The 61,402-nt window shown below is 38.0% G+C and overlaps 1 protein-coding gene and 10 non-coding genes across 11 annotated transcripts; 1 reads left to right on the top strand and 10 right to left on the bottom strand.

Annotated features, from left to right (window-relative positions):
* Positions 1–12,570: 12,570 nt before the first annotated feature.
* LOC113077405 (U2 spliceosomal RNA) lies at positions 12,571–12,761 on the bottom strand. The gene has a single exon (XR_003281327.1). It is a non-coding gene; the product is annotated as a U2 spliceosomal RNA (small nuclear RNA).
* Positions 12,762–13,410: 649 nt separating this feature from the next.
* On the bottom strand, positions 13,411–13,574 carry LOC113077400 (U1 spliceosomal RNA). The gene has a single exon (XR_003281323.1). It is a non-coding gene; the product is annotated as a U1 spliceosomal RNA (small nuclear RNA).
* Positions 13,575–19,423: 5,849 nt separating this feature from the next.
* LOC113077404 (U2 spliceosomal RNA) lies at positions 19,424–19,614 on the bottom strand. The gene has a single exon (XR_003281326.1). It is a non-coding gene; the product is annotated as a U2 spliceosomal RNA (small nuclear RNA).
* A 1,312-nt stretch (positions 19,615–20,926) lies between these two features.
* On the bottom strand, positions 20,927–21,090 carry LOC113077409 (U1 spliceosomal RNA). Its single transcript, XR_003281331.1, has one exon. It is a non-coding gene; the product is annotated as a U1 spliceosomal RNA (small nuclear RNA).
* A 9,803-nt stretch (positions 21,091–30,893) lies between these two features.
* Positions 30,894–31,057, bottom strand: LOC113077408 (U1 spliceosomal RNA). Its single transcript, XR_003281330.1, has one exon. It is a non-coding gene; the product is annotated as a U1 spliceosomal RNA (small nuclear RNA).
* Positions 31,058–36,415: 5,358 nt separating this feature from the next.
* On the top strand, positions 36,416–39,475 carry LOC113077398 (zinc finger BED domain-containing protein 1-like). Its single transcript, XM_026249818.1, has 3 exons — positions 36,416–37,407; positions 37,858–38,486; positions 38,574–39,475. Exons 1-3 carry the CDS (start codon positions 36,429–36,431, stop codon positions 38,958–38,960), a joined length of 1,995 nt encoding a protein of 664 aa, XP_026105603.1. The 5' UTR covers positions 36,416–36,428; the 3' UTR covers positions 38,961–39,475.
* A 1,573-nt stretch (positions 39,476–41,048) lies between these two features.
* LOC113077401 (U2 spliceosomal RNA) lies at positions 41,049–41,239 on the bottom strand. The gene has a single exon (XR_003281324.1). It is a non-coding gene; the product is annotated as a U2 spliceosomal RNA (small nuclear RNA).
* A 646-nt stretch (positions 41,240–41,885) lies between these two features.
* LOC113077407 (U1 spliceosomal RNA) lies at positions 41,886–42,049 on the bottom strand. The gene has a single exon (XR_003281329.1). It is a non-coding gene; the product is annotated as a U1 spliceosomal RNA (small nuclear RNA).
* Positions 42,050–48,618: 6,569 nt separating this feature from the next.
* On the bottom strand, positions 48,619–48,809 carry LOC113077402 (U2 spliceosomal RNA). Its single transcript, XR_003281325.1, has one exon. It is a non-coding gene; the product is annotated as a U2 spliceosomal RNA (small nuclear RNA).
* A 641-nt stretch (positions 48,810–49,450) lies between these two features.
* Positions 49,451–49,614, bottom strand: LOC113077406 (U1 spliceosomal RNA). The gene has a single exon (XR_003281328.1). It is a non-coding gene; the product is annotated as a U1 spliceosomal RNA (small nuclear RNA).
* A 5,593-nt stretch (positions 49,615–55,207) lies between these two features.
* LOC113077399 (U1 spliceosomal RNA) lies at positions 55,208–55,371 on the bottom strand. The gene has a single exon (XR_003281322.1). It is a non-coding gene; the product is annotated as a U1 spliceosomal RNA (small nuclear RNA).
* Between the last annotated feature and the right edge of the window lie 6,031 nt (positions 55,372–61,402).

The following is a 61,402-nucleotide window of genomic DNA, read 5'->3' as shown; positions in this document are numbered from 1 at the left end:
TTTATTGCTACGTGGAAACAAGTTACCAGTAGGTTCAGTAGATTGTCAGAAAACAAACAAGACCCAGCATTCATGATATGCACGCTCTTAAGGCTGTGCAATGGGCAATTAGTTGAAAGGGGTGTGTTCAAAAAAATAGCAGTGTCTACCTTTGACTGTACAAACTCAAACTATTTTGTACAAACATTTTTTTTTTCTGGGGATTTAGCAATCCTGTGAATCACTAACTAATATTTAGTTGTATGACCACAGTTTTTTAAAACTGCTTGACATCTGTGTGGCATGGAGTCAACCAACTTGTGGCACCTCTCAGCTGTTATTCCACTCCATGATTCTTTAACAACATTCCACAATTCATTCACATTTCTTGGTTTTGCTTCAGAAACAGCATTTTTGATATCACCCCACAAGTTCTCAATTGGATTAAGGTCTGGAGATTGGGCTGGCCACTCCATAACATTAATTTTGTTGGTTTGGAACCAAGACTTTGCCCGTTTACTAGTGTGTTTTGGGTCATTGTCTTGTTGAAACAACCATTTCAAGGGCATGTCCTCTTCAGCATAGGGCAACATGACCTCTTCAAGTATTTTAACATATGCAAACTGATCCATGATCCCTGGTATGCGATAAATAGGCCCAACACCATAGTAGGAGAAACATGCCCCATATCATGATGCTTGCACCTCCATGCTTCACTGTCTTCACTGTGTACTGTGGCTTGAATTCAGAGTTTGGGGGTCGTCTCACAAACTGCCTGTGGCCCTTGGACCCAAAAAGAACAATTTTACTCTCATCAGTCCACAAAATGTTCCTCCATTTCTCTTTAGGCCAGTTGATGTGTTCTTTGGCAAATTGTAACCTCTTCTGCACATGCCTTTTTTTTTAACAGAGGGACTTTGCGGGGGATTCTTGAAAATAGATTAGCTTCACACAGACGTCTTCTAACTGTCACAGTACTTACAGGTAACTCCAGACTGTCTTTGATCATCCTGGAGGTGATCATTGGCTGAGCCTTTGCCATTCTGGTTATTCTTCTATCCATTTTGATGGTTGTCTTCCGTTTTCTTCCACGTCTCTCTGGTTTTGCTCTCCATTTTAAGGCATTGGAGATCATTTTAGCTGAACAGCCTATCATTTTTTGCACCTCTTTATAGGTTTTCCCCTCTCTAATCAACTTTTTAATCAAAGTACGCTGTTCTTCTGAACAATGTCTTGAACGACCCATTTTCCTCAGCTTTCAAATGCATGTTCAACAAGTGTTGGCTTCATCCTTAAATAGGGGCCACCTGATTCACACCTGTTTCTTCACAAAATTGACTGCTATTTTTTGAACACACCCCTTTCAACTAATTCAACTAATTGCCCAATTGCACAGCCTTAAGAGCGTGCATATCATGAATGCTGGGTCTCATTTGTTTTCTGAGAATCTACTGAACCTACTGGTAACTTGTTTGCCACGTAGCAATAAAAAAATATACGAAAAACCTTGATTATTCTGGTTAGTCACATTGTACTGCTATTATTTTGAACAATACTATATATGTAAAGCATTTTCCTCCCATTACCTGCTTGTCTTTAAATAGAATGCTTTATTAAAAATGTTTACTGAGTTTTGTCTTTTATTTAAAACACGTTTTTAATGCATTACGCCACATTAAGTGTTTACCTTTTAAGCTAATGATTTTCTATGGAAGGAAAATGCTTAACACATAACCTAATTAAACACCTTGCGTTCTTATTCTGGACGCATCTGCTTGTCTGTGAATATAATGCTTTATTATTAATGGTGTTTACGTAGTTCAGTCTTTTTAAAACACATTAATGCATTAAGCTACATTAATGTCCCAAATAATTCCAGCTGACTGAAAAAAATCAGCTCAATAATGGTCACAAAATGTGTCTCTGAGAAGAGGCAAATTTAATATATTAATTTAATATAAATAGATGATACTTTATAAAGTTTCTCTCAATATTTGACCGCTGTGGTATATATTTTCGGAATTGGTTCGAACTAGGAACGAGTCAAAATGTGATTTTTTTTTTTTTTTTCAATTTTGGTCGACCCTGAAACCAGTCATATCAGAACTTATGCATGGATTATTTCTAGGATATGCGTTTATAACATGGACTGAGTAAAAACAAAGGGTCTAAAATGCATTCGCATCACTGATCTCTAAATAATACCATTGAATGATATATAAAAGTTTAACTTAAAATTGTGTAAAAATTAGGGATGTGCAACAGTGATCGAGTACTCGACTGCGACAGCGATGATTGATCACGTAAACGATGATCGAAATTATTATTATTTTTTTTTATTGGTAATGGCACAACGTTGGGCGGCGCCCTGATCTCTGATTGGTTAGCTTTCCCACTTGATGCCTCAAAAGACATAAGACAGACAGATAATCATGGCCTCAAAGTCAATTAGTGATGGCTGGCTTCCCTTTGAGAAGAACGATGAAAAAACAGTTCAGGGTAAGCTGTGCAGCGCCAAGCTTTCACACAAATCTACAACAAATAAAATGCGCTATCATCTAAAATTTGTACATAAATTATCTGGCGATAACAGAGCGGCAACTCAGACGAGCATTGAATCACTTGCCGTAAGACCTAAATGCAACGCAGGCAGAACCGAGAAGACGACAAAGCTATTCGCTGAAATGGTGGTGAAATATTTGCTACCCATTCGTTTCAGGGACAGAGAAGGTTTAGTGGTGCCTGGCTGTTCCTGCAACATCTGTTCCAGCGGAGCTAATTTATTCCACTAAATGTGGACAGGCTGCGCACTCGGCTCTCATCTGAGCACGTAGACCGACTTATCTTTTTTAATAAACATTTGAATGTTTCACAGGTCGTGGTAAATATAATATCCATTTTTTTTATATAATATCCGAGTTTTAGCCATAGTTAAAATATCTAGTCTATTTGGTCTCTGTTTTATACCTTATAATAGCCTAGTTGTTTGGTTAAACTTGGTGAACTTTTTTCTTATCTTTTAAAAACTACGTTTCACCGCTGGATCAAAATATACTGCTGAAGTTATACTGGACGACAATAAAAAAATGCTGTTGAATAAAGTAGCAAAAAAGAAAAAGTATCTTTGTGTGTTAATTTTAAATCACAGACAAATAATGAAATGGTCTTTATAAAATAAAAATGCACTGGATATATTTGTAGCCTAATTACATTATATTTGTAGAGATGAAGAAAATCAAAATTATTTGTTTGTCATTTTTTATCTTAAATATATTTTAAATCTCATTAAATTATTTAGGCAATAATCAGTGATTTCCATGCTGTTAACTAATATTTAAATAATATTTTGGTTGATCAGAAAGTGCAAATTGAATACAAAATATTAATTAAACATTAAAATACATATAAAAAATTACAATAGTGACACTAATGTGAATTTATTGTATACGTTCGTGTTTGTAAAGCACAATCCGATCGAGTTACACTTTCGGTCAAGTTCACATCTGCATCGGCAAATTTTTTTCAGATAAAAGTTGCAAGAGCTAGTCTACGTCTGATTAATTAACATGAACAATTATGCTGAAATCGCTGCATATCATCGATTCGTTTCATGCTCATATAAGCAATGCCCGATAATGATATTGCTCTTAAATGTTTTATTTTTCTATTATTATTGATATTTTATTACTGATGTTATAATATTGCAGCCGAGCTTTTTTTTCCGTCATATTTGTGGGCATAATTCAATTCATATGGCTTCGAAAACGCGCAGGTTTATGGAAAATAAAACCTAACTTAAAAATAAAACTTAATTACAACTATTACACTTAACGTTGATGAAAATATAGCACAAATCTGCCATACATTTATAATGAGAACTTTATAGGAATCTATAGTAAAATCTGTCCTTGCCCATCTTTCAGCGCGCTGTCATGAAAACGCATCAGCGGGAGCTCGCGCTTGCTCTGTCTTGCTCTGTCTAACGCATAACTTAGCATCCTATTGTGCTGATACAAGTTGTAAAGTTACGTCTGATATGTATCTCAGTTATCTGATTTATCATAGGATGCGTCATAGAATTAGCTTCCGTTTATTGGTATAGGCTACTCTTCACCTCAGGCAGATATTTCTTGCTCCTTTATTAATAACACTGCTTCATCATAATCATCATCTAACCTGTCCTAATCATGTGTTCATGTTTTCATAGACAGATTTTCATGTCAGATTTTTATTTTTTTTATTTTTTCATTTTCATAACAATCAATTTTCAGATTTTTTCATTATATACATTATGACCATGCCCCGCCCCCCCGCATAAGCCCCACCCCCGATTAATCGTTTTTGAAACCTATCGATGATCGAAATGAGAAATTTCCCAAAATGCCCATCCCTAGTAAAAATGTATGAAAATGTTTGCTAAAATAATAATCTTAAGAACTGCACTAAAATAAGAGTATGATGTGCATGAAATTGAATTTATTACTGTAGCAACAGATTACAGGTGTGTCCTTTCTGAATCATCAGTGGCCGGTAGAAATTAAAGTTTCTCGCTTTCTTCACCTTAAGAACACAAGAAAGAGCATATTTCCTGAAATAAAGGGGAGGAAGTCAATGTTTTGCAACGTAGTAAAGAAAATTAAGGTTCATAAAAATTGAAATGGCACACAGCAGACACATTAGCCTATTGCGGTGTCATTTATCAACTCCATGAAAGATAATTATATGTAACAATAATTGTCTTGTCAAGATACAAGTTAAAACAATACCGATACATCCTTTCCATTTTCTTTTTCATACTGTAATCTTCTGTGCATTATAATGAAAGCTTTGTAAAACTGTACAGCGTTTTTAGATTTTTAAACAATATACTGTCCTACACCAACTATTGGATTTCCTATCATGTATGTCTATGAAAGACGATCGAACCAATCAGAGTAGTTATGGGGTGAGGTGACACATGTAGCCCCGCCTCAATCTGCAGGCTGCAGCCGGGTCCTTCTCATCATGAAAGAAAAGCGAGCCCTGACAAGTGGGTGAAGGATTTCCTACTGAAGTATGTGCAGCTGTGTCCACAAGTCTCCTGTCCCCTCGAGATCAACATGGACAGAGCCGTTAATGGGCAGGGCCGCTTCAGGTCATTTACATTCCTGGAGAAGTGGCAGTGGTACAGTCTGCACAAGACTCTTCAGATTGACCCACAAGCCGGGACCGAACACAAGAGGAAAATGGCACAGGAGACGCATTGCTCTGTGCAGCAGTAGCTGGTGATGAAGGCGAAGGACATCACCACCAAGTCTCTGAAGCGCTTCAGGTAGGGACCCTCCCACAGCAGCTGAAGGACAACAGAATGTGGTTTCACCCTCCTGAATTTCCTGAAGTGGTGGAAGGAAAAGTCCCCTCAGCAGACCCTTTCATAGCTCCGTTGTTTTCTGGAGACCAGTCGTAGTGTGGCGTTACAGTCTTCGGTGTCCAAGGTCTGACTACTCGGCACGTTCCAGTCAGAAGGCCTTTCTCTAACGTTGTGGGTATTCTAAAACAGTCAGGCAGATGTGCCACATGTCTGGCTGGTACTCCATGCTGACAGAAGTCCTTGCATGCAACGCTTGCAAAAAGGCTGCAAAGGAGTCGGAGGAATACTCCATCAGTCGGTGCCTCTCATGGGATGCATGCATCCTTATCCAGCTCACAGATCCGTGTTCCCTGCTGTCTTGACGCTACAGTGAATTCTCTGCACAATTTCACAATGATTTGATTTCTGATAGATTGGCGAGGTGTGGACAAGCAGGTTATCTGCCTGATGAAGGTTTGCACCAAGGGCAACACCATGGCAAAAGTGCGGAGGCAGGTCCTGGAGAGCCACTGCGAGAAGTACCTGCAAAGAAAGGACTTGTACACCATCCTCCTCAGCCAGTACGATAAACCTGGGAAGATCACATGTAAGTCAAAGTTAGTGTTTACCAAAACACTTAAAAAAAATTAAAAAAAAAACATTAAAAAGTCCCCTTCTCCGTGATCCCATGTTTTAAAAATTTAGCTAGTGTGTAATGTTCTTGTTAGAGTATAAATAATATCTGTAAAATGCTAAAGCTCAAAGTTCAATGCTAAGAGATATTTTATTTAACAGAATTCGCCTACAAAAAACGACCCATTTGGACTACAGCCCTCTAGTTCCTGCAGTAATAACGTCACTAAAACAGTGTTTTGACTAACCTCCGCCCACATGAATTCACAAAAAAGGGGGCGTGGTCTTGTTGCCCTCCGACGGAGAAGAGGAAGAGCTGCGTTTTTGTTTGCCATGTCGTTGAAACACTGTTATTTTCATCTTGGAGTCAAATCATCTTTGTTTGAGCTTCACAGGGACGCTGTACTTGGAGATTAATGGTTACAATTTATGTTTAACTCGGTTCCCGAAAATTATAATCCACATGTAAAACTATGTGCAGCACTTTTTGCTGAGGACAGCTTGCTGAGGACATCTTCCTCAATCTCAATCAGTTTAATGCCGGATTCGCACAAAGATTATTCTTGAAAGATGGAGCAGTTCCCTCTTTGTCTGGAGAAGGCGTTGTTTATGGACCACAACTGGTAAGTGTATTTTATTAAATTGGTGCGTTTAACAGTTTCTGTAACTTATTACACAAAGGGCAATGCTGTTTAGTTTTGTTAACTAGATGTTAGGGTTTTCATGCACATCTCGTCAGTAAAAACGCTCCTGTGATTATAAGTACATCTCTAGCACGTGCATTCTAGCCCAATCACGTTAGCAGGAGGGCAGTGCGCGCTCAGCTGCTGTCGAATCACAACACAAGAACCACTGGCCCAATCAGAACTCGTTACGTATTTCTGAAGGAGGGACTTTATAGAACAAGGCAGTCATCAGCCCGTTTTTATGAGAGTGAAAACAGAGGTATACAGATAGGTGAACTGCGTGAAAAATACTTGATTTTTACACGCGAAACATGAACACGTTATATTGTACACTGTAAACACAAAGCTTCAAAAAAGCGCGAATAACGGGACCTTGAAAATTGCAGATTTCCATCTGACTTCAGCACACCAGGAAACCTCACTGTAATAGGTTCAAATCTCTCCTCAATCCACTCTATAAGTTTTTTTTAATAATAATAAAGGTTTGTGTGTGTTTTCTCTGCTTTTAAGGAATTTTTTGCCAACAATTCTGCCATGGGCTGCCATGTCCAAAACTGTTGAGAAAGGCCTTTCTCATTGCAGAAACAGGTAACATTGAGGACTACCCGCGCACAGATTAGAGCTGCAACTAATGATTATATTTTTCTGTCGACTAATTTAACGATTATTTTTTCGATTAGTGGACTAATCTAACGATTATTTTTATTACAATAAATAATCGAATGTTCTTTTTTTTAATTAGCTAATGAATCCTTTGGATAACTTTACAAAAAAAAAAAAAAAAAAAAATAATAATAATAATAATAATAATAATAATAAATATATAAATAAATATATATATATATATATATATATATATATATATATATATATATATATATATATATGGGTGGTGTTGGCGCAGTGGATAAGACACATGCCTTTGGTGTGAGAGACCCGGGTTCAAATCCACTGTGCGACACCAATGTGTCCCTGAGCAAGACACTTAACCCCTAGTTGCTCCAGAGGTGTGCGACCTCTGACATATATAGCAATTGTAAGTCGCTTTGGATAAAAGCGTCAGCTAAATGAATGAATAAATAAATAAATGAATAAATATATATATATATATATATATATATATATATATATATATATATAATATATATATATATATATATATATAAGTACAACTTCTAATATAAAATTTCAACCTTTATTCATTTTCAACCAATGTGGTTGAAGTTTTTACAGTATAAAATAATAAAGAGGCAAAGAAAATTATTTTACTATGGTAAATCTGAGTTTATGATAGCGTTTATAATTAAACCACAGAAGCCATAAATTTACAGTTGTCTGAGATGTCATGAAATGTTCTTTAGCATCACAAGCCAGAAAATGTAGTCAGGGTTCTGCTATGGTTTAGCATGGTTTCCAGAGGTCTGGAGCTGATTTGGGGTAGCTCTGTGGTGTGTGACTGTCTTATATATATATATATATATATATATAATATATATATATATATATATATATATATATATATATATATATATATATATGTGGAGCTGATCGTCTCCGAAATCATCAAAACACATTCTTTATAAATAAACAGCAGATTTGAGTTTTAAACAACTACATTATCGCCTAAAATACTTCTAAAACTGCATTTCATGACCCAATAACAGTAATATTTTAAAAATGATCTGAATAAATGGTGGTTGAAATTACATTGCAGCATGAACTCAACCTATCAGCATGTTGAGCGCCCAAGTCCCGCCCCTGAAAGTTCCAGACCTTGAAAAGTACTACCTCACCAGCAGGAACTTTCTGAAGTGCAATTTTTACCCAGAACTTTATTAAGATCCTGGTTCCTGCTAGGGCTGCACGATATTGGGAAAAAATGACATTGCGATATTTTATTTTTCTGCAATATATATTGCGATATTAAATCAATTTTTTTCTAACAAACAAAAATGGGGTGAGCACACTTACATTCTCATTTTAAATCATTTAAACATCAGAGTATTATTTAAATTAGAGTAAATTATTTGTTTGTAACTTTAGGGTATGGTTTGAATTGTTAACATTAACTAGGGCTGTCACTTTTCGTTTGAAAATCGATTGCTCAATCGATCGGACCAACCACAACAAGTTTCGAAAAAGAAAATAGGGAATCGATTTTAACCAAATATGTACACTATTTAAAAAAAAAAAAAAAATTAAACAATTAAAAACTCACAAACAAGCAGAAAAAGAAAATAAAGAATTCCAAAAGTGCAGTATGCATTGCGAAAGCTAGACAGAAAATACCAGCAAATACGCGCCTGACCCAGTGACGTCGAAAGCGACCTCTTACAGGAGATGATGAGTTATGAAAATGAGCCACCATTGCCAGCTGACAGCACTTCATGCCAATTAGAGCTGAAGATCTTGGGTTTGGTCGGGTTCGGGCTTAATTTATATCTTATGTGAGCTCGGGCTTGCGCTCCGGTTTGCGAGGTAAACGAGGGGTCATGTGATGTGTTTAGATTAGCTCGAGAAAGATGCGAAAATGGATGCTGAGCAGGTGTAACGGAGGCTTGCCTCTGGCGAACATATTTTGGTTGCACCAGCAACTAAAGCAAAGTCTGAGGTTTGGAAAAGTTTTGACCTGTTTATAATGAGTGAATAATGAGTGAATAATGACGCACCATCAGTGAGTGCAGGAGCGCACTGAAGACATCTACAGTGGATTCAATCATTTTCCTCCACTAAAAAAAATGTAAGCTTAGCCTAATCTCTGTGAAGTAAGGTTTTTCAAATGACTATATATTCATTGAGTATTAAATAATGTGGACAGAGTATATACGCTAATATTGGCATTATTCTTTTATTAAATGTCAGCTGCTAGTGGCGAAGCAAATCCGGCGGAGCCTTTATCTTAATTTCGTTATTGCCAAATACCCATCTTAATTTAAAATTTATCTTAATTTAATTTGTTAAAAAAGACTTGTTTTATTGGTGCATTTGTATTTATAGGCTAAATGGGCCTATGCCTATTTAGAGTGCTGAGATGTTACGATGTTACAGAGGACACATTTTATTTCTTTATTCCAACTTCAAAGTGGCCTAGTCTACGTTAGTTATGAATAAATTATGTTAAAACATGTATAGATGACTCATTCTTGACAAAAGGCAAAAGAGCTGTGTGTGCGCGCATATTTGAATGTCAGACTGTAAACGGGTTCGGGCTTTTTAAAAAGCTGTCAATCAAAATGTACTTGTCGGACTCGGGTCCTGTCGGGCCTAACTTTTAAGGCCCGATTACAGCTCTAATGCCAATAAATAAGAAATATTGCGTTCATTGTTATTTGGCGTTGAAAAAGGAAACGTCTTTTTTTTAACATGGAAAATCGATTTTACTATCGATTCAATGAACCCTCATGTCTTAAAAATCGAAAATGCTTTTTTCACAAAAGTGACAGCCCTAATATTAACTAACATGAACTTACCACGAGCAATACTTGTTACTATATTTATTCATCTTTGTTTATCTTAGTTTATAAAAACACAGCTGTTCATTGTTTGGTAATGTTACTTCACAGTGCATTAACTATGTTAACAAATACTGTACAACTTTTGATTTCAACAATGAAGGCTATAGCAATAGCAGTTTAGTAATAGTAAATGTTAAATAATGTGAAAGTGACGTGACATTCAGCCAAGTATGGTGACCCATACTCAGAATTTGTGCTCTGCATTTAACCCATCCGAAGTGCACACACACAGAGCAGTGAACACACACTGTGAACACACACCCGGAGCAGTGGGCAGCCATTTATGCTGCGGCACCCGGGGAGCAGTTCGGGGTTCGATGCCTTGCTCAAGGGCACTAAAGCTGCGTTTCCACCGCAGGAACTTTACCCAGGAACTAGGGACTTGGTCCGGTACTTGGTGTGTTTCCACCGCAGGAACCAGGAACTAAATAAAAGTTCCGGGTAAAAAAATGCCCCCCAGAAAGTCCCTGCTGGCGAGGTGGTACTTTTTTAAAGTTCCGGAACTTTCGGGGGTGGGACTTTGGCGCTAAACATGCTGATTGGTTGAGTTCACGCAGCATTGGTTGAGTTCAACCACCATTTATTCGGATCAACATTTTCAAAATATTACTGTTATTGTGTCATGAAATGTAATTTTAAAAGTATTTCAGGCGAGAATGTAGTTGTTTGAAACTCAAATCTGTTGTTTATTTATAAAGACAGCGCCTATTAAAAAATGTGTTTCGCCGATCTCGTAGACGGTGAGCTCCACTCGATCAGCGGGAGCTCAGTCCTCATGTATCCGCCGAGAAGCAGCCCTCAAATCGGCTAGACCTTATGATATGTGCCGCTGGCTCTGATGTGTCTTTAGTGGTTAAACATAACATATAATTCTAGTGCGGGGTAAATCTAACAGGTTTTCTTTGGTCTGTATTCAATTTATCTATATGTTAAAATGAAAATAAAAAGGCAAGTCTATATAATATTTCGTTTCATTGTAATGGCTGTATATAACGTTACACATATCCCTGAACTAAGTACATTTCTGCAGCTGTTATTATGTTTAAATGAAAACGAAAGGAGGCAGTGGTATTTTATATCCCATTTCGTTTTATTGTAAATATACTGAGGGGAAAATTGCTGTAGCCAAAGCGATCTGAGTTCACGCAGCATTGGTTGAGTTCAACCACCATTTATTCGGATCATTTTCAAATATTACTGTTATTGTGTAATGAAATGTAATTTTAAAAGTATTTCAGGCGAGAAGTATTTGTTTAAAACTCAAATCTATGGTTTATTTATAAAGACAGTGCCTATTTAAAAAATGTGTTTCGCCGATCTCGTAGACGGTGAGCTCCACTCGATCAGCGGGAGCTCAGTCCTCATGTATCCGCAGAGAGCAGCCTCTCCTGGGATAGACCTTCTGATATGTGCCGCTGGCTCTGATGTGTCTTTAGTGGTTAAACATAACATATAATTCAGCTGCGGGGTAAATCTAACAGGTTTTCTTTGGTCTGTATTCAATTTATCTATATGTTAAAATGAAAATAAAAAAGGCAAATTTATATAATATTTCGTTTCATTGTAATGGCTGCATATACACATTTCCCTGAACGAAGTACATTTCTGCAGCTGTTATTATGCTTAAATGAAAACGAAAGGAGGCAGTGGTATTTGATATCATATTTCGTTTTATTGTTATACAGTAAGGAAAATTGCAGTAGCCATGACGAGCAGACTGAAGTTATCAAGTAACGTTACGCTGCTGTTTATAGATTTACCGGACTTGCGTCGTCGCGGACATCACACTCCCAAGACGAATGCAGGAAGTCAGAACTAACTACAGTGATGCACGTCCAAAATCAGCGTACTTTTTTTTTTTTTTTTTTTAATCAGCAGTACTTTGTATTGAGAAACGCGCGCAGACCTACGTCACCAGTCTATTTGCCTAATCTACCCAGTCCTTTACACCGCGGTGGAAACGCAGAAAGCAACAGGTCTGGGGGGAAAAAAGTTCCTGGGAAAAAAAGTTCCTGGTACAAATGTTCCGGGTAATTCCGGGTAAGTTGTGGTATTGAAGGTGGAGAGAGAACTGTACATGTACTCCCCCCACCCACAATTCCTGCCGGCCCGGGACTCGAACTCACAACCTTTCGATTGGGAGTCCGACTCTCTAACCATTAGGCCATAACCTAGATAGTCTTAGTCTTTTTTTTTTTTTTTTTTTTTTTTTTTTTGATCGACACCATCGTGTCAATTTATTTTTTTTTATATGCGCAAGGGAGAGAGAGCACGACAGCGCTCATGTTGTTTTAAGACAGTGAAGGTGAGCTTGCGCGCGCGGCTGGGTCCCTCACATTTTATTTGTAGTAGTATTATATTATAAACCTTTTCTTTAAACATCTACTGACATCACACATGACAAATATAATAACTTTTAACCATTTTAGGGGGGTGCACCATTCCCGGAGGTACTGCAATACCGGGTTGATGCGTGGAGTGGACGGAGCAAGCCCCTATTCCATCTCCCAATTCCAAAAATCAATTTAATATATGGTGCCCGGGTAGGGCACGTATCAGATATTAAACTGATAAGAACAGATACTACACTTGATCTTAGCCAAAAGGCCGAGAAGCGATACCCACAAACAGTCAACAGCAGGAACCACATTCTTTGACACAGCAAATATGATGCTGGTAAGCTTTATTTTTATTTTTTTTCTCTCTAATACTTCTTGTGCAGAATGCTATTATTAACACAGCTCAGGTAAGGTAAGGCTTAAAGGGTTATTAAACTCCCCTTACTTGAGCACCGGTCGTTCATACCTTGGAGTTAAAAAAGGTTCAAGAAATGGGCAGACAAAGCATTGATAAAATGGGAGGGTAAAGGGGTGCGATGAGGGGAGGAGACAGTATGAGGAGGGGAGGGGTCAAAACATAACTCGAGTCCTACAAAATCACACTCACTACAGACACTAAAACAATGAGTGGAGATAAAGACTGGGGCACACTGCATTTGAATAAAAATCTAAATAAAAATGACCATAAATGATAAACTTAAAGGCCTTAAGAATCAATATTAATAGAACTTTCACAAATTAAGCAAATATATACTTTAATCATTTTGTTATTTCAGGACAAATATATGTATTATGTATATGTATTATCACAAACAAACATACTGATATAGAAATCCACAATTTGTTCACAGATGTAATAAACCACTTTTAATTTAGCAAATGTTCCTTATAAACTATGTACATTAGATTTCTATTTTTAACCAGAAGATCAGGGGAGAGCGCGAACGCAGTCCCCCACTACCAGAAATTATGCAGTCGAGATTCCCACATTTGGGGAATTCGCAGGGGTCAGCACAACCGGAGTGCAATGGCTGAGCCTCGCCCTGGGTGAACCACCTTCTTGATCATGGTATCTCCCCTGCCAGGTAAGTATGAATTCTACACCGACCCTGAAGGGGGAGCACTTAAGGGAACATTATTTTCAGTGATGATGAGACGTCACTCCATATGGTTCATCATCACGATCTAAACTCTCAATCTACTAAACTCCAGATCTTGTAGAACCACTGGTCCTTTAGTTGTTTTTACAGTAGTACAAAGGCTACAGCGATCATTAGCCGTGTTTCCACTATCGAGCTAGGACCGGGCGTGCTAGTGCGTGCCAGGGCCAGTCGCGTTTCCACTGTCACTTCCGGGGCTTGATCGTGCCTCGCCGGGGCTTCCTCGGGGCCAACGGCCAGGGTTTTTTGGCCCGACGAAAACAGTAGCCGCATTTCCACTGTCGGGCCAGTGCGAGCCAGGGCTTAAAGCGGGCCGGGCGGGGCTCATAGCCCCGGGCCAGTAGCACGAGGCCAGAATAGCGCAGGGTTTCCACAGTTGGAGCTTGAAGCACCGCTGCACGTCACTAAAACACGCCCTTTACACGCCTCTCAGAACAACGTCATGCAACCTCATTATTTCACCAACAAAGAGAAGTTATCAGAAAACTAAGAAATAAGTATCTGGAACATGTGCGATCACAAAACAAACATGATAAAAGAGGCCGTTTGTTTGCATGCTTTGTTATATATTCAAATTCAAAAGCACCGATGTTTTAACTATAGAATAAGTGATACATTAATCAAATTGATTTAATTTATCAGGACTCAAAATTAATCACACATAAATACACTTATTTCTATTTTATTTATTTATTTTTAACGCTTATGAAAATAGCCTGCTTATTCAGCCGAGTCTGTTTCTGTTTATTAGCCACAGTAGCCGTCACATTTAGAATGAATGATAATATCTATATTTTTATAAAAGCTCCCGAACAAAAAAACATTATTAGGCTATATTCTTTTATGATAGGCAACGTGAGAAAAACTCTCGAGACGATGCTTGTGACAGATAATATAAGTTACTTAATAAAAACACGATTGTGATAGAGAATAAGAAGCTGACGTCTGATTTCTTCCAGCGGTCATATTTTACCATGTTTACTATATGTTTAGCGTGCATATCTTTTTCATCGCTTATAAATATTTCAGCCTTGTATGGTGATTCTAATCCACATTGGATGATGATCAAGTTATTTCAAACACTCGCTGGTGACTGAAAGAGACTGTTTAATGCTGGTGTTAAAGCTGTTATCTTTCTGAAATGATCTGCAGCGCAGACTCTCTATTTTTATAAAAGCTCCCAAACAAAAATCATTATTATATTTTGATGATATGCAACGTGGAGCTAAACTCACGAAATGAGACGACAGATAAAATGTTACTTAATAAATACACAATTGTAATAGAGAATAAGAAGCTGACATCTGATTTATCCAAGCGGTCATATTTATCATGTTTACTATGGTAACGTTAATGTTTAGCGTGCATAGTCTTTTACATCGCTTATAAATATTTCTGTCTTGTTTAGTGATTATAATCCACATCGGATCAAGTTATTTAAAACACTTGCTGCTAACTAAGAGTGAGTTTTGAGCTCAACTTATTTTAAAAAGTCTTTAACGCTGGTGTTAAAGCTGTGATCTTTCTGAAATGATCCGCGCTGACGCTCTCCAGACACGGAGAAACTCCGCCTTTGTTCATAACCCCTCCTCTAGCCCCAGCTGGCCTGCTTTGGCCCAAGGATTTCGTCGGGCCGAAAAAACCTGGCCGTTGGCCCCGAGGAAGCCCCGGCGAGGCACGATCAAGCCCCGGAAGTGACAGTGGAAACGCGACTGGCCCTGGCACGCACTAGCACGCCCGGTCCTAGCTCGATAGTGGAAACACGGCTCTTGGGCCAAAGCGGGCCAGCTGGGGCTAGAGGAGGAGTTATGAACAAAGGCGGAGTTTCTCCGTGTCTGGAGAGCGTCAGCGCGGATCTTTTCAGAAACATAACAGGTTTAACAGCAGCATTAAAGACGTTTTAAAATAAGTTGAGCTCAAAACTCACTCTTAGTTAGCAGCATGTGTTTGAAATAACTTGATCCGATGTGGATTATAATCACTAAACAAGACAGAAATATTTATAAGCGATGTAAAAGACTATGCACGCTAAACATTAACGTTACACAGTAAACATGTTAAATATGACCGCTTGGAGAAATCAGACGTCAGCTTCTTATTCTCTATCACAATTGTGTATTTATTAAGTAACATTTTATCTGTTGTCTCGTTTCAAGAGTTTAGCTCCACGTTGCATATCATCGAAATATAATAATGATTTTTGTTCGGGAGCTTTTATAAAAATAGCGAGTCTGCACTGCGGATTATTTCAGAAAGATAACAGCTTTAACACCAGCATTAAACACTTTTTTAAATAAGTCGAGCTCAAAACTCTCTTTCAGTCAGCAGCGAGTGTTTGAAATAACTTGATCCAATGTGGATTATAATCACCATACAAGGCAGAAATATTTATAAGCGATGAAAAAGATATGCACGCTAAACATATTACCATAGTAAACATGGTAAAATATGACCGCTTGAAGAAATAAGACGTCAGCTTCTTATTCTCTATCACAATCGTGTATTTATTAAGTAACTTATATTATCTGTCACAAGCCTCGTCTCGAGAGTTTATCTCACGTTGCCTATCATAAAAGAATATAGCCTAATAATTTTTTTTTGTTCGGGAGCTTTTATAAAAATAGAGATATTATCATTCATTCTAAATATGACGGCTATACTGTGGCTAATAAACAGAAACAGACTCGACTGTCAGGCTATTTTCATAAGCGTTAAAAATAAATAAAATAGAAATAAGTGTATTTATGTGTGATTAATTTTGAGTCCTGATAAATTAAACCAATTCTATAGTTAAAACATCGATGCTTTTGAATTTGAATATATAACAAAGCATGCAAACAAACGGCCTCTTTATCATGTTTGTTTTGTGATCGCGCATGTTCCAGTGACTTATTTCTTAGTTTCCTGATAACTTCTCTTTGGTGAAATGATGAGGTTGCATGACGTTGTTCTGAGAGGCGTGTAAAGGGCGTGTTTTAGTGACTTGCAGCGGTGCTTCAAGCTCCTCTGTGGAAACCCTGCGCTATTCTGGCCTCGTGCTACTGGCCCGGGGCTATGAGCCCCACCCGGCCCGCTTTAAGCCCTGGCTCGCACTGGCCCGACAGTGGAAATGCGGCTATTGACAACTACATTCAGACAGTTGGGCCTTCTTATGAAAGACAGCTCACTGCAGAGAAAATAGGTGGAGCTTACATGAAGCTCCCCCTCGCTAGACATCCAGCGAGGAGGAGTGAATATAATGTGTGCATATGTGAGGAGGTAGAATACACCCTCACCCTACCAAATAAGTGTTTTTCCAGGACAGCGACAGAGTGTGGCAAGTGTGTTTGTGTTGTTGTCATTTCAGTGACGAATGTTTTATAAACAAGGCCCAGGTCGACACTGAATTTCCACATCATTTGCTATTAAAACATGGAACGGTCCCAGTGATAAAATACCCCATTCATGCAAGTACAATTTCATCAGATTTCTGTATTTTGTTGGAAATCAGCACATAAGTGAATATATATTAATGGAAACAACACACGCCCCCACTTGACTATATAGCTCCACCCACGGCATGCCTCCAGGAGCTCTGCTTTTTCCGAAGAGAATCGGAAAGCTGTATTTTTCTTTTATAAATATGATAAAACTAAAGACTTTTGGAGATATGAAGGATGCAGTACTACTGCATGAAATTGTGACGTCACGTACCCTTTAAGATGCACATCACTGTATAGCCCCTTTCACACTGCGATTCCGGCAAATACACGGGTAAAGTGTTCCGGCAATTGTTCCCGGGGCACTAGATTTTGCACTTTCACACTGCCAGTGATTACACGGAATATTTGCGTGCTTTCACACCAAACCCATAAAGGTCCCGTAATGACACGTGACAAGTGCAGTCACAAAAACCATCAAGCGCTACAAAGAAACTGGCTCACATGCAGACCGCCCCAGGAAAGGAAGACCAAGAGTCACCTCTGCTGCGGAGGATAAGTTCATCCGAGTCACCAGCCTCAGAAATCGCAGGTTAACAGCAGCTCAGATTAGAGACCAGGTCAATGGCACACGGAGTTCTAGCAGCAGACACACCTCTAGAACAACTGTTAAGAGGAGACTGTGTGAATCAGGCCTTCATGGTAGAATATCTGCTAGGAAACCACTGCTAAAGAAAGACAACAAGCAGAAGAGACTTGTTTGGCTAAAGAACACAAGGAATGGACATTAGACCAGTGGAAATCTGTGCTTTGGTCTGATGAGTCCAAATTTGAGATCTTTGGTTCCAACCACCGTGTCTTTGTGCGACGCAGAAAAGGTGAATGGATGGAATCTACATGCCTGGTTCCCACCGTGAAGCTTGGAGGAGGAGGTGTGATGGTGTGGGGGTGCTTTGCTGGTTACACCGTTGGGGATTTATTCAAAATTGGAGGCATACTGAACCAGCATGGCTACCACAGCATCTTGCAGCGACATGCTATTCCATCCCGTTTGTGTTTAGTTGACCCATAATTTATTTTTCTACAGGACAATGACCCCAAACACACCTCCAGGCTGTGTAAGGGCTATTTGACCAAGAAGGAGAGTGATGGGGTGCTGTGCCAGATGACCTGGCCTCCACAGTCACCGGACCTGAACCCAATCGAGATGGTTTGGGGTGAGCTGGACTGCAGACAGAAGGCAAAAGGACCAACAAGTGCTAAGCATCTCTCGGGGAACTCCTTCAAGACTGTTGGAAGACCATTTCAGGTGACTACCTCTTCATCACACAATAAAGCAAAGAGCCTTTGAACTCTTTAGTGTGGGTAATTTACTCAGGAAAGACAGGAGTTAGCTATAAATCAAGACCTTTGACCTCAAGGGTGTGAAGGCACAGAAACACACTAAAACAAAGATCAGAAAGAGCCTTTGAGCTCTTTAGTGCAGGAAAGACAAAGCAGTTGTAAACCTCACGGATGTGAAGATAACAAAAGCCCAGGGGGTTAGAAGGACCATTGTTAGCATAATAAGGCTGTCTGTTTTCAGTGTGATTTAGGTCTGTTGTGTTTCTAGGTAGCTGCTGAAACTTTGCGAACACACCTCTAAGGAAAATAAACTTCTTAATAAATATAATTTTATTCCTTGTCTTTTACACTGTAGATGCTATTTGTTAATTGTTTTTGCCACAACAACATCATCTCCAGAACTGCTCTGAGCATTTGACCGTTTGAGTAAAACTAGCATCATATCACATTCACAGACTTGTAAAGGTATTCATGGCAACCCATCAAAATAAGTCCAGTTTGTTTTGAAGTCTATTTTTCAGTTGAATGTACATAGCCTACTACTCCTACTAAAATGAAACCAACAATATTTAAGGAATAATCACATTTCCATGTTTTAATTTTAATAGTAAATAGAGTTAAAGTTCATTTTAATGACGTGTTTGTAGAAGATCACCGAAGACAAAGGCTGCAGACAGCACACCTTGTTTGTTATCTTTATTTTATAAGTGCACAAAGTTTTGTTGTTATGTCTGTATCCCAAAAAAGTAGACCCTTAACAGATTGGATTGATGTATTGCTCTTATATGTACAATTAATACTGAAAGTGTAATTTAAGTTCTTTTCGGGGTTATCAGGAGAAAATGACTCAAAACGCGCATCCGCGTTAATCGACTCCAGGCAAAATGTATAATCATACAACACAAAGAAAAATCCTCAACAACACACAGACCACCACGGAGATAAATATACACGTCTCTATTAAGCACATTACATTTATGTAATCAACATACATTGCAATTCTTTTTTTAACAATTTTAGGGGGGTGCACCGTTCCCGGAGGTACTGCAATACCGGGTCGATGCGTGGAGTGGACGGAGCAAGCCCCTATTCCATCTCCCAATTCCAAAAATCAATTTAATATATGGTGCCCGGGTAGGGCACGTATCAGATATTAAACTGATAAGAACAGATACTACACTTGATCTTAGCCAAAAGGCCGAGAAGCGATACCCACAAACAGTCAACAGGAGGAACCACATTCTTTGACACAGCAAATACGATGCTGGTAAAGCTTTATTTTATAAGTTTTTTTTTTTACCTCTAATACTTCTTGTGCAGAATGCTATTGTTAACAGCTCAGGTAAGGTAAGGCTTAAAGGGTCATTAAACTCCCCTTCATTAAGCACCGGTCGTTCACACCTTACACTTGAAAAAGGTTCAAGAAATGGGCAGACAAAGCGTTGATAAAATGGGAGGGTAAAGGGGTGGGATGAGGGGAGGAGACAGTATGAGGAGGGGAGGGGTCAAAACATAACTCAAGAGTCCTACAAATCACACTCACTACAGACACAAATACAATGAGTGGAGATAAAGACTCGGGCACACTGCATTTAAAAAAAAATAGAACCATAACACTCGTTTCACACAGACTCCTCCTGCAGTGCGTATGCGTTGCATATGTTTTTACACACCCATGTTAACTGATTTCAGCGTTCACACTGCACGTGGTTGAGGTCCGTCAATGGGTTCCAGGAGCAGTGCGTCCGCAGCAGTGCAGCGATCATTTACGTACCGAGTCTATTTTTGCTGTGCTGCATGCGCTGAATTAAAGTGACAGCTCGGTAAGAATGAACATGGATTGACATGGAAATGCAGTAATTTCACAATAAACGTACACTAATTAAACCCTGCTGTGTTTCACACGCAACACATGGGTTTTGGCTAGATTTAAAACAAGAAAAAGAGCAGCTTTACAGAAACAAGGCAACATATATGCACTTTTATAGAGGCAGGAAAACAAAGTTATTTAAGACCCGTTGGATTGCGTGTAATAAAGATTTAAATGCAAAAGGCACGAGAGTCGACTGTTTCTGTCAGTGGTGAGTTTTAATAAGTTTGTGATATCATAACAAGTAGGCTAATGTTGTGTTTAAATGTGTTGCAGCTCGTTTCAGCAACTTATAAAAACCTAGCAGTCAAATGGAAGTTTTGAGTCCGTGCTGCTTTAGCACCACACACGTAACATACTCCGACTGCATACGCACTGCAGACGGATTATATGTGAAACACGCGTAAATGATCAAATTAAAGGCTTTAAGAATCAATATTAATAGAATTATCACAAACAAATTAACCAAGTTTTAAAAATTATACTTTAAGCATTTTGCTATTTCAGGACAAATATGTATTATGTATAATCACAAACAAACATACTGATATAGAAATCCACAACTTGTTCACAGATGTAATAAACCACTTTTAAACTAGTTATAGTTCCTTATAAACTATGTACATTAGATTTCTATTTTTAACCAGAAGATCAGGGGAGAGCGCGAACGCAGTCCCCCACTACCAGAAATTATGCAGTCGAGATTCCCACATTTGGGGAATTCGCAGGGGTCAGCACAACCGGAGTGCAATGGCTGAGCCTCGCCCTGGGTGAACCACCTTCTTGATCATGGTATCTCCCCTGCCAGGTAAGTATGAATTCTACATCAACCCTGAAGGGGGAGCACTTAAGGGAACATAATTTTCAGTGATGATGAGACATTACAAAATATGGTTCATCATCACGATGTAAACACTCAATCTACTCTAAACTCCAGGTCTTGTTGAACCACTGGTCCTTAAGTTGTTTTTACAGTAGTATAAAGGCTACAGTGATCATAGACCACTACATTCAAGGCAGTTGGGCCTTCTTATGAAAGACAGCTCACTGCAGAGAAAATAGGTGGAGCTTACGTGTAGCGCCCCCCCTCGCTAGATGTCCAGCGAGGAGGAGCAAATATAATGTGCGCCTATGGGAGGAGGTAGAACATCCACCCACACCCTACTCACAACTTTATCCATCTACCGCATTAGATATCCAGAGAGGTGAAGCTGGAATTAATTTGACTGCAGTTGGTACCATTTGCAATTTGCCAGTGGTTGTAGGTCATGTGGATGAATGAACTACCAATAAGACAAGAGATGCTCCAAGATCTAATTTTGTCTGCTCATTGACACTATTACAAACATCATATTTTCAGAATTTACCAGAAATATTATGCAGGATTATATAACTGGAATGACACGAAAGTGTACAATGAAGGCTATAAGAGAGGAACCAAATGTATCTATTTGTGATTTTTTTAATGAGATTAAATACAGTTAAATACAGCTACAAGCTTGGCAGACCATGAGATAGTTCCTTCAAATACAGTCCAAAAAAAGCATAAACTGAGTGTTGTGACAACACTCAGACTGACTAGTTTTATTAAAAAGGCCTAGATTTAAAAATCCGGAATTAAAAAACATGGAAAACATGATTAGATTAAAACTTGGAAAAACTTGACTTTTACTATGTTCTATCATGCATGCAGATTATATTTTAAGGTCTAAATCATTGAATTCATATGACTGGTTACAGCGCTGCCTATGAGCAGAAATATTAGGGATTAGGGCTGTCACTTTTGTGAAAAAAATCATTTTCGATTTTTAAGACATAAGTGTTCATTGAAACGATTGTAAAATCGATTTTCCATGTCTAAAAAAAAAAAAGAAGTTTCCTTTTTCAACGTCAAATAACGGACGAACGTAAAGAGCGCTGGAAACGCACAAGTCAGCAATATTTCTTATTTATTGGCATGAAGTTTCTGGCAGAATAACAAACAGCAACAGAAGTGCAAAATTCTTGAAAAAATATATATGCAGAGGGGACGGCTGCCATAAAAGAAAACCATCACTGCAGGCTTCAACACGGCTGCATTTATGATTCAGGCATTTCAAAAATCTCCAAGATTATTTTAAATAATGGTTCAATCCATTTCAAACAACTGTTCAAAAAATGAAACTTTAAATGGACTTGAGAAAAGGCCATGTGTGTTTTTTTTTTAACGTGACCGACACTTAGGCTAGTCGGCACTAGGTAGGCATGAAACGCGCAAAAAGGCTAGGGACATTACAAATTTATTGGACAAGAAAACAAGTCGATCAACATTTTCGGGGTCCAGAGCAGAGCGTTTTTTTATACACTATATTTCCAGCTGTTGAGAAGACGCGCTCCGACTGCACTGATGTCCCAGGGACACTCAGGTACAGCTGCGCAAGGTGGGGGTATTACTGCCAATTTTCCATCACAAAAGCAGATTGCTGTCAGCTTGAAATTGTCCTTTTCATAACTCAGAATCTCCTGTAACCAGATGCGCGAATGAAGCGAATTCACGTCTACCTTGCCACGAGACGTAAACGCGCCTCTACATTGACTTAACATTGAAATCATTTGCGCCAGAACACAGCATAAGAGGACGCTTTCGACGTCACTGGGTCTTATAGGCGTGTAAAATTGCTTGTATTGTCTGTCTAGCTTTCGCAACGCATACTGCACTTTCGGAATTCTTTATTTTCTTTTTCTGCTTGGTTGTGAGTTTTGTTACATCTATATTTTTCAATTGTTTAATTATTTAAAAATGAATAGTGTACATATTTGGTTAAAATCGATTCCCTATTTTCATTTTCGAAACTTTTTTTGGTTGGTCCAATCGATTGTGCAATCGATTTTCGAAAAGTGACAGTCCTATTAGGGATCTGCTGATAGACTAGTGCTGCAACAACGCGTCGACGTCATCGATTACGTCGACTACAAAAATAAGTCGACGCGTCACACTGCTTGTTTACATCTCGCGTAATGGCATACTGGGAATGGAGAAAGTTGCATTCTATCACAAAAACAAAGAACATTGTTATCAAAAGTATGTGAATACTTTAAACAGAGGACAAATAAAATGGTCCTTTCTTCCCTTTGTAAAACCGATATGGTGAACCATGGCAGCACAACTGCAATGCGCGAGCACCTCAGAGGAAAACATCTCGGGGCTCTATGGTGTTACGGTTTAACTGGTAACCGTGGTGACCAACTTCCTGGTTCAGGTCTGATATTCTTGCGCTTGCGGCATTCTGAAAAGTTGAGATGTTTTTAACTCAATGCGGTGCAGACGCGCCTGAAAAAAACGAGCGCGTCGCACCACGTGCGCGTCTCTTCCATTATGAGCGCGCTTTTCGCGCGCCTACATTGAAAATAATGAACTTGAGCGCGCAATAGACGTGATGTGAACGGCCCCTTAAAAGACAGCGCGCCGCGAGACAGTCACATACCACCGAGCTACCCCGAATCAGCTCCAGATCTCTGGAAACCATGCTAAACCATAGCAGAACCCTGACTTCATTTTATGGTTTGTGATGCTAAAGAACATTTCATGACGTCTCAGACAACTGTAAATTTATGGCTGCTGTGGTTTGATTATAAATGCTATCATAAGCTCATATTTACCATAGCAAAATAATTTTCTTTGCCTCTTATTTATTTTATACTGTAAAAACTTCAACCACATAAGTTGAAAGTGAATAAAGGTTGAAATATTATATAAGAAGTTGTACTTATATTTTTTTTGGTAAAGTTATCCAAAGGATTCATTAGCTAATAAAAAAAAAGAACATTAGATTAATTATTTATTGTAATAAAAATAATCATTAGATTAGTCAACTAATCGAAAAAATTATTGTTAGATTAGTCGACAGAAAAAATTGTCGTTAGTTGCAGCTCTATGATAGACGTGGCTTTCGAATGCTCCCGTGTGCATTTGTGTAAGCAGGGGTGGGCAATGACAAATCTTATATCAAGATACGAGTAATTTTAATGATCATATATTTCAAAGTTAAGTTATTTTTGCTTCAAATAAGGTCTTTTTAATATCAAAATGTTTTATACCATAGAAGAGTCTTTTAATGTCACCAGTGTCAATCACAAACAACTTATGCTAACCCTAACCCGAAAACAAATTAACAGCCAGCAATTAACAATTAAATAAATAATTTACATTTACATTTTTATAAAATATATAAAAAGACTGCATATTCTTCTGTGTAAGTAAAATGTATATTTCTTATTAAAGTTACAAAAGTGATATAATGCATATATGCAAAGGGGTGGAAAATTTCCAGTAAACGTCTGGGTCTGTCCTCGCTGCAGCCTGATGTAATACCTGGACTATATCCATTACGTAGTGGATATTTTACATGCACGCACTGTAGCAGGTCTCTAATAAATTCATATTTTTATTTTACATTTTGCCACAGCGACTCAGTTTAACAAGTTGGTCTAAGTCTAACGCAGCACACGTAGCAAGTGTTTTGACTTATTGTAAAAATGTTAATGTCTAAATTAATTTGCAATGTTTATCGCCAGGATGCACATCGGTGCTGTAACCATTACATACAACAAGCACTGCAACATGATTGATATGCAGAAGTTGCACTGTAAATAGCTAATTATTAAAGGGGGGGCTACAGTGTTTCATGTATTCAGAGTTGTTCACAGTGTTAAAAAGATGGATTCTCATGCTAAACATGGCCAAAGTTTAAAAAAATAATTTGAATCAATGACAAAATCTGTGCCGAAAATCGTATTTCAGGGTTGGTACAAGTATTATTATTATTTTTTTCTATTGTGGATCTAATGACGTAGACGATGGTGGAACTCCTTATATGAGCATTTCTCTCGGAAAAGAGCACCCACGCACATGTCGACACCAGAGGACATTTTCAGAGGAATTTTATACAAATTAGCACATCGTGACGTCACTGACAGGGTCTTCAACCCGTGCCTTCAGGCGCATAATTGGAAACCTCATTTTGATGCAGGCTATATAGACCTCAAACAAATTAATACCTTTGTCAAAAATATGTTTAATGCATGAATTTCAGGTGAGAAGAAATAAAATGAGTTACTGTTATACAAATGAGAGACCGTTTACTTTGCTTTCTTGGGTTGTCACTTTTGTGAAAAAAATCGTTTTCATTGAATCGATTGTAAAATTAATTAGACATTTTGCATGTCTAAAGTTTTATACGGCAAATAACACCAAATATAGGTAAATCCACGGACAACAGGCAGGACGAATGTAAAGATCAATATTTCTGATGATTTATCGGTGTGAAGTTACGTGCACAATGACAAACAGGAGTGCAACATTTTCAGAAAAAAAAATAAGCAGAGAGGAATGTCAACAACAGCAACAAAAAAAAAACGCATAGGCGATTCTAGGGCTGTCAAAAAAACAAAACAAAAAAACGAATTTTGAATATTTCATCGAATTTAAAAATAAAAATCCACTTCCGAATGCAAAAACGTTGCATTCAAATTTTAGGTGTGCATTAAGGAAGCCACCTTATGAGCCCCGGTACTTCACAGTCCGCGTTCCATTACATCTCGCTGCGTGCACAACCGTGTCTACACAACTTTCAAAGGACGAGCTCGACACGCAGTAGCTGCTGTCTCATCTTTCACTTCGTGTACGCGCACCATCCGCGCGGTCTCAAAAAATGCCTGCACGCGGATGACGAAAAGGACGTAATGCAGACAGTGTGTGTATTTAATTTAATTTTCTAAAAACAGAGACTTTATGTTGGGTTTTTGTTCCCCATCCCACTGCATCTCATGTTTTTTAAATGAACAAAAAAAAAATGATTGTGCGCGACTGATTTTCTGCCCTTTTTATTTAACAATGCATGCATACATGATGCTGTTTTGTTTATAGTTCTTTAAGCAACTTAATTGGTTCATAAACAATTTTTAAATAACTGAATAAACGTGCAGAATTTTGCTCAATGCGCTATCTTGAGGCCTCAGAAGAGAAGCAAAAAACTTTTCTTGACCCTAACTGAAATTATACATTTTAAAATCGAATACAATTAGAATTTGATCATATTTAAGTAAAAAATTGGAATTTAGTTTTTCAGCTATTTTGACAGCCCTAGGCGATTCTAGCCCGAATCTGTATCTTTATGCATGACACTGTCTACATACCGTCAGAATTCATATTTCTGTTGTAAAAAAGAAATAAATTGTGCAGAAGTATTATTTGCTGTTATGCGTGTGTCCGAAACTGCAGTTGCAGTGTGACACGTGTTCCAAAAAAAAAACCAAAAAAAAAAAAAAAGGTTTACGGCAGCTGCAACCATCATTACCAAGCGCGAACCGTTGACTCTGACAATGAATGAGAGGAGACGAAGTGAACGCACAGGCCATATTGTGACATTCGTTAACCGGGAGAATGGATGGGAAAAGATCTGGGCACAGTTTTTCCAGAACTTCATGCCAAGTTAAAGCGGTGTCGAGCTGTTTTAATGCATTTTTTAGATGTATTATGGTGCCGAACCCATATGACTTTGAACAGTGACACCGAACATTGTTTACTGCAGCCGCAACCATCTTTACCAAGCGCGAACCGTTGACTCTGACAATGAATGAGAGGAGACGGAGCGAACGCACAGGCCATATTGTGACATCCGTTAACCAGTAGTGTAAACAGATGACGTCACTGTTTTTTTTATTAAGGAAGATAGCCTTCGTTTGTATGTAGGCCTAGGAAATTTATATATTTACAATACTTAAATATAATTAATACTACTTTATTGCTTTTGTATTAGTTGTTTGAAGAGTAAAAAAAATTGGTCGGTCTTAACGCAAATTTACAATCTGCAAGTCGGTCGGACTAAAAGCAAAACAAAACAAATGGAGTCTGTCCTAAATTGACAGGGTCGGTCGGGTTACGGCAAACAAGAATATTTTTAAGGATGGCCTCAGCACTGCTCTTATTTTGATTAGATAATCATTATGTGTTTAAGAATAGAAGCAGTTAAAGTGGGATGGAGCGTTCACACCAGATGCGAATGAAGCGTGAGTGATTTACATATTAAGTCAATAGCCGCATTTCCACTGTCGGGCCAGTGCGAGCCAGGGCTTAAAGCGGGCCGGGCGGGGCTCATAGCCCCGGGCCAGTAGCACCGAGGCCAGAATAGCGCAGGGTTTCCACAGTGGAGCTTGAAGCGCCGCTGCACGTCACTAAAACACGCCCTTTACACGCCTCTCAGAACAATGTCATGCAACCTCAAAATTTCACCAACAAAGAGAAGTTATCAGAAAACTAAGAAATAAGTCTCTGGAACATGTGCGATCACAAAACGTACATGATAAGCGGCCGTTTGTTTGCATGCTTTGTTATATATTCAAATTCAAAAGCATCGATGTTTTAACTATAGAATAAGTGATACATTGATCATATTGTTTTAATTTATCAGGACTCAAAATTATTCACACATAAATACACTTATTTCTATTTTATTTATTTATTTTTAACGCTCATGAAAATAGCCTGCTTATTCAGCCGAGTCTGTTTCTGTTTATTAGCCACAGTAGCCGTCACATTTAGAATGAATGATAATATCTCTATTTTTGTAAGCTCCCAAACAAAAAACATTATAAGGCTATATTCTTTTATGATAGGCAACGTGAGATAAACTCTCGAGACGAGGCTTGTGACAGATAATATTAAGTTACTTAATAAATACACGACTGATTTCTTCAAGCGGTCATATTTTACCATGTTTACTATGGAAACATGTTTAGCGTGCATATCTTTTTCATCGCTTATAAATATTTCTGCCTTGTTTAGTGATTATAATCCACATCAGATCAAGTTATTTCAAACACTCGCTGCTGACTGAAAGAGTTTTGAGCTCGACTTATTTAAAAAAGTGTTTAATGCTGGTGTTAAAGCTGTTATCTTTCTGAAATGATCCTCAGCGCAGACTCTCTATTTTTATAAAAGCTCCCAAACAAAAATCATTATTATATTTTGACGATATGCAACGTGGAGCTAAACTCACGAAACGAGACGACAGATAAAATGTTACTTAATAAATACACAATTGTGATAGAGAATAAGAAGCTGACGTCTGATTTATCCAAGCGGTCATTTTTACCATGTTTACCTACTATGGTAACGTTAATGTTTAGCGTGCATAGTCTTTTACATCGCTTATAAATATTTGCCTTGTTTAGTGATTATAATCAGGGTTCTAAATTAACACCCGCCAACCCGCCAAATGCGGGTTAAAATTCATTTTGGCGGGTGTTAATTAAAACTTACTAGCCAGTTTGGCTGGTGATGCATGACATGAGGCTTTGTTCTCGGTCAATTATCCCCCTGGCAGCACTTCCTACATTTCCCATGAACACTGTTCTGTAATGCTACGTGTACGTGATGACGTTTCATATGCCCATTGGCTGCACGCAGTTTGCAGTGAAACCAGCGCGAAAAAACATGGAAAGGAATAGAGCGTCCATCAGAAAACACAAGGAAGAAGAACGTATGGAGCCAGAGCATGGAGCATAGACTGAAAAAGTAGGGAGTTAGCTGTTAAATAAAAAAATTAAGATTAAACTAAATGCCGCGGTGGTTGGGACAGATTTCTGGGGGCGAAAATAGGAACGAGACAGGGGATGAGGATATTACGGAGCCCTGCACATCACCTGTAGGAGAAAAAAAATAAATCCGTCCCCTCAGTTTATAAACCGTACTCACGAATTCATAAACTGTTCCCTCGGTTTAACAAATCATACCCACGGATTAACAAACCGTGCCCACGAAATCCCAATCCGTGCGCACGCTTTCGCAATCCGTTCCCTCGGATTTGTAAACTGACGTGCATTTGTAGCTCCGCCCCCACCGGCAGATTCATTTGTTTATTAAACATTATTTTTCATAGTATTCAATGAGTCTTTGAGCGTTTATTTTACATTAATCACCAATAGGATAGGACACAACCGCCTGTGTTTTATGGCCAAAAAAATAAACGCTAAAAAGAAGAAGAAAATAAGGGTAAAAAGCAATACAAAACAAATAATATGCCGGTTATGTTTTTATTCCTTTTCTCTTTAACTGAATGCAATGTTATTTTTGGCCTCATTATTTAATAATAACATTAACAATGAAACATGCATCTAACTCCGGCAGGTGGGGTGGGGTGGGGTGGATGGAGCTTAGTATAATAAAATCACAAAAATAAGTCTTCATGCATGTTAAGAAATAATTGTACACAAGCATTTCCAAAACTGTCAAAGCTTATTTAAAAATAAAGCAATCCATGAATTATTTTCTTGTACTCATTTATTTAGCCTACAAATTAAAATTATAAAAATAACTATTTTTATCATTATTATATATTATTATACAGGTTATGCATAAGAATCTTTTATTCTGAAATTCTGATTGGCTGGTAACTTTAGAAAGTTACCAGCCACATTGGCTGGTGATCAAAAAAGTTAATTTAGAACCCTGATTATAATCCACATCGGATCAAGTTATTTCAAACACTTGCTGCAAACTAAGAGTGAGTTTTGAGCTCAACTGATTTTAAAAAGTCTTTAATGCTGGTGTTAAAGCTGTTATCTTTTTGAAATAATCCGCGCTGATGCTCTCCAGACGCTGAGAAACTCCGCCTATGTTCATAACCCCTCCTCTAGCCCCAGCTGGCCCGCTTTGGCCCAAGGATTTCGTCGGGCCGAAAAACCCTGGCCGTTGGCCCCGAGGAAGCCCCGGCGAGGCACGATCAAGCCCCGGAAGTGACAGTGGAAACGCGACTGGCCCTGGCACGCACTAGCACGCCTGGTCCTAGCTCGATATTGGAAACACGGCTAATGCAAAGACGTGAATAGACAACCTGCGGCGCGAATTGAATGTTTCGGGGGCGAGTTGAAAAATCTGAACTTCAGAAATGTTGAAACTTTAGAAATTTCACGCCGCTTTAATCAATCAGGAGCTTGCTCTAGTAGTGACATGATTACGACATAGCGGAGGGAAAATCCGAAACAACAATGGAGGACAAACCCTAATCCTAACCCATACAGAAACAGGAATAAAAAGAAACATGCTTGGAAAAATTAGATTAATTGAATAAAGACCAAAGATCACCTGTTAGATTTACCCTAAATGAATTATATTTTGTTGAACCACTAAAGAGACATCAGAGCCAGCAGCAAATGACATAAGGACTAGCAGAGTTGAGAATGCTCTTGGCGGATACATGATCACTAAGCTTTGAAAAGCAAGACAAAACATTAAAAAGCACTTTTTGGCTTTTTAATTCATGCAATGGTGAAAACAAAATGGGCAAAATACATGGGAAGAAAATAAAAAACATATGAATCAAAGTAAAAACCTACATAATATTTACAGCTATCATAAACACATGTGCCAAGATTTTAAAATTACACTTTCAAACATTAAGCATTTCATTATTTCATGGAAAATATTACATTTGTTATGTATAGATCATAAACATACTGATGTATTAATCCACAACTTGTTCACCGATGTGATAAACCCCTTTTAAACTAGTAATAATTCCTCAAAAGTTTTACAGTTTGCATTTACAGTTGCATTACAGTTCTATTTTTAACCAGAAAATCAGGGGAGAGCGCGAACGCAGTCCCCCACTACCAGAAATTATGCAGTCGAGATTCCCACATTTGGGGAATTCGCAGGGGTCAGCACAACCGGAGTGCAATGGCTGAGCCTCGCCCTGGGTGAACCACCTTCTTGATCATGGTATCTCCCCTGCCAGGTAAGTATGAATTCTACACCGACCCTGAAGGGGGAGCACTTAAGGTCACATTATTTTCAGTGATGATGAGACATCACTCCATATGGTTCCTCATCACAAACTAAACACTCAATCTAATCTAAACTCCAGATCTTGTTGAACCACTGGTCCTTAAGTTGTTTTTACAGTAGTATAAAGGCTACAGTGATCATAGACCACTACATTCAAGGCAGTTGGGCCTTCTTATGAAAGGCAGCTCTCTGCAGAGAAAATAGGTGGAGCTTACGTGTAGCACCCCCCTCGCTAGATGTCCAGCGTGGAGGAGCAAATATAATGTGCACCTATGGGAGGAGGTAGAACATCCACCCACAACCTCACCCTACCCACAACTTTATCCATCCACCACATTAGACATACAAAGAGGTGAAGCTGGAATTCATTTGACTGCAGTTAGTACCATTGCATCCAATTTGCCATAGTGCTTGTAGGTCATGCGGATGAATGAACTACCAATCAGACGAGAGATGCTCCAAGATCTAACACAATTGACACAATCACGAACATCATATTTTCTGAATTTACCAGGAATATTATACAGAATTATATAACTAGAAATGACAAAAAAGTGTACAATGAAGGCTATAAGAGAGGAACCAAATGTAACAATACTAAAAAGGTTTAGATATATTTGTGAATTTTATGAGATTAAATACAGTTAAATACAGCTACAAGCTTGGCAGACATTAGATTGTTCCCTCAAATACAGTCCAAAATTGAAAAAACAATGTCATGACAACACTCAGACTGACTAGTTTTATTAAATAGGCTTAGATTTAAACATTTGGAATTAAAAACATGGAAAACATGGTTCGATTAAAACATTGAAATACGTGACTCTTTTTACTATGTTCTATCATGCATGCAGATTATGTTTTAAGTTACTAAGCTAAAATCTGTGAATTCATAAGACTGGTACAGTGCCTATACAGATCTGTACAGATCCATCTATGAGCAGATATATTAGGGCAATATGACAAATCTTATATCAAGATTTAAGTTATCAAAAGTTATTTTTGCTACTAAAAAGGACTTTATAATATCAAAATGTTTGATACCATAGAATCATCTTTTAAATGTCACCAGTGTCAAAATCACAAACAACTAATGCTAACCTAAAAAGAAATAAAAACTCACCTAAAACAAGTAAACAACCAGCGATTAAATAGAAAGTAATTACAGGCAATAGGACAAAAACTACAGTTGAACAATTAAATAAGAAATGCTACATTGTGTAATCAAATATAAGACGACTGCATATTCTTCTGTGTAAATAAAATATATATTTCTTAAAGTTACAAAAGTGATATAATTAGGGTTGCAAAGCGGTGGAAAATGTCCTGTAAACATCTGGGTCTGTCCTCGCTGCAGCATGAAGATATAGCTGGACTACATGCATTAGGTAGTGGATATTTTACATGCATGCGCTGTAACAGGTCTCGAATAAATTAATATTTTTATAAGTGAAAAAATTTTAATGCCTAAATTAATTTACGATGTTTTTGTTTTTAAAGTTTTATTTATTGAATAGGATGCACATGAACATATCCGTGGGTTCTGAATGCTAACTCCTTTTGTGGACACGTTCTTTACGAAACAATGTGCAGAAACACTGCAGCTAAACTCTAAAAATTCATAGCGTTTTAGTATAATGATATTCTTATTATAGTAGTATGTATTTAACAGTCCCAAATCATAGTTATAAATATTTTGCGTTGTAGTTTGACCTGCTCGCGCAGTGCACTGATGAGATATCACTACAATGAAGTGCTTGACTCAAAACCAAATGCATCCTTTATCAGGTAAATAATATATACACAATGTATATACACCGGCTGAAATGTTTTGAAATCACTTGTACCCAACCTGTTCGAAAAAATCCAGCCTGTGCCTGTGTCAGTTTGAGTCTTGGTGAAGTTATAAATCCGTGGCTCCAAGATGCTCCTGTCGGTCACAGATTATGGAAAGTGAACCAAACCTATAGGAGTGGTTGGATTTATTCCCACACTTTAAAATATTAATTTGAATTAATTTAATGAATTTTCTTTTCAGATTCTTACAGCTTTATCATAATAGAGCTGTATATTAACTTATTGGGAGAAAACCGGTAGTTCTATGTGAAATCAGACATTTGAGCTCCTCTATATAGTTAAAATGGCATAATCAATAACACATTGCAAATATTCGACTGTTAGATTGGTAGTCGAATCAGGGTAGTCGAATCAGGCTCCTCAAATCAAAACATCAATGTTTACTTTTTGGAGTAACACCTACTAAATTTAATTATAAATGTAAAATATTAGCATTTTCACAAATTAACTCTGCAGCAACAGCCACAGCTGTGGACAGCGGCAGCGGAGCATAGCAAATTACTGTAGACTAATATGTTTTTCAAATGCAGCTTTTACAGTTCAAACATAACCCTGACGAGATCTAGCCTATGTAGATGGATTTTCGTGGCTGATGTTTATGAATAAAGCTTTAGCCTGTGTTAATAATAAATGATTGAGCGTGGTAATTTAAAAACCATTTAATGCACAAGCCACGTTAAGCATTTTCCTTGGGAGGAAAACCTTAACACATAATTGAACATGTTGCATTCTAATTCTGGACTGACAAGCTGCGCAAATCCAAGCTGATAATGAAAATGGGTTTGGGCAGCTTGTCAGTTAACAACGGCTCTGTGTATTTACAGCTGCTCTGTGAAATTACGCACCTGATGGAATTTACTGAGGAGATGGGCATTAATCATCGGCCGATTTATATTGTGCACCCCTATGGACTAGTATTTGTAAATATTACGCCACAAACTTTGATTTAAGTATGAATCCTGCATGTTCTGAGTGTCTCGGTTAACGACTGGCGCAGACACTAGGTTTAAATACACATATACTGAAGAGCGCGTGATGCTCACTGTGATTTCAGCATCTACCGTCTCACTAAATGATGAAAACACATGAAAAATGTCGTAGAAAAAAAATATTTTACTCTTATTTACTTTCTTAGACATTGTGTGGGTTTTTATATATTTTTATTTTCCTTTTGATTTAACTTGTGTTTCTCTCTCAATATGTATGTCACCTGAAATGCAACAAAGACATCACACAATAAAGCAAAGAGCCTTTGAACTCTTTAGTGTGGGTAATTTACTCAGGAAAGACAGGAGTTCGCTATAAAGGCCTTTGACCTCACGGGTGTGAAGGCACACAAACACACAGTAAAACAAAAGATCAGAAAGAGCCTTTGAACTCTTTAGTGCAGAAAAGACAAAGCAATTGAAGACCTCACAGATGTGAAGATCTGTGAAAAGCCCAGGGGGTTTGAAGGACCATTGTTTTTTCTGAAAACCAATTAAGTTTGGTTTATGGGGTTAAGTGGAAATTTACAGAGGAGGAGCCTTGTAAGACGTGTGTGTGTGGGGTGGGTTATAACAGCATAATAAGGCTGTCTGTTTTCAGTGTGATCTAGGTCTGTTGTGTTTCTGGGTAGCTGCTGAAACTTTGTGAACACACCTCTAAGGAAAATAAACTTCTTTATAAATATAATTTGATTCCTTGTCTCTTAAACTGTGATGCTATTTGTTAATAATTGCTTTTGCCACAACAACAACATCTCCAGAACTGCTCTGAAAGTAACTTCATGAGCATTTGACCGTTTAATTTGAGTAAAACTAGCATCATATCACATTCACAGAATTGTAAAGGTATTCATGGCAACCCATCAAAATAAAAGTCCAGTGTGTTTTGATGTCTATTTTTCAGTTGAATGTACATAGCCTACTTCTCCTAAAATGAAACCAACAATATTTAAGGAATAATCACATTTCAATGTTTTAATTTTAATAGTAAATCCCCTTTTTTGCCAAATTTAATTTTCATTAAAAGATAAATGAAAATAATTGTTTTAGTTTATGCCTTCAAATAATTAGACATGTTGAAACACAATTTGTACAATAAACAAGAAAAAAAAATGGTGAGAAAAAAAAAAAACATTTCATAAGGCCCTAAACATTAAATTGATGTAAAAATCTATAAATTTCATGATTAAATTAATTAGACTTGCTTTTTGATTGCTAAACTTTAATTTATCTATTAAAAAGGAGTGAAAAAAGCGGAATCCAGAAAAATTTAAATGGAAATTATGGAATTTTGAAAAAATAAATAAAATAGAATTTAGGATAAATAAAACTGATTTACTAGTGCCCTATTAGAGTGAGGTAATTTCAACATTCAACATTCACTATTACTATTATTATTTTCATTACTTTTATTATTCTAACTACTACTACTAGTAGGGTTCAGTAGTTTTTTTTTTTTAAGCATCATTTTAGTTTTTGTTCAGTATAGATTTTAAAAACTATCAGTTAATTAATCAGTATCAGCCAGTGTGGTCCAACCTAGCTACTGTATCAGCAAAATCCACTGTCAGTCAAACTCTATATGTTCATTAAATAAAGGCCTTCTATAAATACAACATACGTTTTTGTAAGAAAAATATATTTCAATAGGAATGCATCGAAGTACAAACCAAAGACTTGCACAGAAAGATGTAGGAAGATTTCAATATAAACTAAAAGGAGACTTGTTTCCTTTGCCAAAGAAAGGTAACTTTGCTTTCTTTACTCGAGAGACTAGCATAGGTACACACGGTGCGCATACATCTTACGTCATCCACCGGAGCGGCTTCCACGCATGACCGATAACTGAAGTGAGAGAAAAGTGTTTACGTTAGAAAAGTGGTAACGTTACGTCATTCACCTCAGTCGGAAGACGACAAAACAAGCGCAATGGCGGCACCGTTTTTGCCATGGGAAATAAAAGTGAATATTGTTCGTTCTTCTGTAAATTAGGTGTCTTGAATTAAGGTGTTTTTTCTACACAATACAACCAAAAGTTCCAGGTGCCATGTTCACAGACCCAGTGCCTTCGATGCAGTGAGATATTTAAAGACTGCCTGGGTATAGGGATGGCTCGATACCACAATTCTGGTTTTGGTACATTACTGAATCTAATACCTCGTTATTGATATTAAATCGATACCACAGGTGACCAATAACCAGCCTTGAATGAACAAACAATTTTATTTAAAAAAGCACTGCTTGAAACTCTGCTGCACCAAATGTACAAACCAAAAGAATCAAAATGTTCACAAAAAAAAAAAACCTACAGCCAAGCCAGGGAACATACAGTAGGTTAAATTCTGAAAAGATACTATTAAAATAGTTTAATATCTTCATATCTTGTCGGTCTTTACTCATCACACTCATCACACGGTGCAAAAAAACCCCCAAAAACTAAGGCTGAACGATTAATTGCATTTGCGAGAATATCGCGATATGAGAAAATGCGATTTTCTAATCGCAACGTGCGCGATTTGAGGTGGGCACGTGACGCGAGCGAAAGAGCGGAGAACTCGGCTGCAACAACTTTTCATCCTGTCAGTTCATCTTTAACCTGTAGCGCAATGGCCTCTGCCTCGACGGAACAGTCAGTAACTGACACAGCTGCGACTTTAATCTCAAAGAGGAACAGCACGTCGGTGGTGTGGAACTATTTTGGTTTCAAAAAAGAAGATGCTGCACAGCTTCAGGTGTTATGCAGAGCATGCCGTGCTCCCATTGCGACTTCACGGGGTAACACTACAAACTTGTTTCAGCACTTAAAAAAATACCACAAATCAATGTATGACAGTTGTATGACCAAAATGCCGAGCACCAGTGCGCCAGACAGGCCAAATACCTCAAGACAGGGATCACTGACCGAAATGTTCGAAAGTGTCACTCCGTATGAACGTAATTCAAAACGGCACGGGGAAATCACTCGGGCAATAACCGAGTTCATAGCCAAAGATATGATGCCTCTCAGCACGGTGACCAAGCCTGGATTCGTGGCATTGACATATACGCTTGATAAACGGTACAATATACCCTCCCGTACATACTTCAGTCAGACTGCCATACCGGAGCTGTACAAAAAGTGTAAAGAGAAAGTCGCCGCGGAGGTTAAAACGGTGGAGTTTTTTGCTAGCACTGCAGATATGTGGTCAAGCCGCACAGCTGAGCCTTACCAGAGTCTTACAGTCCATTTTATTGATGAAGATTTCAACCTCAGAGCTCGCTGCCTACAAACTACCTACTTCCCAGACGACCACACAGGGGAAAATATTGCAGCCGGCCTGAGAGAAGGGCTTGCCAGCTGGGATCTCCACGAGGAGAATCACGTCTGCATCACGACGGACAACGCGTCAAATATGGTTCTGGCTGCGCGGCTTAATGAATGGACGAGGCTCCAGTGTTTTGGGCACAGATTACATCTTGCCATTGGTAAGTTATGTCGCGTGTGTGTGTGTGTGTGTGTGCGTGCGCGCAAAAGAGAGAGATGCGTCGATTAGTAATAAGCTGGATACAAATATATAAATTATGTGTAGTTGGGGATTCATTAAATTAATATTTCCTCCCACTCCTTTTCTAATATGTAAATTGAAATATTATGTTTTGATTTTATGTCTGTTGTGGAATGGCCACCTGCATTTTTGTTTTTTTGTTTGTTTTTGTTTTTTTACATGTTCTAAATAAACACAAAAGGTGTGTGTGTGTGTGTGTGTGTGTGTGTGTGTGTGTGTGTGTGTGAGAGAGAGAGAGAGAGAGAGAGAGGGGACAGGGGTGTGGATGTGTGCATTTTAGAATGACAGAGAATGTGTGTAATAGTGATAGCCTTGAATCACAAAACTCAAATTTAATTGTGTGTAATACACTACTTTCTATTTCTTTCAGAAAATGCACTCAAAGATGACAGAGTGTCAAGGGCAACAGCACTGTGCAGGAAGCTGGTGGGACACTTTTCCCACAGTTGGAAGAAGAAGGCAGCACTGATGGAGGCACAGAGGGAGCTCAAACTCCCTGAGCACAACCTCATAACGGAGTGCCCAACAAGATGGGGATCTAAAGAAATGATGATTGCTAGAGTGCTTGAACAGGCCAAAGCCATTTCTCAGGTATTGTCTGGAGATCGATATGCACGCTCCCTCATCCCAACCTGGCAAGATATTGATGTGTTGGAGTCGATTCACAAGGCACTGCATCCTCTACTGGAATTTACTGATGCTCTTTCTGGAGAGGAGTATGTGAGCATCTCCTACCTCAAGCCAGTTCTTCACCTTTTTGCCACATCAGTCCTGTCTGAAGATGCTGAGGACACTGACCTGACTAAATCAATAAAAACCAAAGTCCTAGCATACCTCAATAATAAATATGGAGACCCAAACATCCAGGAGCTTTTGGATGTTGCCTGTTTCCTGGACCCTAGGTTCAAAATACAGTACATCAGTACTGACAACATCCCTGCTATCAAGACCCGACTGAAGACAGAGATGGTAGACTTAGCACAGCGTACATATCATCGGGTAAATGATAATTATGTATTTCACAAAAACACAATTTTTCTGTAAAATCTAACTGGAAAACTAATGGCTGTTGTTTTTATCTAATAGGAGAAGAGGTCTCGTACTGAAACTGTTCAGATGCCTCAAAGTGCACAGCCCTTGGGGGAAAAGGCGAAGAGGTCTCTTGGCAGTTTTTTCAAGACCAGTGCAGCCTCTCCTTCTTTGCCTGTTGAAGATGTCGCAGAGGCAGAGTTAAACAATTACCTGATGACTCCTACCATTGATGGAGAAGATGATCCCTTGGCTTGGTGGAGGGTGCACAAGATCAGCTACCCACAGTTGTGCATCATGGCCCGCAAGTATCTTTGTGTACCTGCCACAAGCGCTCCCTCAGAGCGTCTTTTTAGCACAGGAGGGAATATTGTGACTTGCACTCGCTCATCCTTGAAGCCAGCAAAAGTCAATATTCTGGTTTTCTTAGCAAAAAACCTGTGAGCCACTGAGAACAAAACTGTTGGATCATTATAGCTGGCAGTGCCATACTCGTAGTGAACTTTAGTCTGTGTGGTGTGTTATTGTTGTGTACTTGATAAGTGAGGTTGATCTATTCCAAATTATAATATTCAAATAGTTTTTGTCTAATTTAAAAGTGCATTTCTCCATTTTTTTATTTATAACTTTATTTATTTTGATTTTACTAAATATTTTCAAAGCAAATGCTGTTGCAGTTGTGTGAAATGTTACTGACTTTGGAGCAGTAAGATAATTATTATTTTTAATTATTTTTTTCTTCAGACTGTAAATTTTGCACACAGTGTTTACAAAGTGCGCATACCTTTGTTTAAATTATTGAAATGCACAGTGGCAAAGCCATAGATGTTTCTGTAACAAGCAGTTCAATAAAAATGTCATTTATTTCAAGTCATACATGTTTTAATTTAATTATAACAAATAGGCCCAGCCTATGGGAAAGAACATTTCACACTAAATGCATCTAATATTGTGTTGGTCATATTTAACCTGTTAACTGTCACTCACGTTTTTGAAGATAGACTTGAATGTGCATGATACAAACCTAAATTTTTATAATTCATGACTGAAAACATTTTGTAACATGATTTTGATGTGCCATTTACATGGTAATGCAATGTCTGATTTTAAAATGGGTTTTGAAGGATGAATTTTGAGATTTTATGTTTTCAAGTGATATATAACTTCTGATGATTTCTAAAATGTGATAGTGAAAAAGGCAACGAGGAAGTCTTTTTTTTAAACAAAGGTCAAAGCTCCTTTTGTACTGTAGATTTCTGAGGGTGCACTCGTCATAAATTGATCTATTACTTTTCCTACATAATTTTTAACAAAAAATATTGGTATAATATATATTTGGGAGTCTTAGACCTTTCCAACGATATATAGTTTGTCAAGATTAGATTAAATTTGATTGTAAAATAGTATAGTCAACGTAGGCGTCCCGTATACGGGACGGGGTGACATTTAACAGGTTAAATAATTCATTACGTTTTGTTGGGGAAAAAAGAGGATAAAAAAAATCTTTACAAAACAAATCGCATATTAAATCGCAATCGCAATATTGGGGAAAAAAAATCGCAATTAGATTATTTTCCCAAATCGTTCAGCCTTACCAAAAACGTATCAAACCAAAAAAACCAACAACCGTTTCTGTCAGACACATCAGATTCTTGACTCGTGAACGAGTCATTATCTGGCTCGGCTCGGCGTTCATCTTCAGTTCTCTCTTTACAGCAGGTCAGTCAGTGTACGGTTTGAGTAAATGAATTACTCCGGGATATTGGTTTGTTTGAACTCAGAGGGAGTGTCAGCCACGTAAAAAAAAGGTTAACAGCTTAAGTCATTTGTGGATTAATGCATATTGGAGACAGTTTAAAACGATTCAGTTCGATTTGGTGAACTGGTTCAAAAAGATCTGGTTATATCGAATGATTCGATCGCGAACCGGATATCACAAACTGCTTTGTTCTGAACTCTCTCACAACAGACACGGAAGAGAAGACAATGCTGAATAAAAGTCTTAGTTTTTGCTATTTTTGGACCAAAATGTATTTTCGATGCTTCAAAAAATTGTAACTGGCCCTCTGTTGTCACATGGACTACTTTCGATGTTTTTCTTACTTTTCTGGACATGGACAGTATACCGTACACACAGCATCAATGGAGGGACTGAGAGCTCTCGGACTAAGTCTAAAATATCTTAAACCGTGTTACAAAGATAAATTGAGGTGTCACGGGTTTGGAACTACATGAGAGTAAGTAAATGACATAATTTTGCTATTTGGGTTAACTAACCCTTTAATGTTCTTTAATACTTTAACATTTTATTATTCTGTAGAGTATTCTGTTAAGTATGCGCATGCTTTTTAACGACGCGTCACGTAGCCGCGAAAACAATTGATGTCATCACGCAATGCAAATTACACACGCATGCGTGTTATAGACACCATATGCCGCATTTCCACCAAAATTACCCAGAACAAATGTAATTATATATAAACCGTTTCTTTAAACATCACGCATGACAAAAATAATAACTTTTAACCATTTAGGGGGTGCACCGTTCCCGGAGGTACTGCAATACCGGGTCGATGCGTGGAGTGGACGGAGCAAGCCCCTATTCCATCTCCCAATTCCAAAAATCAATTTAATATATGGTGCCCGGGTAGGGCACGTATCAGATATTAAACTGATAAGAACAGATACTACACTTGATCTTAGCCAAAAGGCCGAGAAGCGATACCCACAAATAGTCAACAGCAGGAACCACATTCTGTGACACAGCAGATATGATGCTGGTAAGGTAAGGTTTATTTTATTTTTTACCTCTAATACTTCTTGTGCAGAATGCTATTGTTAACACAGCTCAGGTAAGGTAAGGCTTATAGGGTCATTAAACTCCCCTTACTTGAGCACCGGTCGTTCACACCTTAGACTTGAAAAAGGTTCAAGAAATGGGCAGACGAAGCATTGATAAAATGGGAGGGTAAAGGGGTGGGATGAGGGGAGGAGACAGTATGAGGAGGGGAGGGGTCAAAACATAACTCAAGAGTCCTACAAATTACACTCACTACAGACACAAATACAATGAGTGGAGATAAAGACTGGGGCATACTGCATTTAAAAAAATAGGACCATAAATAATCAAAGTAAAAGCCTTAAGAAACAACATAAATAGAACTATCACAAACAAATTAAGCAAGTTTTAAAAATTATACTTTAAACAATAAGCATTTTGTTATTTCAGGACAAATATTATATGTATTATGTATAAGTATCACAAAAAAACATACTGATATAGTAACCCACAACTTATTCACAGTTATAATAAACTAGTAATAATTCCTTAAACTGTGTAAATTACAGTTCTATTGTTAACCAGAAAATCAGGGGAGAGCGCGAACGCAGTCCCCCACTACCAGAAATTATGCAGTCGAGATTCCCACATTTGGGGAATTCGCAGGGGTCAGCACAACCGGAGTGCAATGGCTGAGCCTCGCCCTGGGTGAACCACCTTCTTGATCATGGTATCTCCCCTGCCAGGTAAGTATGAATTCTACACCGACCCTGAAGGGGGAGCACTTAAGGGAACATTATTGTCAGTGATGATGAGACATTACTCCATTAGATTCATCATCATGATCTAAACAATCTACTCTAAACTCCAGATCTTGTTGAACCACTGGTCCTTAAGTTGTTTTTACAGTAGTACAAAACTACAGTGATCATTGACAACTACATTCAGACAGTTGGGCCTTCTTATGAAAGAGAGCTCACTGCAGAGAAAATGGGTGGAGCTTACATGTAGCTCCCCCTCGCTAGACATCCAGCGAGGAGGAGCAAATAATTTGTGCCTAATGGGAGGAGGTAGAACACACCCTCACCCTACCCACAACTCTATCCATCCACCTCATTTGATATTCAGAGAGGTGAAGCTGGAATTAATTTGACTGCAGTTAGTACCATTTGCATCCAATTTCAAGTACACCCGGCTGCAGCCTGCAGATCGAGGCAGGGCTGGACCTGGGGAGTGTTTGCACGTACAGCCCCGCCCCCGAACTAATCTGATTGGTTTGATCTTACATAGACATACTAGATAGGAAATGTGTGCTTAGTAGGTGTAGGACAGAGTATGTTGATTAAAAAGCTAAAAACGTTGTGAAGTTTTACAAAGCCTTTACAATAATGCAGTTGTATATTGGTAACTAGACTCACTATAATTGAATCAAGTGATGTCTGCTGCAAGTTTTATCTGGACCAGTCGAATTCACAAATGAATCATTGGGACATTCAAAAGTGTTTAGCATGAAAGTATGTGGCCTTATGAAATAAAACCGTGTTTTAAAAAGACCAAACTAAGTAAACAAATTATTAATAAAGCATTATATTCACAGACAAGCAGATTTGAGGCCAGAATACGAACACAACGTGCTTAAGGTGTGAAGCATTTTCCTCCCATAACCTGCTTGTCTGTAAATAGAATGCTTTATTAAAAATGTTTACTGCTGTTTGGCCTTTTTAAAAACATGTTTTAATGCATTATGCCACGTTAAGCGTTTTCCATTTAGTCTGATGGTTTTCTATCGGAGGAAAATGCTTAACGTGCAATTAAACGCATGCGTTCTTATTCTGGACTTATCTGCTTGTCTGTGAATGCTTTATTATTATTATTATTGCGTTTATGGAGTTCGGTCTTTTTTAGACACCATTTTAATGCATTAAGCCACATTAAACTTAGTATGTCCCAAATCATTCCAGCTGAAATCAGCTCAATAATGGTCATAAAATGGGTATCGGAGAAGATACCAATGTAATATATTAATTTAATATAAATATGATACTTTATAAAGTTTCTCAATATTTGACGGCAGTGGCGATGAGACAACTGCACAAAAATAAGAGCATGATGATCATGAAATTGCGCTAGTTACTATAGCAACAGATTACAGGTGTGTCCTTTCAGAATCATCATTGGCTGGCAGAAATAAAAGTTTCTCGATTTCTTCACTTTTAAATAACGAGGAGCAGCATATTTTTCTGAAATAAAGGGGAGGAAAAAAGTCTATGCTTTGCAATATAGTAAAGTAAAGTTTCATAAAAATGTAAATGTCACACAGAAGACACATTATTGCAATGTCATTTATCAACTGCATGACAGATAATTAATTATATGTAACAATGATTGTCTTGTCATGTTATATAAATAAAAATGATACTGATACATCCTTTCAATTTCCTTACTCATACTATGATACGAAATAATCGCGACTGTTTTACCAGCTATTTTGAAGATCAACGTTCGCGACAAAAAAAGTGCAAACTAATGAAGCTGAAATCACTTAGTTCCTCACCTTCCGTGCTGATGCCGAGATCGTTCGCTTGCTTCAGTGAAAGTATAATGTGCCTAACGTTTTCTACTCATACATTACACGTCATGCCCTGATGTCACGTGTCGTTACAGGACCTTTACGGGTTGTGTGTGAAATCACGCACCTATCCCGGGTAATCACTGAAGGTGTGAAAGTGCAAAATCTAACGACCCGGGAACAATTGCCGGAACACTTTACAGAGTATTTGCCGGAATCGTAGTGTGAAAGGGGCTTTAATGAGCATTTGACTGTTTGATTGGAGTAAAACTAGCATCATATCACAACCCATCAAATAAAAAGTTCAGTTTGTTTTGAAGTCTACTTTTCAGTAGAATGTACATAGCCTACTACTACTACTACTACTACAATAAAACCAACAATATTTTTTAAGGAATAATCACATTTCCATGTTTTCATTTTAATAGAAAATCTTTTGCTTGCCAAAAAAAGTTCTTAATTTTCATTCATTAAAAGATAAAAAGAAAAAAAAAAATGAAGTTTTATGCCTTCAAATAATTAGACATGCTGAAACAATTTGTAAAAAAAAAAAAAAAAAAAAAATTGTCGGAAAAAAAGTGTAACATTTCATAAGGCCCTAAACATTAAATTGATGTAAAAATGTAGAAGTTTCATGATTTTAATTAATTAGACTTGCTCTTTGATTACTAAACTAAAAAGGAGTGGGGAAAAAAATTAAATGGAAAAAACATGATCCAGAAAAATTCTAATGGAAATAATGGAATTTTGAAAAACATTTAATTATATTTAGGAAAAAACTATTACTATTACTATTACTATTATTATTACTTTTTATTATTATAACTACTACTAGGGTTCAGTATTTTTTTTAGCACTATTTTAGTTTTTGTTCAGTATCCATTTTAAAAACTATCGGTTAATTAATCTGTATCAGCCAGTGTGGTCCAACCTAGCTATTGTATCGGCAAAATCCACTGTCGGTCGACCTCTATATGTTCATTAAATAAAGGCCTTCTATAAATACAACATGCATTTTTGTAAGAAAAATATCTATTTTTCAAAAGGAATGCCAAAGATTTGCACAGAAAAATGTAGGAGGATTTCAATAAACAAGAGGGGACTGGTTTTCCTTTGCCAAAGAAAGGAAACTTTGTTTTCTTTACTCCAATAAACAAACTCGAGAGACTAGCATAGGTACACGCGGTGCGCATACATCTTCCGTCATCCACCGGAGCGGCTTCCACGCATGACCGATAACTCAAGTCAGAGAAAAGTGTTTATTACATTTGAAATATGGATATTTTTCTTAGAAAAACGTATGCTTTCACTACAGAAAGACTTTTCATCCCTCAGAACCGTGTGAGACATGTTTTATTATGAATGCATGCACTTTATTTTACGACTTGTGGACTGTTCAACTGCAACTCCTGCTGACTGCAATGATAGAGCTTGGAATAGCCAGGACAATTTTTTATTCAACTCCGACTGGATTTGTCTGAAAGAAGTTATATACACCTAGGATGCTTGGAGGGTAAAACACAGTCAAATTTTATATAAACATTTTATATAACAAAGCTCAGGTAAGGTTAAGCTTGAAAAGGGATGGGTACCGAAACCTGGTAATAAACTGGCCCCGGGACTAAATTATGAAAGACCATAGTATCAGTAAGATCTGACGCTATCGGTTCTGGTTTCGGTACTGAAGGGGGAAAGAATTTATGTACTATGTATTTTAGCTTAATGTTATAGTGCAAACTTTATCTCACCAAACATTTCTAATGTGCGCTCATATTAAGATGTTTGTCTGTGAGATCTGTGAGATCTCTCATGCGCGCCGCGGAGGCTGTCAGTCTCACACACACACACCACAACGAGCGCGGAGCACGCACAGACATAACAGTATGAAAACTCCCGCTTAATAATAAAGAGTGACGATGGCGAAGAGATTTGCTTAATGTTATCGTGCACATTATATCTTACCAAACATTTCTAATTTGCGATATTAAGATTTTATCTGTGAGAGCTGCAAGATCTCTCATGCGTGCCGCGGAGGCTGTCTGTCAGTCACACACACACACAACAAGAACGAGCGCGGAGCACACACCCAGATTAAGGGGCCGTCCACATATAGCGTCTTTTGCGCACTCAAGTTCGTTATTTCAAATGTAGGCGTGCGGTATGCGCGCTCATAATGGAAGCAACGCGGTCACGACCGTTTGATTCGAGTAAAACTAGCCTCATATCACATTCACAGAATTGTAAAGGTATTCACGGCAACCCGTCAAAATAAAAGTCCAGTGTGTTTTGAAGTCTATTTTTCAGTAGAATGTACATAGCCTACTACTACTACTACTAAAATGAAACCAACAATATTTAAGGAATAATCACATTTCCATGTTTTAATTTTAATAGAAAATCCCCTTTGTTTGCCAAATAAAATTTTCATTAAAAGATGAATGAAAAATTTTTTTTTTTAGTTTATGCCTTCAAATAATTAGACATGTTGAAACACATAATTTGTACAATAAACAAAAAAAAGGTGAGAAAAAAACATTTCATAAGTGCTAAACATTCAATTGATGTAAAAATGTATAAATTTCATGATTTTAATTAATTAGACTTGCTTTTTGATTGCTAAACTTTAATGTATCTATTAAAAAGGAGTGAAAAAAAAAACAGAATCCAGAAAAATTAAAATGGAAATACTGGAATTTTGAAAAAAATAAAATGGAATTCAGGAAAAAATAAAACTGATTTCCTAGTGCCCTATTAGAGTGTGGTAATTTCAACATTCACTATTACTATTATTATCATTACTTTTATTATTCTAACTACTACTACTAGGGTTCAGTAGTTTTTTTTAAGCACCATTTTACTTTTTGTTAAGTATCCATTTTAAAAAATATCGGTTAATTAATCAGTATCGGCCGGTGTGGTCCAACCTAGCTATTGTATCTGCAAAATCCACTGTAGGTCTACCTCTATATGTTCATTAAATAAAGGCCTTCTATAAATACAACATACGTTTTTGTAAAAAATATATATTTCAATAGGAATGCACCGAAGTACAAACCAAAGATTTGCACAGAAAGATGTAGGAAGATTTCAATATAAACCAAGAGGAGACTGGTTTTCCTTTGCCAAAGAAAGGAAACTTTGCTTTCTTCACTCCAATAAACAAACTCGAGAGACTAGCATAGGTACACGCGGTGCGCATACATCTTACGTCATCCACCGGAGCGGCTTCCATGCATGACTGATAACTGAAGTGAGAGAAAAGTGTTTACATTAGAAAAGTGGTAACGTTACGTCATTCCCCTCAGTCGGAAGTAAGATGACAAAACGAGCGCAACGGCGGCACCGTTTTTGCCATGGGAAATAAGGTGAATATTGTTCGTTCTTCTGTAAATTAGGTGTCTTGAATTAGGGTGTATTTTCTACACAATACAACCAAAAGTTCCAGGTGCCATGTTCACAGACCCAGTGCCTTCGATGCAGTGAGATATTTAAAGACTGCCTGGGTATAGGGATGGCTCGATACCACAATTCTGGTTTTGGTACATTACTGAATCTAATACCTCGTTATTGATATTAAATCGATACCACAGGTGACCAATAACCAGCCATGAATGAACAAACAATTTTATTTAAAAAAGCACTGCTTGAAATTCTGCTGCACCAAATGTACAAACCAAAAGAATCAAAATGTTCACAAAAAAAAAAAAAAAAAAAACTGCAGCCAAGCCAGAGAACATACAGTAGGTTAAATTCTGAAAAGATACTATTAAAATAGTTTAATATCTTCATATCTTGTCCGTCTTTACTCATCACACGGTGCAAAAACGTATAAATGAAACAAACCAAAAAAACAACAACAAAAACGGTTGTTGTTTTTTTTGTGAATGAGTCATTATCTGGCTCGGCTCGGTGTTCATCTTCAGTTCTCTCTTTACAGCAGGTCAGTCAGTGTACGGTTTGAGTAAATGAATTACTCCGGGATATTGGTTTGTTTTAACTCAGAGGGAGTGTCAGCCACATTAAAAAAAAAGTTAACAGCTTAAGTCATTTGTGGATTAATGCATATTGGAGACCGTTTAAATGATTCAGTTCGATTTGGTGAACTGGTTCAAAAAGATCTGGTTACATCGAATGATTCGATCGCGAACCGGATATCACAAACTGCTTTGTTCTGAACTCTCTCACAACAGACACGGAAGAGAAGACAATGCTGAATAAAGTCGTACGTTTTGCTATTTTTGGACCAAAATGCATTTTCGATGCTTCAAAAAATTCTAACTGGCCCTCTGTTGTCACATGGACTACTTTGATGTTTTTCTTACCTTTCTGGACATGGACAGTAGACCATTCACACAGCTTCAATGGAGGGACTAAGAGCTCCCGGACTAAGTCTAAAATATCTTAAACTGTGTTACAAAGATAAACTGAGGTCTCACGGGTTTGGAACTACATGAGAGTAAGTTAATGAAATAATTTTGCTATTTGGGTTAACTAACCCTTTAATGTTCTTTAATACTTTAACATTTTATTATTCTGTAGAGTATTCTGTTAAGTATGCGCATGCTTTTTAACGACGCGTCACGTAGCCGCGAAAACAATTGATGTCATCACGCAATGCAAATTACACACGCATGCGTGTTATAGACACCATATGCCGCATTTCCACCAAAATTACCCAGAACAAATGTAATTATATATATAAACCGTTTCTTTACACATCACGCATGACAAAAATAATAACTTTTAACCATTTAGGGGGGTGCACCGTTCCCGGAGGTACTGCAATACCGGGTCGATGCGTGGAGTGGACGGAGCAAGCCCCTATTCCATCTCCCAATTCCAAAAATCAATTTAATATATGGTGCCCGGGTAGGGCACGTATCAGATATTAAACTGATAAGAACAGATACTACACTTGATCTTAGCCAAAAGGCCGAGAAGCGATACCCACAAATAGTCAACAGCAGGAACCACATTCTGTGACACAGCAAATATGATGCTGGTAAGGTTTATTTTATTTTTTACCTCTAATACTTCTTGTGCAGAATGTTATTGTTAACACAGCTCAGGTAAGGTAAGGCTTAAAGGGTCATTAAACTCCCCTCACTTGAGCACCGGTCGTTCACACCTTAGACTTGAAAAAGATTCCAGAAATGGGCAGACGAAGCGTTGATAAAATGGGAGGGTAAAGGGGTGAGATGAGGGGAGGAGACAGTATGAGGAGGGGAGGAGACAGTATGAGGAGGGGAGGGGTCAAAACATAACTCAAGAGTCCTACAAATCACACTCACTACAGACACGAAAACAATGAGTTGAGATAAAGACTGGGGCATACTGCATTTAAAAAATAGGACCATAAATAATCAAAGTAAAAGCCTTAAGAAACAATATTAATAGAACTATCACAAACAAATTAAGCAAGTTTTAAAAATTAGACTTTATATTATATGTATTATGTATAAGTATCACAAACAAACATACTGATATAGAAACCCACAACTTATTCACAGTTATAATAAACCCCTTTTTAACTAGTAAAAATTCCTTATACTGTGTAAATTACAGTTCTATTGTTAACCAGAAAATCAGGGGAGAGCGCGAACGCAGTCCCCCACTACCAGAAATTATGCAGTCGAGATTCCCACATTTGGGGAATTCGCAGGGGTCAGCACAACCGGAGTGCAATGGCTGAGCCTCGCCCTGGGTGAACCACCTTCTTGATCATGGTATCTCCCCTGCCAGGTAAGTATGAATTCTACACCTACCCTGAAGGGGCAGCACTTAAGGGAACATTATTGTCAGTGATGATGAGATATTACTTTACTCTATATGGTTCATGATCACAATCTAAACTCTCAATCTGCTCTAAACTGTATAACCTTGTTGAACCACTGGTGCCTGAGTCTTTACAGTAGTACAAAAACTACAGTGATCAATGACAACAACATTCAGACAGCCGGGCCTTATTTTAAAAGGGTGCTCACTGCAGAGAAAATGGGTGGAGTTTGTATGCATTATGGTTAATGTCATACCCTAGTTTTGCATGTGTGTGTGTGCACTGTTCCAAGGCATCAGTCATTTAAATTTGACCACAGACATAAATGTCAGCAAAAGCAGCATTATAAAGTAAATAAAATGAAAAGTACATAAAAATAATTTGACCTTACAGCTCCAAACTCTGTTCTAGAGGGCCAGTGTCCTTCATAGTTTAGCTCCCAGGGTCGAACTGGGGGTAAAACCAGTACTCATTAACCCAGTACTCAGGGCCCCAAAGGAAGAGAGGGCCTTTGAAAAGTATGAATCTGAAATCTATTTTATTTTGCCTGGATAATTTCATGGGTGGGAGGCATGGGGGCCCATCACGACTCCCTATGCATAGGGCCAGGGATCTTGTGTAAAAGCCCGTTAGCTTCAACCTTACTAATACACACTTGAACCAGCTAATCAAGCTCTTACTAGACACACTAGAATCTTCCAGATAGGTGTGTTAAGGCCAGTTGGAGCTAAACTTTTCAGGACATTGGCCCTCCAGGGTCTAGTTTGTCCTAGATTTTCCTACAGAGATGTTACTTTGCACATGCTTTTTGATCATTACAAATAACACATTTCTTAGAAAAGGAGATATGCTGTCTCTCGCATCACATTATCAGTAGTTAAGTATGTGGTCTTGAAGAGAACCATTTTTTCCTCTCATTTGGACTCAGTCTTGACTTGGACTCGACTAGTCCTGGACTTGGGCAGAACCTCCAAAATGGGGTGGGGTCTCCTTTCTCAAAGACTTTTACCATTGGCTGTGGCTTCAGCCAATTGTTACCATTTCAATTGTTACTTTATAAAATAAACATTGTTTCTGGTTCATCTAAAATAAAATGTTATATAAATAAATGTTCTCCATGAGAGCAGAGGCCAAAGCTTGTGGCCAGTGGTGTTTGGACCCAAGTCTGAACCTTCATGATGTAAACGGGGTGATTCTTAGGAACCGTCCCAGCAGAGGGGAAAGATTTTACTCTATTGCTTTATTCCAAACAACAGGGCCGTCACAGGGCACAAAATTCACAGGCTAGGAGGGGATAGAGATGCTGGGTGTAACTTAAAAAGTGCCATTGTGCGGTGAGTCTCATATCGCATAATTTTATTAACTGTTTATCTCCTGAATTGCAACTTTCTTTACCACTTCTCACTGAAATTAAAGAGGAAAGTGTATACATTTCAAAGAGCGTGGCTTGAGCAGTTTCCCTGGCTAAGATAAGTAAAGCCGATAATATAATGCACTGCATTTACTGTAAAGTGTGTGGGAAGACCATGGCCGGCAATAGTTTATTTGTGACTGGTTGTAATACATTTCCAATTGAAACACTGAAAAAAAGCACAATGCAACTATAAAACACATTACACATCGAGATAAATGCACTGCCGAAGTGCCCCCTTCTCCCAGCTGCCTTTCAGTGCCAGGCAGCAGCAAACAGATCATCTGACGAGGCCAAGATGATAATCAAGTTTAACGTTGCCTACAATATTGCAAAAGAAGAACTTCTCTTCACTATTTTCAAGTCCGAAAAAATTCTTATGAAAAATGGCTTGAACGTAAACCCAACATACAGCAATGATGTCACGTGCGCCCAAATTATAGGAGTCATTGCCAATACATTAAAAATAAAAATAAAGACATCTGTGCAAATTGCGAACATTGCGTACATGGCATTCCTGATCCACAGAGACAGAGATATCGCCACAAAGGAATGCTTCATTGTGTACAGACGTATCTTGTGGAGAGGAAGACCGGTGAATAAATAGCATCACAGTCCCGCCCACAGCCGGTGCCGGAAGTAAAAATTCAATACAATTTCTGCATTGACAGTTGGGGTATAAGCCATAAAAATGTAACCATACATGGTAATAGGGATGCACCAGTTGACCGGCCATAAATCGGAACCGGATGGTTTCGGCCGGTTTTTGGTCTTTTTCTGGCTGATTTTTTCCGGAAGTGCGGCCGCGTGCATCGACCACATTGAAATCATTCGCTATCATGTCATTTGTGTGGAAGGATTTTCTAAATCTGCGCGCAGGACACTGGCAGCCGTTCAGCACTGGACGTGCAGAGCTACATGTCTGAGGCTTACTGGCGCACAAAATAAGAACCTTTCCTGCGCGAATGCACTAAAGCTGCGCAAGCCGTGCCCTGAACATGAGTAGACGGTGAAGAGATGTTCAGATCAACTTCTCATGTGTTGGATGTTTTTTTTTTTTGTAAAGTAGAACCTGCATACACGTTTGAAAAGACAGAAGTAGCCTAAACGTCAGTTCTGTATAGGAGGATTATTTTTATTTTACCTTACAAATACATCAACTTAATTTGATTTAAAAATCACCTGCTGTGGCTCGGTGAAAAAAAGTATTTCATTCATCCAATTAAAACAGTTATGCGTAATGATTCACATCTATATAATTTTTTAACTGGAGACAATAGTTATTTATTTTTCATTGGCTCAAGTAAAAAAAATATCTGTGAATCATTACCCTAAATTTTTTATTTTTTTTAATTGGACGAATGAAACACTTTGCATCCGTGTTTTATTCGCACCAACATTACTTGATTTTAACATTTTGTAATAATTTACTTGTATAGATAGCATATTTTTTATTCTCACTGGTAAAGCTTTTTTTTTTTTTTTTTAAACCAAATTTAAAAACTAAATCAAATACTGATTGCTGATTAAGAAACATGTTATTTAATGTGTCGTGTATTTTGTTTGGACTGTAGAACTATGCAGTTGTTGCCTTTAATTTCACATGGTTACAGTTAATCTTTTAATTTAAGGCCAGTTCTATGTAGTTTCAACCCAGTTCAAAAACAAAAGTTAAATGCTGTTGTCTGTACCATCTGTGTTTGTATTGAATTTAGGCTACTTACTGTGCAGATACTGCCGTTGATTTCAGATGTTTACGTTTATTGTTTTGTTGCTTAAAGATAAACAAAAATCGGAAATCTGTATCGGAATCGGTCAGTTTGCTTGTAAAAAAATTGGTATCGGAATCGGCCAAGAAAAATCATGATCGTGCATCCCTACAGGGTAGACTTAAAACCAGCTACGGCTGTACTAAGCGATAGTATATGCTCATGTAAACGCCAAAGGTTCATGGGGCATTAACCTTGTTTTGAGATAAATGCCTTTTATTCACGATGTCTTGGCTAAGTACGTCATTACCCACAATCCTGAACAATCCCACAGTGATGCACGGTCAAAACAATTTTTAGCCTAGGCATACCTTTTTGTGCATTTACTGAACATTTGTGTAATAACAACGACACGTGTTGACGACTGAGCGGTGATTGCAGTCATGTAGAAAAGCACTGCACCAAATAACTGCTATTACTGCACATTCACTACATAAAATAAAATTCACTGGGAGGAAAAAGTTTGCGGGGGCGGCCGTCATCAGATTTGGAAGTCGCTCAAAACGCTCGTTCGGGGTTGTGGCTTCAGTTGAATTGAGTGAGGCGCGGTGGTTTATGGGTTGAGTAGTTCCTGCGCTTGAAATGAAAATATGTACGCAGTCTTGTACCTTTGACTTTTTTTGGATTTTCTCTTAATTTTTTCACTCGAAATGATGTTATATCTTTATGAGTTCAGCCGTAGCTGGTTATCCTCACACATGCTCTAAAACTCTTTAGATACTGATTTTTCCGAAAGTCAATGGGAGAAATGAATGGGAAATTTACTTCCGGCACCAAACCTCTCTCAGGCTGTGGGCGGGACTGTGATGCTCTATACTGATTAGACACATTGAGCTTGAGCATGCCCATGCCCAAGGTAAGCCATGTCACGTCAAGTAGCCTATGTCAATAATATGCATTTCGTCTCGTTACTGCATTAACCACATGTAATTTTTTAATTAAAAATGAAAAAGAATATAAAATAGATTGCATTATAAACTCTTGATCTGTGAAGTAAATGGTATTATCGTTTTTATGTTTAATTAGGAATTTATGCTGCCTCAAAGAAAGCATTTGCTACTCTTGGGGACCAGTGCAGTAACTGGCTGGAGAAAATCATTGCCCTGGGTGCTGATGGTGCTGCTGTTAATTTGGGCAGCAAAGGGGGTGTCATAGCCCTTCTGCAGCAAGAGGCAGATGACCACATTGTGCCTTTCCACTGTATGCCTCACAGGTAAGACTAGAAGATAAGGTATGACTGACACCCTAAAATCTGTTGGTTATTTTCTTTTATAGAGCAGATTTACATTTAAAATTTGACTATCTTCAGATTGTAATTGGCAATGTTGTCAGTGCAGAGGGACAACCCAAAGATAGGGAAACTGTACAGCCTTCTACATTTAATTTGGAAGACGTACCAAAATTACTCCAAAATCAATGAGAGAGCTCAGGGTCACTGGGGCTGACTTTGGGGTAAGTGTGCTGATGCACAGTGTGGTGAAGGTGACAAGGTGGCTCCCATATGTTTCAAAGGCCCTGAAGACCTTTCTTAAACACTACAGTGTACTACCATATGGATCATTTGGCAGGCTCCTCTGCCAATGCAGACACTCCAGGCTGAGCTATTGCATTATTTCAGAATATTCCTTTAATTAGAGACACTTATGCCAATAATAGTGATTTTTTTTTTTTTTTGGAATTTTGTTCATCAGGGTTCTAGATGACAAATATTTACTGTTGTATGATACAGATTAAGAAACCAATGGAATATGTTCCTTTTGTGGCCTTTTGACATTGAGCCATGAAATGTCCAGTTTGAAGTCCTTAAAACATTTAATTTAGATTCTTTATTTAATTTATCTTGAAATGTTTTAAGTTTAAATTTCAGCTTAGTGAAGCACTTTAGGCACAGACACTAAGTTATCTTTCTTGTAGAATTGTGCCTCAAAGAACTTTGTTGAACAGATTGTTAGTTAATCATTTTCAAGTCAGTATTGCCTATATGAAGAGCAATTTATATATATATATATATATATATATATATATATATATATATAGAGAGAGAGAGAGAGAGAGAGAGAGAATACCAAAAATGTACAATATTGACTTTTTTTATATATCGCCCAGCCCTACATTGTATTGTCAGAATTTAACAGGAATGTAATATTAGACCACAGTGGAAATTTAGAAAGCAACAGGTCTAGGGGGGGTGGGGGTTGGGGGGGAAATAGTTCTGAGAAAAAAAGGTTCCTGGTACAATTATTTCCGGTAATTACAGTGGAAACGCTGGTAAAACATACTTCTGTATTAATCCACAACTTGTTCACGCATATGACAAAAGTCATTTTAAATTAGTAAAAATACCTTATAAATGGTGTACATTACAGTTCTATTTTTAACCAGAAAATCAGGGGAGAGCGCGAACGCAGTCCCCCACTACCAGAAATTATGCAGTCGAGATTCCCACATTTGGGGAATTCGCAGGGGTCAGTACAACCGGAGTGCAATGGCTGAGCCTCGCCCTGGGTGAACCACCTTCTTGATCATGGTATCTCCCCTGCCAGGTAAGTATGAATTCTACACTGACCCTGAAGGGGGAGCACTTAAGGTCACATTATTTTCAGTGATGATGAGACGTCACTCCATATTGTTTATCATCACGATCTAAACACTCAATCTACTCTAAACTCCAGATCTTGTTGAACCACTGGTCCTTAAGTTGTTTTTACAGTAGTACAAAAACTACAGTGATCATTGACAGCTACATTCAGACAGTTTGGCCTTCTGATGTCAGGAAAAGGGTATAACTGCAGCCTGGAGATCTCCAAATAGGGGCCGGAACTCCAAAACAGTGTGGGAGCTCCAAAATAGGGCGTGGCTTATTTCCATTGAGAGACAGGCGCATGACATGCATGCACAATTTCCCCCCCAATCCACTTCAGTGCAAACTCTGCCCCACAACTGATTCAGAAGTTTTTATTGGTTGTGTCAGTTAAAGTGTTTCCTAAACCATGCAACAAAAAAAACGCTAACCCCTAAACCTACCCCACACTTTACCTTAACCAGTGAAATTGACTGAATGATGGGATTGGACCTGAATAGCGTAGTAAAGAAAGTTGCAGTTCCGGAGATAAATGGTTAATAACATTATGCGATATGAGAATCACAGCACAATGGCACCTTTTTATTTACACCCAGCATAACTAACCCCTACTAGCCTGCAAATTTTGTGTTCCGGGACGGCCTTGTTGCTTAGAATAAAACGACAGTAAATCTTTCCCCTCCGCTGGGACGGCTCCTGGGTGATTCCGGTTTACATCATGAAGCAGAGGTTCAAACTTGGGACCAAACACCACTGGCTTTGGCCTCTGCTCTCATGGAGAATGTTTATTCATATCGCATATTTTATTTTAGATGAACTAGAAACAATGTTTCATTTATAAAGTTTTATTTTTAAAAGTCAGTAACAATTGGCTGAAGGTACAGCCAATGATGAAAGTCTTTGCGAAAGGAGACTCCATCCCATTTTGGAGGTTCTGCCCAATTTTGGAGTTCATGCCACATTATGGAGATATCCGGTCTGCAGTTATACCCACTTGGATGTCAGGCTGCTCCCTGTAGAGGAAATGGGTGGAGCTTACATGAACTCCCCCTGGCTAGATGTCCAGCGAGGAGCGAATATAATTTGTGCCTAATGGGAGTAGGTAGAATATCCACCCACACCCTAACCCTACCCAGAACTCTATCCTTTCATCCCATTAGATATCCAGAGAGCTGGAACTAGAATTCATTTGACTCTGCAGTTATTACAACTTGATTCTGATTGGCCGCAGTGGCTGTAGGTCTTTCCACCAATCATGTAGAAGATCAACTGAACTACCGATCAAAGAGGCCTGTCAAATGACAAAATAACTTATTTGGACTAGGTAATCTGCCCAAGACAAACTAGACAAGACCACATCATCCAAAATAAGCCTCACAACCAAACAATACCTTGCCAACAAGGCACTGGAAGATGGCTGGAAGTTCAGGAATTTTGAAAAAGTACTACCTCGCCAGCAGGGACTTTCTGAGGGGCATTTTTTTTTTCCAGAACTTCATTTAGTTCCTGGTTCCTGCAGTGGAAACACAGTACCAGGCCAAAGTCCCTAGTTCCTGGGTAAAGTTCCTGCGGTGGAAACGCGGCTTATGTCACTCAATATGTACCATTGAAAACAAAGGTTTAACAGTTACATCAGCTAACTGCTCTTGAATAAAATTCTCCCTGGGGAAATTAAAAATAGAGGGCAAAAGATTATCTGATATACCTTTCTGCTGAGAGACAAACTCCCCAGAAAAATTGTCCGAAGTGATGTTGTCTGTTAAGGTCATACCAAGTGGTTCACCTTCAACTGTCCCAACACCAACTTAATCTGAAAGACCACTCTCACCCACATCATTTTCACAATGAACAGGTAAAGTTTCCTCTATGGTTAAGTCATTGTCAAGGTCTAAAGAAACTTCACCTTCATACACTCAAGTCAGCTTCAAGCTGTTTTCTCCTGGCTCAGATGACAGCACAGGAAGGAAACGCATGGGCAAATCTCTGACCGCATTCATCAGGAACATCTGCAGACACAGGTTCAATCATTCTTGATTGTTTGTGGTTTTCCCTTTTGGGAAGGGGTACATTTTTTTTTTTTTTTTTTTACAGTGTATCACTTGGTTTCTGGCTTGTATATGGAGTTATATGGAGTATAACGGCAAATTATAGTGTGTGTGTGTGAGAGATTCTTGATTGTTGGTGGTTTTCCCTGTTGGGAAGAGGTAACATTTGTTATTTTTTACAGTTGATCACTAGGTGGGACCATTAACCCTTTAGATAGGCCTGTGCAAAGAAAGGCTTAGTTTCTGGCTTGTATATGGGGTTATATGGAGTATAATAGCAAATTATTGTGCATGTGTGTATGATAGAGAGAGAGAAAGAAAGGGTGTGAGAGAGACCTTTGTGCACTTACCTTGATGTACAGTATCTGAAAAAATCAAAATATGCACCCCATGCTCTCAGAACTACATGGAGTAAACGAAAAAAAAGAAGTGTTTATGCACCTGCTTTGATGGTGAAAAGTACAGATGGCCTATATGTGAAATGCTCCTCTTTTCTTGATGGTAAAGACGGTTTAAAACCTTAAAATCCTGTAAAAAAAAAAAAATCTACTTCGCATCAAATTGATGAACAATGTATTATGAACCAAAATGCAATACCAACTTCAAATAAGCTGCAGCTCGCTGGAGGGGTCACGCTACATAATAATTTCTAAAACTTTGGTACAAGTCAAGCCCTTTCTCGTGTTGCTTGCTGCTCTTTTCCCCATTAAATATCCAGCACGATGGCATTCAAGTGTTTAAATTCACGTACTTTGCTTTTGTTTAGTCTATTCGCTTAAGTCTGACGTCACGTAGCAGTGCTTCCGTGTCCAAACGCTGTATCAGTTACCAGGAGAAAACAACAAAATGTGCTAATATAAACTCACAATGTTATAGAATACTAGCGAAAAAGTTATAAAATTAACCTTTAACTCCATACCGAAGAACCAGATAGCCAGACAATGAAAATATTAATATAAAAAAAATATATAAATATTATTTGTGTTTGGGACGCTGTGAGCACGGAGACTGTAATGTATATTGTAAGTTTGAAAGCGTTTAACTTAAATTATCAATATGAATAAACAGTGCTCATAAACGGCTGCTGAGGTCATATTCTCAAGTGAAGTGAGTTGAGGCCTGGACCCGGAAACAGCACTTTTTACTTCATCACTTAACAACCGAATACTTTCACCACCATTAAAAGGCAGCAGGTGCATAAATACACTTTTGTTTACTCCATGTAGTTCTAAGAGCTGAGGTGTACATTGTGATTTCTGAAATACATTAAGGTAAGTGCGCAAAGGTCTCTCTCACACACACTCTCTCTCTTTCTCACACACACACACACACACACACACACACACACACAATATAATATGCTGTTATACTCCATATAGCTTCATATACATGTCAGAAACTAAGCTTTTTTTGCACAGGCCTATTTAAATGGTTAATGGTCCCACCTAGTGATCAACTGTAAAAATAACAAATGTTACTTCTTCCCAACAGGGAAAACCACCAACAATCAAGAATTTCACACACACACAAACACTATAATTTGCTGTTATACTCCATATAACTTCATATACAAGCCAGAAACTAAGCCCTTTTTTGCAACAGGCCTATCTAAAGGGTTTAATGTTCCCACCTAGTGATCAACTGTAAAATTAACAAATTTTACTTCTTCCCAAAAGGGAAAACCACAAACAATCAAGAATGCATGATTACATGGTGTCATGGGCTTTGCAATCAAAAAATGTAATTTTAATGGAAGTCAATGGGGCAAAAACAGCCACCAACAACAAATTAGGGAGAAAAAAATAAAATCTAATGCCGCACAAAAACTAAAAAATGCATCAAAGCCAATGTTGCTACTAATCTTTGACATGCCCAAGACTGTTATAAAAAGTAAAAAAAAAAAATCCAGCCACAATTACTTTTATATTGAAAATGTCATTTTGTGTGTTTTTTTCCCCCAAAATCAGTGACATCATTTATGAACTTGGCAATTAAAGAGTTAAAATCTTGGATTTTTTAAAAACATTTGGTAGTTTTGATCAGGATGAGGTTGATTAACAGATTTATGGAAAAAAAAAAGAAAAAAAATATGAATCTGATACATTTTTACAGCAGTTTAATTGAGTGGATGTTTTCATCCAGAAAAACTCGAAAGGGTAGTGAATTGAAAAATCCCACAAGGGTTAAATAAATGGCGCAAGAAGCGCTACTTTGTTTATTACACACACAGAAGCACGCATGACACTCGCAGTGATTCAGCGTCCGGTTCAATTTAAAGAAAAGTATTTGCCAGTAATGTCTTACTATTGTTTAGCAGAATGTAAATAGTGCAAGATTATTTGTTTTTTATTAACTCTGGTTGAATGTATTTGCAATCAACTGTAGGCTGCTGTTCTTTGTTCACAATAGACCCCTTTTGCGCGGACGTCAGAGGTATGTCACGGCACTAGCTGGAGGCAAAACAAACGGAAAACTGGAGGCGGCTAATACAGACCAACACAGGGTCGGCTACTCAAGGAGCTTAAAATGTCGTCTTGTTGTGTTGTTGGTTGCCAGAATCGACGGAGAACATTTTATATACATTGTTGTGATTAATTGTGACCGGAATTTAAGAACATTGTAAGAAAGAATAAGTACAGAAAGTTTATAGTTAATTTGCAGTCTTCAAAATTTTTATTTCTAGAAACTATTTACATCTTAATAATAATTTTACTGTAATGTCACTCTTTATTTAATCTAAGGATTTATACGCCCTCATTTTCTCTTTACTATACACATTCGGTTTCTCTATCAGGTAAGTGTAGATGTCAGGCCACTCAGTCGGAGGTAATCCTGTCAGATCGTCCATCCAATGAGTTATTGTGTACGGGTCGACCAATCTGGTTCCGTCCATTAAAGTTAACTTTTTCAAATAAATATCGCGGTCCCGGACAGTGAGTGACCTTAAATATTCAGATAAAGCAGATATATTCAGATTTTCTCCAGCCATTGTTAAAAAAAAACAAGCTAAGAAAACTCGCTAGCTACCGTTTGTTCAAGTGTTGAGGGGAATCTTTCTGCCTCCAGCTAAGCCCCACCCACACAAATACGTCACATTGTTTACCACCTGTAAAAGGGTCTATAGTGTGAAACAACTGGAACATATAATCAGCCTCTTAGGTCAACATCAGGTCAATGAATCCATGGGAGAGATCCTTTCAAGTCATCAAAAGGTTACACTATCATTGGCTCTCCATGGGGTGTTATTGTATTGTTTGTAGCACATTTGTTGACAGGTATAAAGGTCTGTTCTCACAGACAGTACCTTGAGTTAAGATTGTTTGAAGGATAACATGCTAGCAACACTGCTGAGGAACTGCTACCTTCAATAAATTCTTCTCCCCACAAGAACTTCGGTCAAGCTTACTTTATTTTATGAAAAATAATGAATAAATTAAAATCGAAATTAAAATCTTGATATTCCATTTTTGAGAATCGATACAGTATCCCCAAAACAAAATATCGGGATACTCCAGTGTATTGATATTTTCTTACACTCCTAGTACTCACCAGGGTTTCCATTGGTTTACATCTCCGATATGCCTGCTTGTTGAAAACTAACCTAACTAGTCTTCAAAGGACTACTGGGCTCGAGGCAACTTGAAATGCTGAACAAGTATGTGAATTAATATAAAGTTTCTATGCCGTGCACTTTAAATATGTCAGAGACTTTTACACACGGTTCTGATATTTTGGCGACATTTCCCACGCCCTCGAAACATGATGAAGGTTGCTGGATGAAGGTTCCTGCGTGTTCGGTCTTTTAGCGCATAGAGTTATTCAATTTAGTTAGGTCTAATCTGACACCATCTTATTAATCTCACTCCCATTAGTAATGACCTTGAATTTAGGTTGGAATGCAAATTGGTTGTAGGTCTTTCTAATTAGGTAGACCCATTCTTCTGACATTTGATTAT

Source organism: Carassius auratus, unplaced genomic scaffold, assembly GCF_003368295.1.
Source record: "Carassius auratus strain Wakin unplaced genomic scaffold, ASM336829v1 scaf_tig00022531, whole genome shotgun sequence".
NCBI lineage: Eukaryota > Metazoa > Chordata > Actinopteri > Cypriniformes > Cyprinidae > Carassius > Carassius auratus.
Note: the sequence above shows the minus strand (reverse complement) of the source record. Positions and strands in the feature narration are given on the sequence as shown.

What these genes read in the sequence shown, in the direction of transcription:
- LOC113077398 (XM_026249818.1), top strand. Translation starts at nt 36,429, where the DNA reads ATGCGATTTTCTAATCGCAACGTGCGCGATTTGAGGTGGGCACGTGAC. An exon ending in CAGATTACATCTTGCCATTG is followed by an intron (nt 37,408 to 37,857) that starts GTAAGTTATGTC and finishes TATTTCTTTCAG; the next exon opens with AAAATGCACTCAAAGATGAC. An exon ending in CACAGCGTACATATCATCGG is followed by an intron (nt 38,487 to 38,573) that starts GTAAATGATAAT and finishes TTTATCTAATAG; the next exon opens with GAGAAGAGGTCTCGTACTGA.